The following is a 72,089-nucleotide window of genomic DNA, read 5'->3' as shown; positions in this document are numbered from 1 at the left end:
TTTCAAATCAAACCACCTAAAGTCTCTAAAGAACCAAACAAATTTGAATCACACGCCTAAAGAATCTAGGGCGTCAAACCAAACACAAACAGTAGTCTTCCGGACCAAAAGCGCTAGTTGGTGATGAAGCCCAACCTCGCTGGATTCAGTACAGAAATGGCGGGTGGAACAGTTACCCCGGCAACCTGCTTAATGAATAGACTGGACCAAGTTCCTCCACTTTAACCGTCTCGAGTGAAGTGAACCCCCCAGAAAATCCAAGTGAGTATAACCGACGTCTGCTCCAGGTACAGTGGGACCTTCCCTCCACCGTCACCTCGGTAGAATCCTAAAGATAATGGCCACTAAGGTTACCAACCGCAACAAATGCACCTGGGGGAACAGTCTAAACTCCGACAGCACGCAAGGGCAGAGTAGCAAGCTCAATCCCCTTGCCGGCTCCTTGACAATAATCCAAGGTTTACCGACAAGTGACCCCTGGCTCCTCGACAATGGTTAATCCGAGGTTTACCGTTTGTAATACGTGCGTGTCTGGCGTCGTTCCCAACGAGGGGGGAATGATCCCCTCACTGGTTCGGACACGAGCTCGTGCTTCTCCTTTAAGAGGAGCTTTCCCAGAGTACAAGTGAGACAATTGGATTTATTCTATCACAAGATAAGCTACTTGTTTGGTTTTGTTGTCTTGGAGAGTTAATTACTCACCTACTCCAAGACACTAGCCTGATCTAAATTGGTGCTTCAGAGCCCTAGTAAATAAAAGTTACTATTTCGATTTTACTTTAAGCGTTACTTTTATGGTTGTTCTTTAAAGTCAAAAGGTAGTGGAAGTGAAACCAATGGTGTGTAGACTCGACTCCAACCACTACAAAGATGCACCTAAGATGATTTACGCTATCCTTTTTCAATGAAATTCTTAACTAAGAGAGTTGAGAGAATGCAAATTTTAGAGAAAACAACTTCCTTAGAAAAGACAATCAAAGAAACAATTCTCTTTTTCTTTTCAAGCACACAAACATGACCACTCTTTACTTGCACGAAAAACTCTTTTTCTTTCAAAACTTTCAAAGCTACTTGAAACAAGACTTTTAAAGAAGATGTTTTTGTATTTTTCTTTTAATAAAGCAAATAAATCTAATTTAACAAAAATCAATCTTAACAACTATTAAAATCTACGAAAATTCATTCACAAGCAAACTAAAAGGTAAATTTACTCTAAGCAAACTTAACGAGGCCAAAGCCTACAAGGATGTTTCTAGGTTGTTTTACTTGACCAAAATCAAATCAAGGACCAGCTATTGCAGAATCAAGAGCTGATCAAAACAAAACTCAAATCTTTTTGTTCTTTTTGTAAAATGGAATTCAAGACTTAATCAACAAGCACTTTGAAATTTGACCAAAGAGACAACTCAACAGGTTGGTTGCTCACACGGGTAGACTTACGACAGATCCGACTCTCAAGAAGGTTGACCAAACCAGAGAGATCTAAGGCTTGACAACTTCCACCATTAAAGTCACTACAGGATCTACTCAAAAATCAAACCCTAGGCTTAAATTTCAATGAAATCCACTAAAACACTTAATGCTATGAAAACAAGTTCAGGTGAAGATTCTTGGCAAGGGACTAATGAATCTGGGCAGAAAAAACTAAGAAAAAACAAAATCTAAGAGCAAAAATGCAAAAAATGGAATTTTCTCAAATTTTGGCAGGGGACGCAGGCAACCCGTTAGCATAGGTGCGGGCCCGCTCTGTGCACACAGCAAAAGTGCGTCCAGGGACGCACTGTGCAGCACTCAGAGGGTGCGTCCTACTGAAAAACTCAAGAAAAAGCAAAATAAAACTAATCCTAAGCTAACCCACCCAGAGACAGAATCACAGAGCCAAAACCAGAAAAATAAACCAATTTTCTCAAAGCAAAGTTCACACAAAAGAAAAGACTCTTCTCATTAATGGATTCCCCAGCGGAGTCGCCAATTTGTCACACGGAATCAGTCAAGAGTGCGGACACAACCGACCTTCCTAGAAGTCTAAGACATTCTAATGAAAAACAAAACAAACTGGAGCTATCCTTCTCTAAACATGCATTATGATATGAGAAATCAAGTGTTTCGTTCTTACCTTTGTCCAAACGCTGTTGTAGAAGTCCAAGCTTTGTTGATCTGGATGAGCTCCTCCTTTTCTCCAAAACCTGCAATCACCAACAGTCAAACAATTAAATAGCACCTGATTATAACATAAAACAAAGCATATTCAACATATAGACCAAGGAGTACATGAAATAACCCATAAACAACAAGTTATTGAGAAGAATGGACCAATTTGCATTAAAGGTAATCAAAAGGAACCATTACAACCTGAGCCTTGGTGTTGTGCAAGCTCCTTCCAGGGTCCACAAGAGTCTTCCTCTACTTTGACAAAGCTCACCCACTTCCAAATAGAACAAGCAAAGATGGCAATCTCTCCTCACAAGCTTCTAAATGGGAGTCCTAATTTAAGTATGGGGGATTTACGCAGTGCATTATATTAGATATCATTTTTGGGATTCAACTGCGTTAAGTAAGTTGAATCCCAAAAATGTATAGCTTCAACCTCTCCTCCTTCTGGCCCAATGCCTGTATTTATAGTACTCAAGAGGAGGTTAATCAGGTCCACCATCAATGGGATAATCCCCTCTTTGGGTGGGATAGCTCCCTTATTGATGGGATAAGTTCCTCTTTGATAGGAGTGCATGAACCATCTGGAGGCGCCCAATACACGTCGAACAACCTTCTAGAATGCTCTAGAAATGACCACAAGTAACTTTTTAAAGATGAAACTTGCGCATTCTAACCTTTACAGGGGGACGCACCTGTCCCTTTACATACAGAGCGTCTTTGGACGCAGCTTTTGTGAACGCTGGGAGCGTCCCCGCAGGTAAGGTTGAGAGAACCTGCGTCCCCAGAGATAAATACATTTATACAAGACTTTCTCTCTTTTTTGGAGTTTGACATGGAGAGCAGAGGCATAAGACTTGCCTAAGAGGGTAGCATGACTGTTGATTGAGCCATACTAACTGTAAATAGTCATGGTGACATTTTTTAGTGTAACACATTGGTCCCATCCACCACACTAAATTGTCCAATACCTGTTACTCACAAGTAAACCTCCTTTCTGTTAGAAAATTATATATTACGGAGCAATGGAACACATAAAATATTGCAGAAATATAAACACAGAAAATGCACAAAACAAGAGAGACACAGATATACGTGGTTCACCCAGTTTGGGCTACGTCCACCCTGAACAGCCAGTCCTTCCTTTCTATTATCCAGCAAAATGAAGAGACACAACCTACAGCAACTCCGCTGTAATATCCTCTGTTTTCTCTCACAGTCTCACCTCTCTGTTTCTCGCTCACAGAATATACATCTATCTCACAGCCTCAAATACAATACCCTCATACAAAGAGAGGGGTTGCCTTCTAGGGCAAAAAACCCTAAACTAAACATAAGTTCTACCGTCAGATCATCCGCCTAATGAACGGCCCAGATTGACTAGAAATTACTATACTTTTACAAGGCAATTTTACAGCTGTTTTTAGCTTCGGGGGCGCTGCCCCCGAAACTTCCCGCCAGGGGGGGGCTCCCAAAGGTCGCAGCCGCCCCCCCCTGGACCCCCCCTGCAGCGAACATTTTATGGGCGGCGTTGCCGCCCCCATTTCGAACTGGGGTCCTATGTGGCGATACCTTTGAATATAGAAGATAATCAGGCTCCACACCCAACACTTTCATGGGCTAAGCTCACTGTCATACACCCTGTGGCAAATCTAATTGTGCTCTAGTCCTTGTGCCTGAAACTGGAAGGACTTATCTAAAAAGAAATGAAATGTCAAATCCTTGTGCCAATTTGGAAGGACATGTTGTTTGGGAAGCCGGTTAAAGTAAGGACTGTTGCTGGGCTCAGGGTACCGGTTGACACAGCAAGCCTAACCTTGCTTAAGCGGTTTAAAAATATGGCATGATCCATGACTGCGCCCCATTCAATCAATAAATATAGCACTGAAATTCTCATATAAAGTGCAAGAAAACATGTCTACATCAAGCTTGTTGAGTAATAAAGAGCTGAGGTACACACCTAAACAGGTATGGACAGACCAGTTATGGCCCCAAAGGGATTTTTGAAAGTGGGAAACAGGTAGAGGAAGGTTAATAAACCCCATAATATTGCCAATGGAGAATGCCTATCAAAATCATATCAACAAGTAGAAGCTATTTGTCTCTATCCCCTCTAACACAATAATGTTTAAGTGGAACCCATGCTTGTCCATCTGTACAGTATGCATTTCAAGTTTATCTTAAACACCCTGCTGTTCTATTTGATCCAAGGTTTATTTGGAAACATAGATAACTAGTTTTCCCAGCAGTTCGCCATTTGTTGTGGCCACAACCACCACCCTATTAAAACTTGCCTTGGTAGCAATTTTGAATGGGCCCCCCTATAAGTTGATCTTGCACTCCTTCAAATGATCTGTCAAATACCAAGTATTTTAGCTCTTTGCCAAGCCAAATCTTTAATTTCTAAATGGTCAAGGTCCCCTTTGATAAATCTCTGTGGCATATTTCATTCTTGACCCAGCTTAGCCCTTCATTCATTCCCTTCATCAAACTTTCCAATCTTCATATGCATCTGTGGTATTTTTATGCCTGCACACATAATCACCCCACCCTCACTACGGGCATTTGTGCACTTAATACACAAAACCCTTCATTGCATCATTGTCACGTTATAAGCTCTTTACAAAGAAAACCCTTCACATAACACATGCCAGAAGTGTTCTGGACCTGAAGGCCATATATAACCATAATATATATATATATATATATATATATATATATATATATATATATATATATATATATATATATATATATAGTCTGAAAACCCTTCACATATCGCAATCGGCCTAAGTCTAAGGTCCACACATATATATGGCGTGCCCTGGCCTCCAAACCCGACGGCACTATGAATTGCACTATATACATTATCGGGTCCAGTTCTCAATCGCTCATCGCATATTGACGGATACCGGGGTCATGCAGTTAGTGGAGAGGCAAAAGCTGGACCCACCGATGATTATAAAGCTGGGCATATTAATTTTCAAATTCGCCCCAATGGCCATAAGCGGGTTTTCCCATTTATCCATGTGTTTTGTGATGAAACATTAAAGTCAGGGTTTTCCAAAGGGAATGGTGACATTGCAGACCCAAAGGGATTTATTAACATTGACATATATGTGTTTTCAAGTCTGCCTCCCGTATCGTATATCGCAATCGGTGGGGTGGCAAGGCTTGAACATAAGGTGCGCAACAATGTGGTGGACCTGCCAATCCTATTAAGCATATCATATAATATATCGGGTCCGGAGTTAATCGCTTATCACTATCGGGAGGCACAGGGCTTATATATATGGTGCGCTACCATCTACCGGACCCGATGGTTTTATCAACCATGATATATATATATATATATATATATATATATATATATATATATATATATATATATATATATCGGGTCCGGAGCATTTCGCATATCGCAATCGGCCTGGTCCAAAGTTTCATATATAGCACACCATAACCTCCCGGACCCGTCGATAATTACAAAGCCGAGCATATAATTTTTCAAGTCCGCAATTTGATTTCGGCTGTGTTTTGCGACAGTTTTCAGTGTAAACTGAGTTTGGCTTGCGAGGCTTAATTTATGCATAAAGCTAAAAACCAGGGGCCGATTCTCTCACGATTGTCATTCTTTATGTTATAAATGTTTCATGGATGCGAAATTTGTGTTTTTTAAGCATTTTGTAGCATATCTATATATGTGTAACTGATGTTGGTCGTCTCTACAGGTGAGGACCGAGAGAAGGCAAGCGAAACCTCAGGATGGATGCATAAGCTTCAAGTTTGACTCCAAATAAAAGATGCATGCGCCGATCCGAAGAGCTTGCCCCCGCGGATATGTGTATTTGAAGATCGGGTTCTATGGCATGGTGGTCATATGTCCAGGTGTTTCCCATGTATTCCCAAAAGATAAAACCGCTCCAGATTGCATCATGAAGAGATCACAAACAATCATCCTCTCATGTCAATAACCATTAAGTGCCCAGGAAATGAAGTGCCCTAAGGACAAGAAACGCCCTTTACGTGTCGACAGTGACACCGACTATTTCACCTGCTTCTTTTGATCAGCATAATGAAGGAAGGAGAGGGAAGGTGAAGAGACAGGGAAGACTGAGAGCGAGAAGCTTTTAGCATAAATATTACCTCCGAAGAGGAAAAAGGGCTTTTGATTTTCAAAAAGAGTAGTTTTGCTTTATTGTGATTGAGGAGGACTGTTTCCAGGGGAAGAAGGAGCCTTTAGTTTCAAGCTCATTTTATTGTTTTGGATCAGAGTGGTTGTTACTGGCATGAATGTAAATGTGATTTATATTTATGCATATTGATGACTTACAGTCCACTATTAGTCTTGTTAAACTGAATGTGATTCAGTTTCATGGTTAACTTGTGAATGGTCTCTGATTTGAAACTAAATTAAACATCAGTTGTAGTTTTAATTCCATAGAAGAATGTGGATTCCTATATGAGTGATTAGATTGCAATTTAGCTTTAATACAATCTTGTCAAGCTGTGAATTCAGTGATTGATTCATTTGGACTTGAATCTATGCATGATGTTTAACCTTCTTTATCACGCTCCTACTGAACATATATATGATGTTTAAATCTTTGTATTATGCTTCTATAGGATAGATAAGGATAGCTAGGAATAGATTAGAGTAGTCAGAAGTAGTAAAGATAGGATTTAATACATAATGGTTACCTGTTTCATTTTGTTGATTTAATTGAAGTCTTCCTCCCGGAAGCAATCTTTCGACATGTTCAAACAGTGCATGGGGTCCTTTAAAACCCGTCGGAGCTATCCATTCCAAATGAAAGCAGGTCCAATTGGGGCTTTCGATCAAGTTAGTTCCCCTTGTTGGCATAGCAAACATTTGCCATGTCAACAAGTCGGTAGCCTGATGTATGCAATGGTCTGTACTAGGCCAAACATTGCACATGTAGTGGGAGTATTGAGCAGGTTTATGTCAAAACCAAGGAAGGAGCACTGGACAACAATGAAGCGAGTTTTCAGGTATTTACGTGGCACTAGTGATTATGGTTTGTGCTACCAAGGAAGACCAGGATTGGATAGAGTGTTGGATATTCATGGCTTTGTTGATGCAGATTGGGCTGGAGATCTAGATCAGAGAAGATCTACAAGTGGGTATGTGTTTAACCTATTTGGAGGTGCAGTCAATTGTATGAGTAAGAAACAATCTGTAGTGGCACTATCAACTACAGAGGCAGAATGCATGGTAGCCACTCATGCAAGCAAGGAAGCAGTTTGGTTGCAGAGATTATGTTCAAGTATGGGGTTAGTACAAGGAGCTATAAGGATAGACGGTGACAGCCAAAGTGCAATTTTCTTGGCAAAGAACCCTGCTTATCATTCAAAGACAAAGCACATTGATGTTCAGTATCACTTTGTGAGGGATATGATAGAAGACAAAAAGGTGTTGCTGGTAAAGGTGGACACTTTGAAGAATATTGTACATGCATTGATGAAATCTATGAGCTCTGAGAAGTTATCTTGGTGTAGAGAAACAATGGGCATTTCAGGGTTGGATAAATGACTAAGCTTTCGTGTGGCCCCTTGTGGAAAGAAAACAACAAGTGGGAGAATTTTGTGTTGTGTTGTGTTATATTATTTCCACGACTAGTCTCCCTTGTTAACTTAGGGGGGGTTAGAGGGGGGGTGGAGCCTCCCCTTTGTTGCGCCGACTACGCAGCGGGGGGGTCACAGGGGGGTTTGAGGGGGGTGGTTAGCGCCCCTCTACAGGGTCCTGGGTAGTGCTCCGAAGAATTTTTTTTTGGACCCTATATTAGGTTGCACAGACCTACCTATGGTTTTGTGCATGGTTTTTGCACATGGTTTTGGACGCGATGGTTTTCGGTCCATGGTTTTGGACGTGATGGTTTTCAGTCCATGGTATTGGATGCTTCGGCATGTATAAATATGTATTGTAACATTGATTCAAGGAACATAATGAAAAATCAATCTGGTAGTCCCGGTTTTGGGATCTAGGGGAAAGTCTCTGTGTATATTTGTTTTATGTGTTATGCTCTCGCATTGTTTCTTTTCTGTGTTTTAGAATTCGTATGCAAGTAATTTTTGTACGGGGTTAAAACCTACACTAATTATCAAATAATAGATTATTCATTTGCAACTTCTCATGGTAAGGCATACATTTACAACACTAATTGTTTGTGAAAATTAGGTTAAAGTAGCATGGCACAAACATTAGAAATAAGCTCACTAATAAAATTGTCCTTCATTGAGTATTCTCATGCATTAAAACATCATATTTTCATAGAGATGAGAATCTTGTTGTTAGGTATACTATTACACAAGAAGACACATTAGAGGATCTAATGAAATTGAAAAAGATCTAAATAATATTAATATTGATGATGGGGTGGAAACTAAGCAAATATTGGAAGCTTATTATTTGCCTTTTGAAGGATAATTCTCCACATGACACCTCAAACAAATTAAAGGAACCAACTCTTTGAAACATAGACAAAACAGAAGGAAGCATAAGCTATGCTTTCAATGATTTCTTTATTTCAATTTCCCACATATGTAATATCATATTTTTGACCATTTGGATGTTTTGGATTGAATTGTAAATAAGTGGATATAATGAAAGGAGTCAATTTATATGAATGAATTCATGTGTAAACATTGTAAATATTTTGTACGAATTCTATTTGAGCCAAGCAACCTACTAAAATATTGTCAATGAGTAAGAAAACATTAATTTTGTTGAGAGTGTCTCACCCTTTGTAAAATACTTCCAACATAAATAGAAGCCATTGAATGCTAGTTTTCACATTTGAGTTTCCAAGATTAATCTACATTTTTTTCCAACTATGAGAAATATTTTTATATTTCATATGAGGAATATACATTTTTCAATCCTCTAAGAACTACTAAGACAACAAGACTCAAAACCATTACAAAAAATACTCATTATGAGTTCAACATGTTAGATGCATGGATTTAATCTGAATGTGGAAGATAAAAACATTTCTGCCAACCACCTAAACTAAACCCAATTGACATAGATTGAAATTGTGCAGGTACTATGTTATGTCAATAATAATCACTTGCAAAGATAGCTACAACACTATTAAAATGTATAAGGTCATTGTTACAATTCCTCTATTAATTGATATGCGGGTGAGATTAGTATCGTCTTTTTTGGTGTATATGTTGTGTAACTGTAACATAATACATGATGACATGAAATTTCCTTTAATTTGAATAATTATTTAGCCTGAAAAATATAATTTACTATTTAATTAAATTATTAAATATATACTTACATTGTTTCTTATTAGCATCTTATTATTAATTTTATTATTAACCAAGACAAATTATGTTACTTCATCTTGCACATATAGATCTACATTTATAAAACATAATAAAATGATAAATATTAATTTAACAAAGTTTTGTCGTTTAACACTGTCATAATACTTCATTTAATTTACTAAATACACTTAGGAGAGTGTATAATCTATTAATAATAACATTGACCATTATAAGTAAGTGAATTTTGAAACCAAATCAAAATCTAGCTATTCTTTTAGTGGCACCCTCTTTTTTTAAAGGAACGAGTATGTGTGTTTATATTAGAAAAAATAAAATCTGGAGAGGGCCAACACCCTTACATAGAAACTCAAATACATCATATGCAAGTTTGTCCAAGTAAACTATGAGTTTACTTCGGGGAGGAGAGCGAGTACACCAATTTACACAAAATATTTGCAAGTATAAATCCTACAAAAAATCGCCAATAGTCTTATACGTTTATAAAAAATCATATTAAAAGGAGGAAGGATGGAAAAATCAAGCTTGCCACAAAAAAAAACATATGAAGTTTTCCATGGTTTGCTAACCCTGGGACCACCTTTGTCAAGGCCATGAGGATGACAAAATATTTCACACTAGGAGGCGAATTAACCACAACTTGCTAGCCACTCGAACTGCCTCGAACCACAGATGCAGAGACCACCAAAGTCACCACCCTCTTTGAAAGGAAAATGATTTCTTCCTTTATATCATCTAGTGAGTCCTCTGTTTCCACACGGTGAGTAAGAATTTTCGTCTCCATGAAAAGTGGAAATGAATTACACTGCCGCTCCACCATAACTTCGAGCTTGTCAATAGAGGCTAATGGGGCCTAAGTTGCATTGACCATTCTCTCTATAACCTCGATAAGGTATAGAAAATCCTAAGGGTTTGACATCTTGCGGAGGGGAGGGAAACTCAAATTACAAAGACTCAAGAGCAGCCCACAAATGTCCCAAAGATATTTCTCTAAATTCCAACTGCTCAAACTAATGTCTAGGGACATTGATAAATTTAGTCGATGCTAAACCTCACATGAGCCACCCTGCAGTGATAAGGCTGCCTTCCCCATATCAAAGTCACTCACTATGAATCTATGAGCATTTGGGATAGATTGAAGTGAGGGAAATAAATTTTTTCCCAACCAAGTTGCTCTGGCCTCCCAACTGCGCCAGTGAATTATGATTTCGAGTTGACTTTCCTTAATTAAGAAGAGACTAAGGTGGTGATACAAATACTTGCAAGGTGACCACCTGCCCCCATTATTTAAATACTTTTTGACCAAGATTGAATTGTCACCGTAAAAGGAGAGAAGGGATCCTAGGAGGAGGATCCTGACATCCCACTCTGTCAGCTGATAGTAACGCTCACGTCCTATGAACCTTGGAATGCAAGATCCTCATCCTTTGCATATTATGGAATTGGTGTTAGGAAACACTTTTGATTCAAGTTAATCATTCCTTGAGCCAACAAGGAAACTTTTTTTTACTAATGAGTCAGCTTCCGAGTTCAAGAGTCACAGGATGTGAAAGAAATGAACTCCTTCAAACTTGGTTAACAAGGAGAGGATTCTTTGTTTGGTTGGGGTCAAGTCATTGGTGATTAATATTCTCCTTTTTATAAATTGTTGGATGACTAATTAGGAGTCCATAAAAACATTTAGCTTAGTACTTTTATGATCACTTGCAATCTCAAGCCCTTTCCATAATGCCAAAAACTCTACTTGATTATTGGTGGATCTCCCAAGTCCCCACACAAACTGAGACACCATTTTTCCTCCGGAATAAAAAATTGTCCCTCCCGCTCCCACCTCCAACTTCCCAATAACATCCTTATCAATGATTCAAAATTGAAATATTAAATACTTTGCCCATCTTTATTCCATGTGATATTTATATTACTAAAATATTAGATATATAGATGTTAAATCTCTCATTTATAAAGCATCGTTTTCTCCCTTTGTAATTCAATCCCTTTATGTTATGTTGGAAAATGATTATTCCATTCTAACTAAAGTTAATTATGTAAAGTCAACATCTCCCAACACACAACCTAACTTGTTTTAAAAAAATAGATTCCTTCATTTGCTTGTCACTACATATTTGGATTTATAAAAGCACATGTATGGAATTTGTTTGCATGCTTTGCTTTCTTTCTTTGAGAGTGATGTGATAACGTGCTAGTTTGACATTTTATTTTAGGTGAGTTTGACATTTTACCTTATGTGAGTTTATTGACTACCATATTTTTGTATTTAAAAAATATAAGCACTTACTACCTTGGTATTAACTTTTTTCGTGGATGGGTAAATTTATTGCATATTGCTATACAACGAAATAGATTAGTAAATTGTTATTGATATAAAATATATTTATATTTTGGCTTAGGTCAACAAGGTGTCCATTTATTCTTTGTTTGCTCTAAGGGGGAATCCAAGTGTGGAATAACATAGAGGCTTTTCTACTCTTTGGCTTCTTTACTCCTACTCTAAACATTAGAGAAGTAAGCAACCAACCATATCTCCTACTCGAATGAGTATGAGCATTACGTGTTGTGCTATCCCTTTAAGTTAATGGTCAAAGTAGAGGATGTTAACAAAGTATTGAAGATAATGTTCAGAGGAGGATGGTTAACAATAACATTTCCAATTGGCATGGGGTGTTTTTTCAAGCTTTTTGGATACACTAAATTTTGGTTAATATTACTATTAGTTTCATGCCATTATAATTGGTATACGCTTTAGAAGTAGTCTTTCCAATTGAATGTGAATCTCCCTTATTAAAGCTAGTTGTAGATCCCTTAGAAAGAGGATTTAAGAGGAGGATATAGAAATGCTTAGATATCCGTTCCTCTTACAACCCCTATAATAGGGAATCTAGTCATGCCATGCATTTGGTAATGTCACACCCTTTATTTTTAAGAATTTGTGATCTTCCTAGGGCATGGTGGGGGCTGATTGATCTTCGTTGATGATATGAAGTTCCACATTCACCCAGGTAGCTCTATTATATATGAGATTATTTGGTGGGATTTGTTTAGGGAGGTTGTTAAGTATATATTTATTTTAGATTATAAATATAAAATATAAAATTAATTTTTTAATATTTTAAATTAAATAAATAAAATTAAGTTTAATAAGTAATAATTATTATTTTATTATATGAATTAAATTTTATTTATTTATTTATATATATATATATATATAACTGTGGTTCACAGTCATTGAGTAGCCGCTATATCTATGGGTAATAATTCGTGCAGATCCACCCGAAAGGATCTCCCTGTTGGCCTAATATGTCGGGCCTAACCCCAAGGGCGTCAAGGAGATTTCACTCCGTGACCTTCCAATTGGAAAGGTACTTAACAACAAGAACTTGACCAACTAAGCTATACCTTAGGGCTTAAAATATGTATATTATTATTATTATTATTATTATATAAATTTTAAAAATAATAAACTTATATATTAGTTTTTTTTTTTGTTTGTTAAGTGGTTTGAGTTCATCAGAGATTACATTAGCCTTGACCTGTGGCTTGATAAATCGTGATCCAGAGGCATCTAAGCCGTCAAAATCACCCAGGGATCGCACCCGGCTTGGGCCACACCAACCCTTAACATGACTGGACCTTTTCCCACAGAGTTTCGAAATGGTGACCTTCACATCACGGAATGACTTAACAATACATTCTATCACTATCTATTCTACACCCTGTTAGCAAGAAACTTATATATTATTAATTAAATAAAGATGAAGAATCAGATCACGACCATGGGTTAAATAGATAGATAGATCCTTCCAATGACTATAAAGAAACAACTATTAAACGACTACTTTTGACTGGGTCAAAAAATAGAGGAAGAATTATTTTAATCAAACACTAAATAATTAAGTCAAATGTGAAACAATAGATATTAATATTATATTTTTCTTTTTCTTACATAAAATATTTTAGACTAAAGTAAGAAAATTAATCTAAACTAATTATTGAGAGGAGATCGAGTAATCTAAAGATGGATCACAGATGGAAAATTAGTAGTTGTTGGATCCCGACCCTTTCCTCTTAGTCTTTCTCCTTCTTGATCCAATGATCTTGTCATTTTCCTTGATTTTCCCTTTTTCCTTGATTTTGATTTCTTCTGTTTTCTCCCCCTTGGGTTTTTTCATTCCCCATTGTTTCCCTTTTCCTTTTTATATTTTTATATATTATATTTTTATGGATCTTGATTATATTCTTCCTTTAACTTGGTTTTTATATTTAGTCGATTTTCTTAAAGTTTTGTAACCATAATAAGTTTCCCTCGTTTTTTATAATTATCCCTAACCTCTTTTTATGAAAAATGGTTCTCTCTCTCTCTCTCTCTCTCTCTCTCTCTCTCTCTCTCTCTCTCTATATATATATATATATATATATAAATAAATAAATATAATTTAACCCTTTTCATTACCCTAGGAAAATATTTTCTCCTAATTCTTAGTCAAGTCAGAGTTAGTTTGGGAATTATAATTTAACCCTTTTCATTACCCTAGGAAAATATTTTCTCCTAATTCTTAGTCAAGTCAGAGTTAGTTTGGGAATCTAAGATTTTAATTTATTTATATGTATTTAATTATTTAACTCATAATTAAAATATTAATTTTCTTAGTTTAGTCTAAAATATTTTATGTAAGAAAAAGAAAAATATAATATTAATATCTATTGTTACAGATTTGACTTACTTATTTAGTCTTTCATTAAATTAATTCTTCCCCTATTTTTTGACCCAGTCAAAGGTAGTTGTTTTATAGCTGTTGGAAGGATTTGCTTATCTATGCTATCATGATATGATTCTTCATCTTGTCCTGACGTTGAACCACATTGGTTGGTTCGAAATGCGTCGACAAATATTCTTTGATGTGATTTTTTTCTGAAAAAATTCTTCTTATAATGTAGATATGGATTACAGAAGCCTAAACTCGTTAAAATTTATTTTTTAAATTCTTCAAAATTTGAATTGCTATTGATGTAGAGCATATTTTACCACATTTACTAAAGTAGTGGGTTCCCTTAATTTAATTCAATGTATTTAAAGTTAGGGATTCTATTTTCCAAATGAAATAGGGATTGATTAGATAAACAAGGGATTATTTCCTCATTGAGATGTAATGCACTATTTGGATTAATTTGTTAAAGGAGTTAGAGGTTTTAGGCTTGAATTATATATTTTCCATCATGAATGATTTGGTCCATCTTCAGTGGATCTCAACAAACCATCCTTGATGTATCTAATTGGTCTTTGTGAATATGAGAGAAGGGAGAGGTAGATCGAACTTAGTAAGCCAGGAAGGTTGAGTAGAGTCAAAAGGTTGTAATGGACCTTTAATGTCAAATATAGGAAATAAGGTATGTCCAACCAGAGGAATTACAGAACAGATTCATGTATGTAGTGGAATTTAATAAAGATATTTTATGACCAATTTTCATATTTAACTAACTTTATAATCCTTGTGCAAATCGTAGAATGTTAGAATTGGATTTGGAATGAATGTGTTGATTTACTTGAATGAGGAATAGATTGGCCAAGGTGACTTTATGTGTAAAGCTTAATTGTTGAAGAATAATTTTTTTTAGAGCATCAAATCCTTTTTAAACATAAAGGAGGATTGATGTGGTGATTTGAACCAGTTGAGGTTCCAACTCCTGAGTTCAACTTTGTAGTTTTGCAGCCAAATCCGTTATATCCAGAGGTTTGGCTATATGGGTTGAAACAAATTGCAACCACAAAGCCTTTAGCTAAACTAAATTTAAGCTAAATATAGTAGAAGTATTGGGATTGGAGTAGTACTCTAATAATTTAGTAGTTTGGTAACTAGGGCATCTAGGTGTGGAATTGTTAGGTCCCTATACTACTAGTGTAACCCATTGTTGTTATTATTACATCCCCCTTATTATATTTTTGTGCCCATGTAGTCCCCAGATTGTAATTATTGTGCCCCATAGAAGCCCACTATTGTTATTATTGTTCCCTTACATTATTATTGTTATGTCGGCTCTAATTATATTATGACCCCTTAGACTCCTATATATAGAAAGGAGGTCTTGTCATTTGTATCATCCAATAATTGTTCATTTGTGTAATGTAAAGGAGGTTTCCCCCTCGAAGAGGCTGATTTCTAAGGCGTTGATCTTTCTTTTCTATCTTTTTGTGAGCTGGTTCCATAACAGGAATTATCTGGTGTGAACCCCACCATAGGTTGTAGAAAAGATTTTGGAATTTGGAATTCATGCCAAAAGTTATCTGAATCGAAAAAAAGACATCCAGTTATATCACAAACAAAATGGATATGTGGATCTAAAGGATTATCCATATCAAAAGTGTATCCAAATTGATAAAGATATTTGAATTCCTATAAAGGTTCAAAAGGATCATCCAAATCCTCAGATCGAGCTGCTAGTGGAAAGTTATTTAGGTTGAAAAGGAATTTAGGTAAATAACGATAGTGAGTTTAAGAACCAATCAAAATCAAAATTGCGTGAGAGGTTGGTCTTAGCATCTTTTTGGAAAGTGCCTAATCATAACACTAGGTTTATGGATGGTATATATTAAGCCCTTGGTGCCCAGGGCTTAGAAAATCACTGATAGCTAAATTGTCAGCAATGTTAACTATGATTGTATTTGGGGAGTTCAAAAACCACTATTAGCATTATTTAAAGTTTAAACCCTGATCCATAGTCTTTATTTAATGTATTTTTAAACGATCCCACATGTATAAGATCGAAGCATGATCAAGGGGGAATTGATTGAATTCCTTTATGCCTCCACGGAATATGTGGAAAGTGGATGCATCGGCATCATTTTTGGTATTATAGTAGGATGAGTCTACTCATGTGAATGTTTGCAAGGATTTGAAATCATTGCAACAACACAAGCAAATGTATTAGTAAAGTTAGTGGTGGATTACCACGAGAATCTCAAACAAGAATTCAAGGAAAGAGATCACAAAAAGAATGCTTCTAACTTTGGAAAAATTATCTGAGTTTAAAAGAAGAAAAAAACATATTTTCAAGAAGATATTGAAAGGAGACATGCAAAGCACAAAGACTACAAATACTAAGGAAATATATTTATTATATTTGATAATGAATCTAATTATATGGTTGATAGGTGATGAGCAAGGAGTTATCTCTACAAGAATGGATGTATAGATAAGTGAATGGAGAAAAGAGGATCTTATGTAGAGGAAAGCTAGAATACAATAATGGTCATGAAGATTGAAGATAATTCCAACCAAGTAATAGAGTTAGGTAGAACTGTTAATGACATTTTCAAGGAAAACTTGAGGAGACTGGTAGCAATAAGAACCTTGTAGGGGTTTGAAGAAAATAGCTCAAATGTTCTTGGAATTACAGATCTAATGAGATACGAAAAGTAACATGGTATTTATATTTTCAAATTAATTTTGGCAGAGAAATTTTTGATTGCATGTAGCGGCAAAGATAGAGGAAAGAAATGTGATAGAGACTATTGCAATGGAAGAAGTTGTAACAAATTCTAGTTAAGGTTGGGAAGAAGTTGTTGAGATAATTCCACAAGTTTATGCTATGTGTGGAATTGTTAGGAGAAGTGAGTAGAGTGCATAAGCCTAAGAGGAGTAGAGGAGTTTAATAGGTTACATAGGAGAGAACTAGAAGTACCAAATGACCAATTTAAAAGGAGAGAATCTTGGTGAGGTATTGTGTAGCAAGGTGAAATAGACTTGTTACTACAAATGATTTTTTTTGCAGCTCAGAGTTGAGCATGGAGAAACTCATAGAGAAAGAGTTGAAGATGACTAAAGGAAATTAGGAAAAAAGTCCAAAGAAAAACCACAATAATATGAAAGAAGATGCCAAAGCAATTGGTATAAGAAAGAAGCAAATGAGTTAGGAGGAACTTGAAAAGAAGTTGTTGAGCTAAAGGAAAGCCTCAATGTAATGATGAAGTTGCTACAAGAAAAGTGAGGATGAAGACCAAACATCTGGATGGAGAATGAAGAAGCATGTTACATGGCCTATTAAAGAATTAATTGCAAGAAATTTGAGTTATAGGTTTAGTACTTGGTCGAAGGAAGAAGAACTTATAGAAAATGAGTATGAAATGAGAATTCATTATTGTGAACTAGAGTAGGGACCATTCCTTGTAGTGGATGATGCTAAATATGTTGATGACAAATTTAATAATAGTCTCATGTATTTTCTTGAAAGTTTAGATCAACATAAGGATATGATAATAAAGACATCAAAAGAGGCTAAAGAGTCTTATGTTTTTTAAATTGATAATTTGTGTATGAATGTAGGATTTGTAGGTTTTAAAGATAATGGATATTCATTAAAAATTGTCACAAGAAGAGAAGAAGGTAAAGGAATGCTTTTTAGAGGCATTTAAGAAGGAAACAATCATAAATTTGTGATAGGAATGGAAGAGGTATCATTTCCTCATGAAGAGATCCAAAATGGATTTTGGATAGACTCCTAAGTCTAAGTGTTCCTCACAGAGGAAAAATTAAAGTCCAAGGAAGTTCCTAGAACTAGCCCCATTGCAGAGATCGTCTCATTCTGAATCTACTGCAACTTGAATGGGCAAAAACTAACTTAGGATGAAGAAGTTATAACAAAATGAAGCTACCTTTTTTCCCTTTGGAAGAAAAAAAAGAGGCAAAATCCCCTAAGAATGGGTCCTAAAAACCCTCTAAGTCTTCAAAATCTTCTGAAAATCCAAAAACCATCACAAAAGGAGAAGCTTTGGAAATGTTAGATTACACTATCAGAAGGCAAAACCATAGAGAAAACATTGAAAAATGGGCTTATCGGCGGTCAACAGAGCAATGAATAGGAACCATCGGATCTGGCTGATCAATGGTCTAGATCCGATCGGAAAATCGCAATCAGTGATGGAAAGCAGAGGATATCGGAACGGGTTATATGATTATTGCGATCATGATATCGCTATCGGCGATTACAATGGAGTGCACCTTAAACGGCCCGGGGTATGTGCGATATGCAATTGCAACAAGTCGCATCGCAATATTGCATCGGAGCTACACAATAGTGTGGGGCTATATGTTATATATATATATATATATATATATATATATATATATATATCTAGCGAGAGAGAGAGAGAGAGAGAGAGAGAGAGAGAGATATGCGATGCGATGGCCGGACTTGACGAGGCTATAAACGATAGTTGATATATTTTAAAATCTGCCCAAAGGCATTTTCTATGTAATTTTGCATATTTCGTTTAATAAACAAAAAGCAAAGGAATGTGCTGATGCGATGAATCCGGACCCGAAAGGGTTCCGAAATGCAAATGAATAATATTTCAAATCCGCCATAAGGCCGTTTTGCGGGAATTTGCAGTGTTTTAATGAATTTAAAATACAAAGGGGAAACTGTGAAACATGGGCATTGTGACTTGCGATAAGCAATTTCAGGTGGACTTGATAGGGATATAGTGTGCATTTATGAAGATTTGAAGTCCGGTGAACAATGTTCTCTACAATTTTTTCCCGTGTTTAGTGTATTTTCCTGTGTAGGCCAAGAATGCCAAAATTTGGGGATTTCAAAGGCCCGATGGCCCCTTCTGTTACAACATAGGTGGCCACCATCCCCGAGGGCATTTAGCAATGATGGCTAATGCTCAGAGAAGGGATTTGAGCAGACCAAAGCAGGAAGACAGAGAGCCCGAAAGGGAAAATGAACAGGCAACGTAGATTGGCTTAAAAATCCATGAATGTCAAAGAAAGAGGGTTACTGAGGTTGTTGGGGTTTTGTTGCATGAAACAGAGAATAAGAATAAGCCAAAGCAGGAAGCTAAGGCAAAAGGGGAAATGCAGAAGCAAAGAGAGTAGCCAAGGGAGTCACTTGGAAGTCAAGTGAAAAGCCAAGAGAGCTGTAAATTGATAGAGGGCCAAAGAAACCAGAGCCAAAGAGCCAGAGTTAGAGCCAATAGCCAGAACCAAGAGCCAAGAGCCAAGAGCCAGAGCCAAGAGCCAAAGCTTCAAGAGCCAGGGAATGACATGGTGTCTGAACCCACTGTTTCTGTGTAAAACAGTAGGAGTTGAGCCAAGAGCTTGTAAAAGGACCTGCCATAATCCCAGAGAGCCTAGTCAAGTTGACTAGAGCTCAAGGGGACGTAGCCCAAGAGTTTTTGGTGAACTCCAAATTAAATTGTTGTCTTATGTGCTTGTTTTACTGCTGCATTATTTACTATTGTATGTATTTATAGATTAGTTTTAGCACATTAATTTACAACACCTGAACAGTTTAAAACAAATATCAGCATACACCTTAATATCAAGCACTTATTATTTCCGCATTGGTTAATCAATAAGACTTGGGGAATATTTAAAGCTTTGGAAGTGGGAGAGGTTCTTGTAAGTTAGACAAGAAGCCTAAGTGCCCCATTTTCAGAACAGGTGGTATCGGAGCCTAATTTTGGTTAACCACACCTCTAAGAAGGTTATATTAGCATGTTTGGTTGACAGGCAAAGATTGCTTGTTTGAAAGGTGTTTGGGCAGTCAAGGATTAATTGTCTGATTGATGTATGCTTGTGTGTAGACTGACTATGTTCTGAGTTTGCAGAGGTGAAGGGAAAGTTGTTGATAGCTTAGTCCAAGAAGGAAAAGAAGGAAGAAGGGCTGAAGGCATTCCTCTATTCCAAAGGACCTCAAAGCAATCCTTGAAGCACAAGAGATTTGTTGCAAAAGGTTGCTGAAATAAGCTCTTTATTAATCTTGTTTGAAGTTCTTTGTTCATTGGCATAATGACAACTTCCTCAAGTGTATCCTCGAATTCTTCCTTCTTCATCACAAGACTCTTTGATGAAGACTTGAAGCAAGACTTGTTTATCATGATGGACAAGGTGAGAGAAATGTATGAGGATGGAAGAAAGAGCAACATACTTAGAGAGCAATTGAATTCCATAAAGGAAGAGAAGCAGATGCTTTCTGACAAACTACAGGAAATGGAGAGGCAACTTCATATAGCAAATATGAACCTGAAGAGGATGCATGAGTTGGAGTCACAACTCTCTATTTCCCAAGAAGCCTTGGTCAAGTATCGGCTTGAAGAAGAGGTAAACCATTCCAGTTTGTCTTCAAATTATTCTAAGAATGATTATATTGGTTCTTTTGAAAAACATACTAGAGGCATAGGTTCCAAGCTAATTTCCAAGATGGGCTATGAAGGAAAGGGCTTGGGAAAGCATGCAAAAAATATTTTTGAACCAATAATGGTTGAAGAAAGGTCTAAGTATTTGGGTCTTGGCTATGGAGAGTCTCGTGGAGAGAGTTCCAAAGCTGCCATAAAGGCCATTGAAACAACTCCAAGAAGGGTTTGCAATACAGAGTGTGAGGATTTTGTTCAGGAGGAATGCAATGGCTTGAAACATAATTTGCAGGATGCAGGTGTTCAGAAGCACATACTTGAACAAGAGAGTTGTGGAAACTCTAATAAACCTGAAGAGATTGATGGTGTTCCAAATGGAGCTACTTCTTCATTCAATTCACCTCCTCATGAAGGCAATAAAGGTGAAAGAGGTAGGTATAAATCTGGTTCTAATCATATTCCTTTTGATTTTGCAAAGCATGGTAAATTTCCATATAAGCATGGGAAAAAAATTGCATGTTCCTTTTGTGATTTGGATAACCATCATGTTTCTAGATGTTGGAAGAGAATGGCCACATAAAGGAAACTTTTGAAGGAAAAAAAGCAAAAAGCCAAAGGTCCATTGGACAAGGCAAATCATGTTGTCGAGAGGATGCACATGTGTTGCACTTACTGTCATAAGCAAGGGCATCTTGCTGAAAGGTGTTTGACTTTGAATCCAACAATCCTTCCACCAAAGATGAATAAAGTGGAAAGAGAAGATGGCAGAAATGGAAAGGAAGTTTCCATGAACAATGTGCTTCAAAATGATTCACATGTTGATGTTGATGTGCAGACAAAGGAAAGGCCTTTGAACTGGATTGGTAAGAAATGGTTAGAGCTCTTTTCCCATTAAGGATTGCATGTATATTGATGCATCTATTTGCATTTCTTTTTTGATGAGATGCAAGTTGCGGGTTTCTACCAAGATGGTGAATGGAAAGATTGAGTAGGAGACTCACTTTTTTGCTGCAACATTATATGTCATTTCAGCTTTGAAAGTACAGTGCGCTTAAGCGAAAGCTGAAGGATAAAATGCATGCATGAGCATGAGATACATGAACATAGGGATGTTTATGTTTTCCTTGTTTTGAACATGTATGTTTAATTAACTTGAAGAGCTGATTTCTTTAAACATGCATGTAATGTTAACTTGAAAGAAGTTAACTTGGCCTCCAAGATGGAGATAGTGATGAAATGTTTTATCTTTTGAAAAGAGTCCTAATGGTCTTTTTCTACATGCTTGACTTGAAGGGTCATTTGTTTTTAAAGGCATGTTTTGTAGGCTTGTTGTCTAGTCCATCATTTGTATGCATATACAAGACATGGAAGTGTTCACAAGATGTGAAATCTATTTCTTTTGTTGAAGCAGGAGTTTAGTCCATCCAGTTGTTGTTTGTATGCCTGTTGTTGTTAACATTTGTTGTTGGCATCCTTTCAAACAGGTACAAATGAATTTTTTGTGGAGAAGATGAACTTCACATTTGTTTGAGCCACCTTGGATCAATGATTAGGGTAGGGAAATTCAAGCTACCTTCTGTCACCATTTCAACAGAAGTTCTGCAGGAAGATAAGGAGGAAGACAGTTCTTCCTAGGAAGACCAGACCATCCAAGAAGGGAAGTGGTCAGAAACTTTGGTTCAGAGGCTGCAAAGGCAAGTGTAGAGAGGCTGAAAGAAGAGGGTGAGTCACTCTCATTTATTGTTCAGATCAGTATATCAGTCTTTTGGAGACCAAAAGTTCTTTTAGTGGGGAGGCGTGATCCACAATGGATTTTGGATAGACTCCTAAATCTAAGTGTTCCTCACAGAGGAAAAATTAAAGTCCAAGGAAGTTCCTGGAACTAGCCCCATTGCAGAGATCATCTCATTCTGAATCTACTTCAACTTGAATGGGCAAAAACTGACTTAGGATGCAAAAGTTATAACAAAATGAAGCTTCCCTTTTTCCCTTTGGAAAAAAAGAGGCAAAATCCCCTAAGAATGGGTCCTAAAAACCCTCTAAGTCTACAAAATCTTCTAAAAATCTAAAAACCATCACAAAAGGAGAAGCTTTGGAAATGTCGGATTACACTATCAGAAGGCAAAACCATAGAGAAAACATTGAAAAATGGGCTTATCGGCGATCAACAGAGCAATGAACAAGAGCCGTCAAATCTGGCCAATCAACGGTCCAGATCCAATGGGCAAATCACAATCGGCAGTGGTAGGTGGAGGATATCGGAATAGGTTATATGATTATTGCGATTGTGATATCACAATCGGTGATTACAACAGAGCGATATCACAATTGGTGATTACAGTGGATGCACCTTAAACGACATAGGGTATGTGTGATATGTGATTTTGACAAGTTGCATCGCAATATCGCATCGGAGCTACGCAACGATGCGGGGTTATATGTTATATATATATGCGATGCGATGGCCGAACCCGATGGGGCTATAAAGGATAGTTGATATATTTTAAAATCTGCCCAAAGGGATTTTCTATGTAATTTCACATATTTGGTTTAATAAACAAAAAGCAAAGGAATGCGCCAATGTGATGAATTCGGACCCGAAAGGGTTCCGAAATGCAAATGAATAATATTTTAAATCCGCCATAAGGCCGTTTTGTGGGAATTTGCAGTGTTTTAATGTATTTTAAAATACAAAGGGGAAACCGTGAACATGGGCATTGCGACTTGTGATAAGCGATTTCAGGTGGACCTGATAGCGATATAGTGCACATTTATGAAGATTTGAAGTCTGGTGAACAGTGTTCTCTATGGATTTTTCCCGCGTTTAGTGTATTTTCCTGTGTAGGCCGAGAATGCCAAAATTTGGGGATTTCAAAGGCCGAATGGCGCCTTTTGTTACAGCACAGGTGGCCACCATCCTCGAGGGTGTCTAGCAATGATGGTTGTTGCTCAGAGAAGGGATTTGAGCGGACCAAAGCAGGAAGACAGAGAGCCCGAAAGGGAAAATGAACAGGAAGCGCCGATTGGCTTAAAAAGCCATGAATGTCAAAGAAATAGGGTTGCTGAGGTTGTTGGGGTTTTGTTGCATGAAATAGAGAATAAGAATAAGCCAAAGCAGGAATCTAAGGAAAAAGGGGCAGCGCAGAAGCAAAGAGAGCAACCAAGGGAGTCAATTAGAAGTCAAGTGAAAATCCAAGAGAGATGTAAACTGATAGAAGGCCAAAGAAGCTAGAGTTGAAGAGCCAGAGCCAGAGCTAGAGCTGAAGAGCCAGAGTCAGAGCCAAGAGCTAGAGCTTCAAGAGCCAGGGAATGACATGGTGTCTGAACCCACTATTTATGTGTAAAACAATAGGAGTTGAGCCAAGAGCTCGTAAAAGGACCTGCCATAATCCCAGAGAGCCTAGTCAAGTTGACTAGAGCTCAAGGAGACGTAGCCCAAGATTTTTGGGTGAAATCCAGATTAAATTGTTGTCTTATGTGCTTGTTTTACTACTACATTATTTACTGTTGTATGTATTTATAGATCAATTTCAGCACATTAATTTATAGCACCTAAACAGTTTAAAACAAATATCAACATACACCTTAATATCAAGCAATTATTAATTCTACATTGGTTAATCAATAAGACTTGGGAATATTTAAAGCTTTGGAAGTGGGAGAGGTTCTTGTAAGTTATACAAGAAGCCTAAGTGCCCCATTTTTAGATCATGAAGGCAACCAAAGGGAGATCTATACACATTTCAATGATGCAATTATTGAAGGTAAAATTGGCTTGCCAAGGAAACCATTAAGGAGGAAAAAGAAGATAAAGAATAACATTCAAGAGTGACATTGAAATAATTTGATAAATAGATTATGTTATTGGAAAATTTGCTAAAGAAACCTAACTTTAAATAAGGGTTTACAATCAGTTTGGAGCAATATTCAAGAGTACATGGAAAAGAAGATATGTTTAAAACATCTAAAAATACATAGGAGCCTTTTCAAGCTAATTATGTATGTACATGTACGAAGAGAGATGAGATATGGGAGAAGAGACAAAACTGTTTCATGTGAATCAACTTTTATTTCATTTCAAGCAAGAAGATGGTGAAAGAAACAAGAAGATTTAAACATGTGGAATGAGATATAATAGGCTTATATTAGAAGAAGGAAATGCAAATCTTGATGAAGAATTGAAAATGCTAGAAGAATGGCTACTCAATCTAAGGATTGAAGAGGGCTTCATGGGGATTGCATATAACACGCATGAAGAGAAAGAGATGCATGAAGCATCTACTGAAATTAATGTTAGTAAAGAATAACAAGAGTATGATATTTATCTAAGAATATCCAATAACAAAGGAATCTAATGAATGAGATGATGGGGTGGCCATTTGTTTTATTGAAGAATGAGGCAAAATTTGAAGAATATGCACAACAAAGAGGTGCAAAGAAAGATATTGTATTGGGAGACAATAAAAATAAGGAAATAAATAAAAGTAACTATCAAGCCACAAAACATGAACTAAAAGTTCAAATAAATACTAATGCACATGAAGGGACAATAATTGTTGCATTTGGAGTAAAAGAGAATGAAGATAAACAAGCAACCATTTTTTTTACTAATGATGGTTCTCAAGAGTCTAATAGGAAAAGTATTTGTTGTAATGAATTTATTTTGTGTGCAAATGCAAGTAAAAGCAAAATTTTTGAAGATGAAATTCAAATATTTCATAGAGCAGCCATGGAGAAGGCATTTAAGTGCCTTACAAATCTTGGAAAGATTTCTAATGATGGAGAATGGAAGTTAAAAAGGCACGAGAAAAGTGAAAAGGCCATAAAGTTTTCAAATTCAGAAGTACAACTGCATATAAGTAGTACTAATAACATGTACTAACAAAGGGTTAAGTTGGACATTGAAATTTATGAATTATGGATGTTGATTAAGAAATGGATTAAGAAGAGGTACAATGAAGTAAAGAGAACAATCAACAACAAAATATAGTTGTCTGCCCAATTTTACATCAGTAGAACAAGAGGAGTACTACAAAATAAGTATGGAAACTTGGGAAGTGGAGAACAACAATAACAAATCAACAACAAGCAGAAGTGAAGAGGATAAAGTTAATGAGAAATTTCAGGATCAAAACAAAGTTTGATGAAAATGTTTATGGTAGCAAAGCAAGTGAAGAATAGGAAAATGGAGTTTGGGATCCAAGAGGAAGAGAAAATGAAGTAGATGCACCCACAATTGAGAAATGCCAGACACTAGAATGGGAGATACAACTAGTTAAAATATAACAAAAGTAGTTTAAGACTCATGAACATGAATCCATGAATTATTTTACCTTGGGAGTTTGATGCAGGAGCATCTCTTCAAGTCAACAAGACCTAGAAGGTCTTAGAAAATTTACTAAATGGAGTGGGTCCCCTTAATCTAATTCAATGTAATTAAAGTTAGGGATTTTATTTTCCAAATGAAATAGGGATTGATGGGTTAAATGAGGGATTATTTCCTCATTGACATGTAATGCTATTTGAAGTAATTTGTTCAAGGAGTTAGAGGTTTTAGGCTTATATTAGATATTTTCCATGAATGGATGATTTAATCCATCTTTAGTGGATCTCAACAAACCATCCTTGTTGCATATAATTAATCTTTGTGAGTATGACAAAAGATATAGGCACATCATATTGAGTAAGCTAGGAAGGTTGAGTAGAGATGAAAGGCTATAATGAGCCTTTAATGTCAAATTTGGCCAAGTTGATATGGTCAACAAGAGGAATTATGGGACTCTGGGAGGAATTCATGTACATAGTGAAATTAATAAAGAGATTTTGTGATCATTTTTCATATCTAAGTGGCTTTCTGATCCCTTGTAAATCATAGAAGGTTTGAATTGGATTTGGCATGAATGTGTTGATTTAGTTGAATGACGAATAAATTGGCTAACGTGATTGTGCGTAAAGCTCGATTGTTGAAGAATTAATTTTTGCAAAGCATCGAATCCCTTTTAAACATAAAGGAGGGATCCTATAGTGATTTGAACGAGTTGAGGTTCGAACTTTGAAGTTCAACTTTGGGTTTATATGTTTACGAGATGAGGTTCATTCGAAGTACTTAATTCATATTTTAATATAAATTTTGGTGACTGTTGTAGTCAAAGTTTGTTGTTAAGGGTTAAGGTTCCATCGCTTCATGGGTCCACCCAAACTTTATAGGTTTCAACCAAATCCTTTATATCCAGGAGTTAGACTATCTAAGTCAAACAAAAGTGCAACAACAAAGCCTTTAGTTGGATTGAAGTTGAGCTAGGTAGAGAAAAAGTATCTAGATTGGAGCAATAGTATGGTAGTCCAGTAGTATGGTAGTCCCGTAATATTGCAGTCCAATAGCAAAGGTATTCGAGGTTAGAAGCATCTAGTGTGGACTCCACAATAGGTTGCAAATAAGATTCCATATTTTGGAATTCACAACAAAATATATCTGGATCGAAACAAAAATATTTGGCTATATCAAAAACAAAAGAGATATCCAAATATAAAGCACTATTTAGATCACAAGAATAGCCAAATTGATAAACATATCTAAATTCTAAAGAGGGTGACTATAGAGATCATTCAAATCCCTACATTGAGGCACTAGTGGAAATTTATCCAAATTGAAAAGGCATCCAAGTAATAAAGGTAGTGAGTTTAGGAACCCTCTAGATTGCACTAGAGGTTGGCCTTAGCATCTTTTGGAAAAATGGCCAATCATAACACTAGGTCTTGTGGATAACATATGTTAAGCCCCTTTAGAAAATTAGGAGTTGCGAAATTGTTTGCAATATTAATTGTGATTATATTGGGAGAGTTCGAAAAATGTTGATGGCATTGTTTAAAGCTTATACCCCGATCTATAATCTTGATTTAAATAATTTTTAATTATACCCTACACATGAGATTAAAGCATGATCAAAAGGGAATTGATCGAATTCCTTTGAGCCACGATAAAATATGTGGAAAGTGGATATATTCACATAAGCTATTTTGTGATTAGTTGAAGTACTTTATTTGACTATTTACCCTTATTTGAGACCTAAAGTTTCTTTAAAATAAATATCAATAACAATATAAAAAATAAATATAAATAAATATAAATTTACCATTTCAGAAATCTCTTTAAACCTTTGGTATTTTCCATATTCATATAATGGGAAATGATATAGAAAATCCGAGTATTGATACATGAACTTGCTCTATATAGTTATGTTAAACCACTGGCACGGTATGTACGAATTGTGCAGAGAGTTGTAAGACTTATGGTTCTCATTGAATAGTCAAGGAAATTTGGAATTGGAAATCCCCCTTGCTAGGTATTTTCCTTTGCCACTATAGAACGTTTTGTGTCAAACCCAATGTCAAAGAATGATAAGCTTACATTGAATATATTTTATTTTTCCTTGTTTGATTATGTAGAATGGGTATTTGGGCATTTGTGCTATATCATTTCTTAGGGGAAGTGAGGTTGCAAATACAAATTCCATCGAGTCATGTGAACATCCTTAAAAAAGAAGACTAAGACTAATATAGAGTATTAGTGTAACTTTGTAATTATTATTGTGAATGTGTATTTGTTTTGTATGTGTTTAAGTTGAATTATTATAAATTTAGGAAAATGCAAATTGAAATGATCTTCTTGCATTATAATCTCAAGAAATAAATTATTTTTTCATGGGCTCTTTTGAATGAGTTCATTTCAATATGGTTTGATCAGGTCATCCATGTGTATTTTGAAGACTCGTTGTCCTTTGTTTCTTTTTTTTTCATTATCTTTTAATCTATTGTGTTGTTTCTCTTTTTTTCATTATCTTTTAATCTATTGTGTTGTATATTAGATAGTTGTAAATTTTTCTCTGAAGTCTGAACTTTATTAAATTCAAGTGCATTTGTTAACATTTCTTTTTTTCTCTTGAAAAGGTACAACCTTAAATAGCTCAAAATTTTTAGAGATCCGAATAATGTGTGGAAGCTCTTTTCCATAAACATTTTGTGCATCCCACATAGTCTAATTTCCCTCTATTTCAATTTATTCTATTCCCTCATGGAAAGCTTCTTCCTTCTTAAGTATGCCAAAATCAAATCTTTAAATTCACAATTTAGCTCGTTTTTCCTCATACATGTCTCCTACTTATATTTGTTGCTTCATATGTACATGCAATTACTGCATGACTATTGCAATTTCTTCACCATTTTCATTTTTTATTTCCCCCTTCCTCGAATTCCTTCACTCAAAATTTCCTCTGAGATGCATATCATTCACATTATGTAATGAATTCAAACTTGTGCTCCTATTGGATGAATTATTACAAATATACTTTATTTGTGCAAGTGTTTGATCCCACTGGTGGAATTATCTCTTACTAGGCTCTGTAAAATATTATCAAATTTCCTTTTAATCATCGCTCTTTATTTGTAGGTCTAAGGTGTCAAACGAAACTGAAATCCGTACTTGTTCCCAACTTTGAATCACATAGGAGGGTCAAAGCAAGGAGTTGTGTTACACTTTTTGGTGAAATGAGGGTGCGTTTTCCTAAAAAAAGATGCTCGATTGAGAAAATTTTAAGTGCTCGAACGAGCTATTGAGGCACTTAAATATAGCTCGATTGAGTGTTTAAACAAACTCTCAATAGAATTGTTTTCTAACCCGAGTTAATGGCTTGATCGAGAGTTATGGATCAATCGAGCTATATCTTTCAATCAAGCTTGTGGTTCGGTAAAAAAATATAGCTCAATCGAGCGTTATTTCTAATTCAAATACTCTAGCTGTGACCTGCACAAGTCATTTTGCTCGGACTGCGAGAGGAAAAGGAATTCAATGGAAGATTTCAAAGTTCGATCGAGATAAAGGAACTCAATCCAACTGCCCATCAACCCTGCCAACGACCTAGAGGCTCAAGACGAGGAAGGTTCCCTGTCATTTTGTCTCTTTTTTAATATTTATTATTTTTATTTATTTATTTATTTTTTACAAAATAATATAAATTAATTTGAAAAAAAACCTTGCATACAAAAACTACAAAAAAATATGAAAATCACCATGAAAACCACAAAAAACCACAAAGAAAACCACAAAAAAACAACCTAAAAATCCACCAAGAAAACCCTCGAAGACCAAAAACAACTTAGAAATTGACCAAGAAAACCCTTGCAAAGCACAAAAAAACTATAATTTAGGTTTATTTTTAATTTTTTAATTTCATTGTATACGTTATTTGCAATATTAACATGTTTATTATAAATATTTTCTATGGTAAATTTTATTTTTAAACGTTTTACGTTTTAAAGTTTTGTTAGGATTTTAATAAAATAATATATATATATATATATATATATATATATATATATATATATATATATATATATATATATATATATCTATATATATATATATCTATATATATATATATATATATATATATATAGATAGATAGATATATGTTGTTATTAAAAATGCATTTTAAATTTCGAACAAATTTGATTTATGTCCTAAAAAAATTCAAAACAGAAAACAATTAAACTATAGAATTCCAATCAATAAATAAATAAATTATGAACTTTAAATTGACATAATGAATATGGTTGTTCATGGTGAACCTCTATTAAATCAAATAAGATTTTTTATTTATATATATATATATATATATATATACATAACTAGCCTATATAGCTATATAACTATAAATCGTAACATTTAACATGTTTATATATATATATATATATAACATAACTAGCCTATATAGCTATATAACTATATATAACATAGTTATAGTTATAACATTTCTCTCACTCTCTCACACACATATATAACATTTAACATAGTTTTATAACTATTTAACATAATGTGCTCTTCATAATAACATAAGAGGGGTGATGCTCAACAATTTTTTTAGGACTCGAGTTGATCTATAAACTAAACTGAAATTTTCCTCAAAATTTCTATTACCCATATTTGTACAATTATTTAATATAATGATAGATGACAACTATATATCTCTTAGTTCCCACTCTTATTAAATTTATTAGTTGAGTAATGATTTTGTAACTTACACTTCCTATATTTTTATTTAACTATATAATATAATCCAATATAGCCTAACTATATATATATATATATATATATATATATATATATATATATATATATATATATATATATATTTCAACAATGCATCATTGGTACATACATTAAATCCATGATGAAAAGTTTATTTAAAGTGAATATATAATCATTTTTATTTTTTTTCTAATTTGTACCATACTATTTCATTATATAGTGTGTTGTACCAGAAACATTGTCTTCGTGTGCTTGCACCTAATACATGTCATGTGTCAAAATCAAACATTATAAGAACTTGTCTTATGGAGTATTTGGTTGGCATGAAGTTTTATTAGTTCTGCGAATAGGCTTATTTCAATCTTTTACATATATTTACATATTTATGCTCTATGAATAAAATGCATTATTTATAAATGGGAAAAAAATGTAAGTTAGATTTTCAATCACATTTTTCAATTGTGTTAACATGGAACTCAATACTTTGGTTGATAATTTATCAAAAGAAACACTCTATTTAGTTTAGGACTTTAGCCTAGATTATTCTACTTTAGTTTATAAATGGTTTTCTTGTCAACATTCATTCTATGTCAACATTTTTTTCTTGGATTAGTTTATATCTATTATATGTAATTTGCAAATCCATCTCCCATACACCCCCCAACCACAACCCGTCAAAGTGTTGGGGGATCTATTATACATGGTTGGGCCTGTTAGCTCTGCTACATTTTTCGACATTTGATGGATTGAGAATGGGTGTGGCAATGTTATTTCGTGCCTAAGGGAGCTCGCAGTAGTTCATTTTATCCTTCCCCCTTCATCTGCTTTATATCCTTATAACTCCTGCTACCCCTGTTTTTCTCTGTTTTGCCTCCAAAACCCTGTAAACCGCTTTTCGGCCAAGCCCCTCAGTGCTGAAGTTTAACCCATGGGACCGCGGTCATATAACTGCGCACATGCGCAAAAAGCACTACCCACGAAGCCCTCCGCCTTAATCCCCACCGTCGATCGCACATCACCCAATCTGACGGCCCCACGCGCCCATAACCTGCATGCCTGTTCTCCACCGTCCGATCGTCTGCCGCACGATTTGACGACGTTCGCACCTCCCGCCGCCGAAATCTACACACGCGATAACACGCGGAGAAAGCGGTTTCGCGCCTGTCACATCCGACACGCGCTGACTCGCATCACGCCCCCCGCGTACGTTTACCACCCTTCTCCATAAGCGGTGTGGGGAAACTACTTACCGCCCATCCTGCCTATTCCCGCTCTCTATCGCTCGCGCTTGTTAGTCGCCCGTCAGCCGTCTGATCTGCCTGCCCATGATCTGACGGCCCTCGTTGATCCATCCGCGATTACTCCCGATAACCCCTGTAAGCCAATCGTAGCCGTTCATCCGCGCGATCCGATGGCTGATGTCGTCTCGGTCTTGCCTATGCCTCCACCATGAAGTCTACGTCACCCTTGAATGCGCTGCACTGCCAAAGGATGAAGGCGATCATCTAACAACTCTCTATGTAGTTAAGCTTCAACTACTGCATTCAACACATTGTACACCCGAAGGACGAAAAGGACGGCCTCGAGCAGATCAAAGCGTTAATCAGTTATGGAACCCCTTCAATATAGCACTCCACCGATTCGTGAAGTACAACAGAGTACCAGAAAGTGTCATTTTGTTCATTAAAACAATCAGATTGTAGCAGAGGCCCATTTCAGACAGTTAATGCATTTGGTGGTCCATTATGACCCCTCCACACATAGGATAGCAGATATTTTTGTAATCAACCTCCATATATACCTAGAAACAAGATGTAATGAGGGATGATGGATATTGTTTTGATGTAAAGTTCAACTTCTGGAGACTACAACTATTGTGAAACCTGCAGCGTCTGGTCTTCATTTTCAGCTAATGCAAGCATCTTTTGTTGTTAACTGCTCACTTTCCACTTCTTCTTTGTTCTAGGCTGTGCCCGTTATGCATTTTTCATGTGCTCTTGATGTTTAGCATTAGAGGGGCTGTCATCCCACTTCTGTGTTAGAATCTAGTATGTATCATTGAATGTGCATGCAGGTTTTTGTTATTTTAATGCTAGAGAGTTGTCATCCTTTCTGTGCATTAGGAAATAGATTTATAGACCTTTCTACTAGTTGCAGCCGGCCATCACATGGTCTTGTGCATCTGCTGGTGTGGTCAGTATTCTCTGTCATCACCTTATCCTCAAACTATGAGTAATTGGTGGTCTAAAGCCTTGTAGTCTGGGGGTGTTCACCCATGTTTGGGGTTAAGCATAGTAGAAGTGGTTATCTGGCTTGAATATGCATCATTCCTTCCATTCATCCACCATTTTCTAACATTTTTGTTGAGTTTGTAATGTTCCCGAGCATCTCTAATATACAACCTAGGAGAGTTTCTTGGGGTGATAACATTAATTGGCACCATTGCTGGGGAGAGGAGATTGAAGCTCAGCTTCCTGGGAGAACGACACAGTTCCAGATTTTGATGATAGACAAGGTCTAGGCACATTTTTGGTTGTAATCATCTATCAGGCGACTCCACTGGAGGAAGACCAACATTTGGCGACTCCAGATTGAAGTTTTGGCTCAGTTTGTGAGACATACTCGAAGAAATCCTCGGAAATCACCAGTTGAACCAATGCCTGACCCTGAGAGGACTATCAAATCAAAGAAAGCATCACAGAAAGGGGCATCAGGATCAGGTAAGCCTAAGAAATCTCATGCATCTCTGAAAGATCAAGTTATAGCTGAAGATATACAGTTTGAAGATTTAGAGCCCATCATTGTTAATAAGGAAATTCCTTTAGAGATTAATACAGCTCCTTGTCCATCTAGTTCCCCTTTGAATCTCAGTCCAAAGAAAGTTTCCCATACATTCCAAAACATCCCTTTGTCTCTGCAGAAGAACACCTTGAGGCCTTTTACAGTTATGCTGACAACCTAGATATCAGTGAAAGTGATGTGTGGATGAGAAGTTTTGTCCAGAGCCTTGATGGAGAGGCCAAAAAGTGGTTCAGAGAACTAGCCCCTAGATCTATTGCTGATATTGAAGCCTTAGATGATGCATTTTTGAAGCACTGGGGAGATAAAAAGGACTTGTTGTGTTACCATACTAAGTTTGGTAACCTGAAGAGGGAAAATGGGGAATCATTGCCTAATTTTAATAAAAGATTCAACTGTATGTATAGTAAGATACCAACTGAGGTAAAGCCTACCCCCACCTCTGCCAAACTCACTTATGCCAATGCTTTTGACTCTGATTTTTGCCTGTTGTTGAGAGAAAGGAGATGTGCTACTCTGGAAGACATGCAGGATGTAGCTCTAGAAGTAGAGTATAATATCATGGCTGCAGAAAAGCTCAAAAGTCAAGCTGACAGAAGGAGGAAAAGAGGTCAGGCTTCTACCTCCTCTACTTCATCTTCAGAGCCTAAATTGGATAAAATGACTAAGATGATAGAGTCATTGGTTGCTGAAATTTCTAAGCTGAAGGTTGAGCAGAATTCAGGAAAGACAAGGCAACAGAACACATTTGCTCCAAGAAACCCAAATCCATTCAGAAGGGAAAATGAACAGTTGCAAATTATTCAAAGGGGTGAAGAATCAAAAGAAGAACAGAAAGTTAAAGCTCCTTTCTAAAGTGTAGTCGTGGAGGAGGAACAATTTGAAGATGAGGATGAAATTCACTGCATGGAAGATAAAGGCAACGCTTTATTTTTTACTTTGGCTGCTTGTGAATAATCATTGCTGCAGGAACAAGACAGTCAAGAATGGGATAGAAAAGTTGTCCTACAAACTGAGGAGCAACAAAGATATAATCTGAGGTCAAATGCAAAAAATGTCAAGGACAATCCTGCCCAAAGAGATGATATCCAAACAGAATCACAGAATATCAAACAGAGAAGACCAACTACTGATCTAGTCATTCTCAAAGCTCTAGTTCAAGAGGTAAGAGGTTTTGATAAGTTACCTTCCTCTTTCAGCTTTGAGTCAGAAGTCCAGAAATTAAAAATATTTGTGCCTTTGGTAGAATTGGTAAAGAGTGAAGTATTTAGAAAGTCTATCCTTGAAGCTCTTGAGCTGGAAACCCCACAAACCTCTACTGACTCTGTCAATTTGCAAGATGACAAGCCTGCCATTGTGCTTAGCCCCATGATTGAACCTGATGATAATAATTATCCATCTTTTTATGTCTCCTTGATCATTCATGACAAAATCCTCCACAACTGCCTCCTAGATACAGGAGCCAGCCACAATTTAATGCCTAAAGTTGTCATGGAAGAGTTAGGCCTTAACATCACTAGACCATATCATGATTTATTCTCTTTTGATTCAAGGAAAGTGAAGTGCCTAGGATTGATTAAAGATATGGCCATTACCTTAACTCAGCTGCCCATGAAGAGTATGATGATGGATATTGTGGTAGCAGATGTCCCTCCCAAGTTTGGCATGCTACTGTCCAGAGGATGGATTAAGAGACTAGGTGGAACATTACAGAATGATCTATCTTATGCCACTGTCCCAGTTTTTGGAGGAGAAAGTAGGAGATTATACAGAGAAGCACAATTGGCATACATCATAAGTGATGAGAAGAATCCTACTAATCATCCCATATATGCAGTGGGCACTGATTTTGGAGCATGTATCCCCCAGATAGAAGAATCCCAAAAGGCCGCAATGCAGATCAGGAAACCAACAAATCAGGCCAAGGAAGAGCAAGGAAGTCAGGTTTGGGAGATGTTCTTTGATGGAGCATGTTCCAGGGAGATTGCAGGAGCAGGGGTGGTGCTAGTATCTCCAGAAAAAAAAGGCACACAATTGTCTTTTAAGCTGGCTTTTCAAGTCACAAACAATATAGCAGAATATGAGGCTCTGCTATTGGGCCTTAATGTAGCAAAAGACAGAGGAATCAAGAATCTGAAGGTATTTGGAGATGTTGATTTGATCATTCAGCAAGTAAATAAAACATTTCAGGCAAAGCACCCAAGGCTAAAAGCATACAGAGATGAGGTATGGAGACTCAAAGATTGTTTTGAAAATTTCTGTATTTCATATATTCCTAGAGCCAAAAATCAGCTTGCTGATTCCCTTGCTGTGTCTGCTAGCATGTTTGTCCCTACCATACTTCCCAGACTAGTTTATGAAGTCCAAATGAAATATAGACCATCCTTGCCTAACAATGTCCACCATTGGAAATTTTTTGAAGATGATGATGAATTATATAGGTTCCTTCAAGTCATTGATGAGTTTTCCGAAATGCAAATTGACCAAGAAAATGAAGCCTTGTTAGAAAGCCCCAAATCCCAACTTAGAAATAAAATTGGCAAAGATAACATTGTCCAGCTTCCCAACAATCATATTCCTAAGGGTTTAATTCCTTTAGAAAGACTGTTTGACCAAAATGATGTGCCTTACAACGCTGCCCAAAAAGATGATCAATCTGCAGTCTGTAAGCATGATATAGGGAGTCCAGGTCAGCCAAGATATGTAAATTTGTCCACTCATCTGTCTGCTGATCAAAGTTCTGAATACTGCAAATTAATGGAGCAATTTACTGATGTGTTTGCCTGGGAGTATAGTGACCTGAAAACTTATGATAAAAAAGATTATTTAGCATAAAATCCCTTTAGAGAAAGACACCATTCCTTTCAAACAGAAGCTGAGACCAATAAATCCTATGCTTCTTCCTCTAATTGAAAAAGAAATTAAAAAATTGTTGGCTGCCAAGATTATAGTTCCTCTTAGATATTCCAAATGGGTAGCCAACCTAGTAGTGGTGAAGAAGAAAAGTGGAGAAATCAGACTGTGTGTTGATTTAAGAAACTTAAACAAATGCTCTAAGAAAGACAACTATCCTCTACCCAAGATGGAGCATTGGCTGCAAAAGGTCTCAGGAGCCAAAGTGATGTCTTTCCTAGACGGATTTTCAGGGTTTAATCAGATTGTTGTGCATCCAAATGACCAAGAGAAGACTACATTTACCACTCCTTGGGGCACTTTTATGTACGCCAAGATGCCTTTTGGGTTGATAAATGCTGAGGCTAGCTTTCAGAGAGCTATGGATATAGCATTTGTAGGAGAGAAGGATAAATTTGTGCTTATCCACCTTGATGACATAACAGTATACTCCAGTAGCCATCAAAATCATTTGCAGCATTTGAAAAAAGTGTTTCTGAAGTGCAGAAAGTTTGGGATTTCAGTCAATCCTAAAAAATCACAATTTGATTTAGAAGAAGGCAAGCTGTTAGGACATGTTGTTTCTGCTGCAAGTATCTGAATTGATCCGGAAAGAGTAAATGCAATACAGACTTTGTCTGTCCCTAGATCAAAGAAAGATATCCAGTCCTTTCTGGGCAAAATAAATTTTGTGAGGAGGTTTATTCCAAATTTTGCTGAATTGGTGAAGCATGTTACCTCCATGTTAAAGAAAGGGTCAGAGGTCAGATGGATTGAGGCAGCAAGAAAATCATTTGATTCCATCAAGAAATCTATTATGGAGGCTCCCACTTTGATAAGTCCATATTACAGCAAGGAGTTCCATATATTCTCATTTGCCTCTGAAGACACCATTGTAGCAGTTTTATTACAAGCAGATGAAGGAGGTTCAGAGCATCCGGTGGAATTTTTCAGCAAAAATTTGAGGGATGCTAAACTGAGGTATGACATTATTGAAAAACAAGCATATGCTCTTATCAAATCCTTGAAAGCTTTCAAAGTTTATATCTTGCATTCCAAGATAATTGCATATGTACCCTCTACTGCAATAAAAGATGTCTTAACACAACCTGATGCTGATGGAAGAAGGGCTAAATGGATCGCAAAGCTAATTGAATTTAATATAGAACTGAAGCCCACCAAACTTGTCAGAGGTTAGGGTTTTGCTAGATTGTTAGCTGAAGAAAATTGCAGAACATTGGATATTTATTTCCTGTGCACAATTGCAGAAAGTGGTCAGACAGATGAAGAAGAGGAAGCAGCTGAACCAGACAGAAAGCAGTCAGTGGCCAAAAATCTAGCTTCTTGTGATTGGTATTCTGCAATAGTTAAATTCTTGTTGAAGCTAGAAATCCCTTCAAGCTTTAATCAAAGTCAAGCCAAAACTATAAAGCTTAGGGCAGCTAAATATTGCATTAATGAAAATCTGCTCTACTGGAGGGATCCATCTAGAGTGCTTTTGTGGTGTCTGGACAAAGAATAGTCAATAGAAGTTATGCAGCAGTTTAATTCCAGCATGTGTGGAGGGCACCATTATTGGAAGACTACAGCCCATAAAATTCTCAGAGCTAGATATTACTGGCCCTTCTTATTTTCTGATGTATTTTCATTTGTTAAATCTTGTGACAGGTGCCAAAGATTTGAAGGAAAGCAGCAGTTGAAGTCAATACCCCTAAAACCAGTACATGCAAAATGACCTTTTCAGTAGTGGGGCTTGGATTTTATTGGAGAAATCGATCCACATTCCAGTGGCCAGCATAGATGGATATTAGTAGCCACTGATTATTTTACCAAGTGGATTGAAGCAATTCCTACCAGAAAGGTTGATCATAATGTGGTCATGAAATTTTTGACAGAGAATATCTTTACCAGATTTGGTTGTCCACATAAATTAGTCACAGACAATGCAGCAGCCTTCAGGGCAAAAGAATTGGTGGATATGTGTGATTCAATGGGTATTAAACTGGTTCATTCCACCTCATATTATCCTCAAGGAAATGGTCTGGCAGAATCCTCTAATAAAAGCCTGATAAGGATAATTAAGACGTTGTTAGAGGACAATAAAAAGAATTGGGATTCAAAGCTCAAGTATGCACTATGGGCTGACAGAGTGACCATTAAAAAATCCACAGGGAATTCTCCTTTCAAGCTGGTATATGGTACTGAAGTTGTATTCCCAATTCAGCTAACTCTCCCTGTGGAAAAATTCCTTCAAACAGAACATAATGAGGAGAAAAACATGGCAAAGAGGATCACTGATTTAGCAGAGGTACATCAGATTAGAGAGCAGCTGATGGAAAAGGCAATAGCACATCAGAAAAAGATCAAGGAAGTTTTTGACAGGAAGACAAAGATAGATAATTTTCAGGTTGAAGACTTGGTGCTGAAGTGGGATGCATTGAAAAAAAGAAAGGCAATCATGGGAAGTTTGATGCTTTCTAGACAAGGCCTTTTCACATATTCAAGGGAACAACACCTTCATACTGAAAAGTATGGGAGGAGAGGCAGTTTTTGATGGCCCAGTTAATGGGCGGTTTTTGAAAGTTTATTTTGTTTAAGGTCTTTGGCCTTAAAGTTGTAAATATTTTATTTTATCAGTCTTGGTTTAGGTTCAGTTAGACTCCATGCCCAATGGAACACTAAGAGTTTTGCTAATTTGTTCTCATCGGGAAGTCATTGATTTGTAGGTTCTTGAGACCTCACAGGGAGGATCTCATCCCCAGAAGGAGACAGTGTTAGCTCTGCTACATTTTGCAACATTTGATGGATTGAGAACGGGTGTGGCAGTGTTATTTCGTGCCTAAGGGAGCTCGCAGCAGTTCATTTTATCCTTCCCCCTTCATCTGCTTTATACCCTTATAACTCCCGCTACCCCTGTTTTTCTCTGTTTTGCCTCCAAAACCCTGTAAACCCCTTTTTGGCCAAGCCCCTTAGCGCTGAAGTTTAACCCATGGGACCGCGGTCATATAACCACGTGCATACGTAAAAAGTGATACCCGCGAAGCCCTCTGCCTTAATCCCCACAGTCGATCACACATCACCCAATCTGACGGTCCCACGTGCCCATAACCTGCATGCATGTTCTCCACCGTCCGATCATCTACCGCACGATCTGACGACGTTTGCACCTCCCGCCACCGAAATCTACACACTCGATAACCCGCAGGGAAAGCGGTTTCGCGCCCGTCACATTCGACACGCGCTGACTCACATCACACCCCCCGCATACGTTTACTGCCCTTCTCCATAAGCGGTGCGGGGAAACCACTTACCGCCCATCCTGCTTATTCCTGATGGCTATCGCCCGCGCTTGTTAGCCACCCGTCAGGCGTCGAATCTGCCCGCCCACGATCCGACGGCCCTCGTTTATCCATCTTCGATTACTCCCGATAACCCCTGTAAGCCGATCGTAGCCATTCATCCGCGCGATCCGATGGTTGATGTCGTCCCGGTCTTGCCTATGCCTTCGCCATGAAGTCTACGTCACCCTTGAATGCACTGCCCTGCCAAAGGATGAAGGCGATCATCTAACAGCTCTTTGTGCAGTTAAGCTTCAACCACTGCATTCAACACATTGTACACCCGAAGGACGAAAAGGATGGCCTCGAGCAGATCAAAGCAAACCCCTTCAATATAGCACTCCATCGGTTCGTGAAGTACAACAGAGTACCAAAAAGGGTCATTTTGTTCATTAAAACAATCAAATTGTAGCAGAGGCCCATTTTAGACAGTTAATGTGGTTGGTGGTCCATTATGACCCCTCCACGCATAGGATAGTAGATATTTTTGTAATCAACCTCTATATATACCCAGAAACAAGATGTAATGAGGGATGATGGATATTGTTTTGATGTAAAGTTCAACTTCTGGAGACTGCAACTATTGTGATAACTGCACCGTCTGGTCTTCATTTTCAGCTAATACAAGCTTCTTTTGCTGTTAATTGCTCATTTTCCACTTCTTCTTTGTTCCAGGCTGTGCCTGTTATGCATTTTTCATGTGCCCTTGATGTTTAGCATTAGAGGGGCTATCATCCCACCTCTGTGTTAGAATCTAGTATGTATCATTGAATGTGTATGCAAGTTTCTATTATTTTAATGCTAGAGAGCTGTCACCCTGTCTATGCATTAGGAAATAGATTTACAGACCTTTCTACTGGTTGCAGCCGACCCTCATATGGTCTTGTGCATCTGCTGGTGTGGTCAATATTCTCCATCATCACCTTATCCTCAAATTGTGAGTAATTGGTGGTCTAAAGCCTTGTAGTCTAGGGGTGTTCACCCATGTCTGGGGTTAAGCATAGTAGAAGTGGTTATCTGGCTTGAATATGCATCATTCCTTCCATTCATCCACCATTTTCCAACATTTTTGTTGAGTTTGTAATGTTCCCAAGCATCTCTGATATACAACCTAGGAGAGTTTCATGGGGTGATAACAGGGCCAGATCATATAGCCATACTAGAGTGTTTGTTCCACTCATAGATCCTCCCTCTGACACAAGTAGGAGTGTTAGAGGCATTTTTTCATGTATACATCTTGCATTTTAAATCCTCTTTAAACTTTATGTGTTTATGTCTTGAAATTATCCTTAATTTTTAAATTGTTTTAAATTGGTGTGTTTGAATTTAATGTATACATTATTCAATATATATATAGATAATTTGTAGACCCTTAATAGGGTGAAGGCAAGGATCAACTTGCAGTGTCGATCCCTCCATGGAATGCAACTATATCCAGTATCACAATTGAGGATGTTAAGGCCCAACAAACATGGATCAAACGAGAGCTGGATAAAATCTCTGCTAGTTCATCTACTAGGCATAGTTTGTCTTTGATGTTGAATAACATCAACAGGTTGATCGAGACATATCAAAGGGAGGGCCCACAAAGTCACCTCCTATATTCCATACATAGGATTATGAGGCTAGAGGTTAAGAGGCTCACATACATGGAAGGCAGTGAAAGATGCCACCAAGAACATTAATATTTGTGGGGATTTGTTTGACATCCCTCTGGAATTTCATGCTAGACATGTTGGTCTGATTCCGCTAAAATATTTTAAGAATGTTGATGCGACCCCTTTTGTTTATGATCAATTCATTGGAGCTTGGGGCCAGTTCCCCCACCATGACCAAGTCCCCATTTACTTTGCAAAACATATATATGCATAGTTTTTGCTACATATGAGGCCGGATTACACCAACATCAGATCTAAGTTTTATGGACCTGGCTTGGGACGTAGTTATGAATGTGTCGGGGCTCATAGGGACCCTGTGCATGTAGCACCACCTCCGAGATTGTTTCCATGACCATCTCAAAGCGTGGTAATGCCGATGGAGCTAGAGTCGTCGTCATAACTTGGCGCAGAGACTAGGAATACCATTATAGATAACATACAAAGGAAATTGGCCATTGCATACATCACATTGCATGGAGAGATGAGCATACGACCTTTGTTGCCTTATGGCTTACCAGTTGCATTACATGATGATTTATATCTTGAGAGTCTATGGCATGACCAAATTTTTTCATATGCACGCATGTGTAATGATACCATCTTTGACAATTGGAGAGTGCATGACCCACGTGACACATACCAAGTACATATATACGAAACTTTTGAATCTTATCGTCAAATTTTAAACGTAAAGTTCTGGAGGCCCTTGAAATCATCAAACAACCTCACAACCTGAATAGGGATGGAGGCTTAGAAGTTAGCAGAAACTAGATTTCCCTGCTCCCCTGTGCTACTAAGGAATAAGATTTCTTCCCTTTCTTATTAGCCTTACCACTCTTTATCGCTCCTTCATCTCCCCCCTACCACCACCTCTCAATATTTTCGAAGAATTTTATATCACCTCCTCCTTTATACCCCCACTTTACCCTTATCCTTTCAAATTTCCCCATCACCACCTCTCATGCTTTACCCTTGTGGACTTTATTAATCCTCCCCCTTTATTCTCCCTTTGCCTTGATTCCATTCATTAACCCCTCCCTTCTTTGACATTAACCCTAATGCATAATTGTCCCTCTCTAGCCCTAGTAATAATAATAATTATAATCATATTCATAATTAATATGACTTATATCTATTAATAAAATGGTCTATTAAACAATATTGGTTATTAATAAAAAATTATATTGAAATGTATTAACAATAATTATAAACATAGGTTTATTAAATTTATCATAATTTATAATAATTAATAAAGTGAATAATTAAACATAATTTTCGATACTAATTTAAAGGTCTAAAAAGATTTATAATTAAAATTAAAATACTAATTATATAAATACATTCTACTTTCATTTCCAATGAGATGGTCGGCTCCTCCCATCCTGGCATCTTTTCATCTCATATTTATAGCTTTCATATTTTTCTCTTCTTTGCCAGTTTAGTCCTGAAGATGAGTCTTGTTCTAGACTTCAAACATAGACATAAAAATGAAGATTGTGGATATTTCGAACTCTCAATCCCAAAAATTTCACCACAGAAATCTCCAAACTATTAAATTTTACATTATTTCTAATAATAAGTTTGTATCAAATTGCATTTATATTAATAATTTCATTATAACATGCATGCACATCTCAGATACACAAATGAGCTTCTGAGGTCATCTGAGGGGGCAGTTGACTAGCCAGAGTAACCTCGTCTAGTTCATTTTTCTATGACTTAGTCTCCTCCAACTCCACCTCCACCTCATAACACTCATGGACTACCAGTCGAAGTGAATTTTTTTATTCTTAATATTTCAACATTTTCTTTTTGAAATTTACATGTATGCATGGTAATTAATTCATAGACTAATTATAATTTGCCTTTTCCGTTGTATACATAGGCCCAGATGTAGAGGGGTGTTGACGTTGTAGTTATGTGGACACATGAGTGGGATGATGGGTATGGAGGCATTGAGCCACATGTAGGGGAGCACCAAACCCAGATTGATCAGACCCCCATCCCACCTGAATTCCATTTGCACTCGACTGAGTCATAGGTAGGGGACTATTTAAATGCACAATTCAAAATCATTTATTTCCATATTTTTTATTTTGTACAAATAATGTTTTAATTAATTTGAATTTGAATGTGTTATATTGCAGTACCAGATTATGGATGCTCACTCTACACAGTGGAACACACATAAGAGTTCTAGAAGTGATACTTTCTAGAGTGGATCATAGATAGTTTGTATATTTTCAGGCCCATTTCATAGGGCATATTCACATGTGATGTACAAACTTTGTATATTTTCATACATGGATAGTTTATGGATGCATGAACATTATTTTAGTTTATGGATGCTTATTATTTCAGTTTGTGGATGTTCATGTGTATAATGTAATTTGTATATATTTTCATATGGATAGTTTATTATCATACATAGCTAACAAGATAACAATTTTGACTTCTTAGGAAATAAACTAAGAAAATAAGTACAATCTTAGACTATGATGCAAGTCATTTTGATACTTAAAATGAACTAAAATATATGTTCATGGTTCAATTAAAATACACAAATAGGATTGAAATACATTTTAAATTCAATTTTAAAAGATGTCTTCAACTAGTAATGTTCAACTAATAACTTGTTTTATTAAATTTTATTTCTTTTGAGGTCATCTACAACAACTTAGTCATAACACATGATATAAGTCATATGTATTGGAATTTAATATACCAAAAAACAATTAATGATATGTTTTTAGATAATTTTATATAATTTTATGAACTTTCCTAAATTTAGTTGGCTATCAAATGTTTCAATCAATTCCTTAACTTAAGACATTCAATTAAGAACATTCAAGAAGTAAAATTTTACAAAATAACAAATTTGAATTCTAGTTTCATAGACTAAAGAAATAAGTACAATCTTACTATGTTGCTAGTCACTTTAATAATTAAAATGAACTAAAATATATCATGTACATCAATTTAATATTGAAATGGTAGAAAGTGTCTTTTGTTGTAGCCATTGTATGTTAATTTAAACAATTAATGATAAGTTTCTATAATTTTATACACTTTCCTAAATTTTCTTGTTTATCCAAGTATTTCAATCAATTTTTTTATCTTAAGACCTTCGGTTAAGAACATTCAAGAAGTAAAATTTTACAAAATAACAATTTTAGTTGTCATATTGGCTTGTAGAAAGTGTCTTTTAGTGCACAATCAATGCATGTTAAACTAGCAATTTCCCCTAAAGATGTAAAGGTACACCGAAAAAATAGAATACTTGGGAATATCATATCACTTATTGCTAAATGCATGTGCAACAAGGTTATAATGTTGTTCAAAAGAAAAATCAACTTATAAAATTAGGACTACTACCCACCTTTAGATTTGGAATCTTAAAATCAAATGTCAAGAAATACATATTGTATATAATTAATTTTACCACCTACTAGATTTTCAGGATTGGTAGCCTAAGAAAATCCAAATATAATCTTTGATTAAAATATTATTTCAAACATTGTGTGGTATACTTAATGCCTTCAACACTTTATTTTATTTTATTTAGTCTAGATGGGTTTCATCTCTGATCCATTAAACATTAGTTCTACCCTTTAAAAAAAATTTGTGTAAATTTGTAAATAGATTTAACTCCAAAATACAATTTTTCGAAAATTAAAACTAAATGAGGTGAAAAGACATAAAACAATTTAGCTTCATTATTTTATTCTTATTTGCGTAGTGTTGTAGCTGCTACAACCGCCCTCCAAAATATTGCCTATGCTTTGATTTTGGAGCCTTCGTTCTTAACCACAACAACTCATCTCGCACTGATCTAGGTATTCATGCTTCGATTGAGACTTATCTTTTCATTTTCATTTGTGTTTGCTTACTTAGTTGATTTTTCTATGTCACAAATTGATCTCCAAACTTGGTCTCACAACAGTTTTCGGCTTGCCTCCAGAAACTACGCAATCCTTGAGGGCAAGCAGCCTTGATGATAGGAATTACGTAGTCCTGACTGTCAGTGAGCCTTGAGCTAAAAAAGTGCATAGTCATGGGAGGCATCCCAACACTAAGCCCAAAAATTGTGCAACCCTCAATAAGCTTAGAAACTGTGCAGTGCACTGAGCTGAAAAGTTGCCTAGTTCCCCAGAACTACATAGTCTTTCCTGGCAGTGTGCATGGCAAGTTTCCCAGGAAAAAGAAAAAAAGCAAAAAAGCAAAAAAAATCCCTAAAAAATAGGGATCTATTTTTAGTATCCCAAAGGAGGCACTTGCACTATTTTTAAAAACTTCTGCCAAGTGTCACTTTTTCCTTGATTTTAGGCATGCATGTCATAAACCCTAATTTGTCAAAATCTATTTAATCGATGCTTCTAGAGCTCATTTTCACACTCGATCTTGGAGCTCTAGAATTCTCGAGGAGATCAAGGAACCTTCGGTGTGATCATCGTCGCTTTTTAGGTGAGTTTTTCTTTTGTCATCTTTTGCCGCTTTTTCAGTCGATTTTGGTCGTTTGGCTTGTGTGAGTGCTATTTCACTTGTTTCTCTTCATGGTTGTTGGTGTTTTGACTTGTTTTAACTTGTAGAAGTGTTTTTTTAAGTTTTAGATTTCCTTTCCCAAGTGTCGCATTAGTTTTCATGTTTTTGCACTAATGGTCGTCGTTGCAACAACTCTCCTCACTTACTTTGTTTTCCTTTTGTTTGATGAATTTTTGCACTTGATTCACATACATTTATCTACACATAGTCGGATCTACACTCAGCTTCACACTATCTCTCAAATCGTTTCACACTTCCCTTGGGAAGATCTGAGTTTCCCTTGGCCTAATTTCACTTTGCACAACTAGCACTGCACAATCTAGAGGCTCAAGCCATAATCTTGGCCTCTAGAATTACACTGTGAGCAGTCCAATCTAGCTCCAACTACACACTGCGTAGTTCCAGTAGCCAGCCTCTTAGCTTGGCCATTGAGACTCCACAATGCACAATCTCTCCCAAGCCTTTGCCTAGGCTGAACTACACATTGCTCTATTTCAACCATTAGGCTTCCACCTTGGCTACTGGGGTTGTGTAGCGTGCAGTTCTCATAGTTAGTCAATCCCCCTTGTCAAGAAAAATTGCACAATCCTTCCCATCTAGTGCCTAATTTTCTACTTGAATTAGACTTGTATGTTATTTTTCTTCAAATTGACATTTTCTTGCCACGAGTATCCTTTCTGACCCACAGGTACAAAAATTGTTGAGCATCTCTCCAGCAGTAAATGTTACCTTGGCATCGAAGAGAACTACATCAAAGGAAACCATTGAGAGCAGTCGAGCAAGTATGAGTTGATTTTCGAGTGTATGCAGATACTCATATGTTTATAGAGAAGGGATCATCACTGACATGGAAACAGATTAAAGAAACTTTTGCAAAAGACTTTGAGGTGGACTTAAAGGACTGACAAGTTATCTCAACATTCGACAGTCATGGTTATACATGGTTGCATGCAAGTATGTCTCCTTCTCATGTGCGGACATCATCAACTGGATGGTCTCACATATGGATGAGAAGACTATGGCATTGAGTAGTGCCAGCGGTAAAAATCTTGCAACCTTTCGGGAAGAATATTTTTAGTAGATGTATCACTTGCCCAAGCCAGTAAATTGCATGGACTCACTCTTTTATGCCACCCACAACTATGTGAACACAAGAGACATTGTCAAACGTTGGGTGAAAGATCCATCAAATTTTTGACAGATACCTGCCCATGTGTACAAAAAAATGTCCCTTAGGAAGGATTACCAACTCTTGATTATCTTTGCTTGTAGAATCTATTGTCAAGAGAGCACTGAAACCTTTCCTGAAGGGTGGGAAGTCTTATTGGACTAGTTGGTGAATGATGGGAGGTCCATGTAGCACAAGCTCAGAATCTACCCAAGGATGAGCAAGATGGGTTATATATGTTTGCAAACTTACTGGATGTATTCTATGAGCAACAATAGTTCCTTGGCATGAACTAGACATGGACACCACGAGAGACTGATCTGGGTCCGAGTGTGACAAAGGACCCTTCCAAGACCTTTTACTTTAGTGATGTGTTAAATTGCATTTTTAAGAGAACATAAATGAATACATTTACATGCTGTAAAGAAGAGGAACATGACAAACATCAGCAACATAAAATAACAAGACGTTGATAACGGAGTTCGTCCAGGAGGGACTACGTCTCTGGGCCCCGATGTCAAGATGGTGTAGGCCGCTGCATTAAGTGTTGTAAATAGTGATGATGTACAAAAGATATGATGTCGCTATCATACAAGGAAAATGCACTCACGCAGGAGTGGCTCCAGGACATGTTCCACTACAGGAACTCTCAGTAAAAAAGGACTCTTATCAGTATGACATAAATTCATGCATGATGAGCATCCTGCCAACATGGCATAAAAGGGATCTCAATGCAAACATACATGGCGACAACATGAGTATCCCATCAACATGACGACAAAGGGATCTCAAATAAAACATGATGAATCATGACAACAAGTACATCCCACAAATGATTCCGCGCCACATCAAGCAGGAATCACGAAATCAAGTAAGAGAACAAGATCCCATATCAACATTAAATAGGGACCTGTGCAGCACAATGCATAGAAAAAGAAGTACATGAACACACTATGTATACCTCACATCCAGGGGCCATCTAAAGAAAAGGATGTCAAACTGTTGAAGTTGGCCGTACCATCAATCTCATGGCATGGAATGGCTGCTCGCACATGAATGCTGACACCTGCACTCCACTTAGAAAAGTGGCCAAAAAATTAAATGAGCAAATGGAAAATCTGAATGCATCATCAGATTTGTAGCATCGAATAGTGCAAAATCGACTATCAAATTTCTGAATTCTGAGAAAAGGAAATTTGGGGCTCAAGGAATCTTTTAGATTCCCCTAAATTCCTTAAAGATTCCCTCCTCTGGGCCCTGCAAATCTACTGCTCAGATCAGAAAATTGACTGTGTCTTTGGGTTCATGTCACTGAGAGGTGTAGAATCGACATAAAATTTGTCCAATTTGGACACTGCAAAAATTTCACCCTCCTGAGAGTTTTTGCTCAGTCATGGTTCCACCTGCAAATAAATTAATTAAAATTTTGCCTCGATTTCTGTGCTCGCTCCTGCTCCTCCATCCTGGGCACACTGATGAAATGATGGGTTTATATCAAGTTTCCTGGGCGGACTAAACAAGAAATGTCATTGTGGCACGTTGGTAAATAAGGGAATTAGTGTAGGAGGGGTCGGGTGGTCAATCCCCGCCCCTCTTATTTTAACACATTATAGTTTTTTTTTAACAACTGTGTGTGTATTTTGTTGGGGGTCGAGTCCGCATTGGGTCGCCCACCCCATACCCTCCGCAACTGTTTGATTGGGCATATATTTTGGGTTTTACCGTTATGTTTTGGTGTGACATAGGGCCGTCACACGGTGGCAGGCCAACCCACATGGCTGGTGCGGGCTCGGTACCCGTCGGCCTCCATAACTTCCATACTAACTCATGGTGGTGGTGTTGGGGTGTGGACCAGGTCCATCGGTGGTGGCCCATGCCCACCCCATTTAAGTTTTAATTTGTCATGTTGTTCGTTGGAGGGTTGGAGGACTTGGCAAGGTAATGGCCGCAGAGCCATATTAATTTTAAAATTTTTGTTATGGCAAGGTTGGGGGGGGGACGACGGGGGTCACAACCTATTGGCCCAAATTTTTTATAAATGTAATATGTTTTGGGGGTCCGACGGCGATGGTGGGGGTCACGGCCCACCACCATATATATATATATATATATATATATATATATATATATATATATATATATATATATATATATATATATATATATATATATGATTTAAAAGAATAAAAGTCATTTTTAAAAAATTATGAATTTAAGGGTTATTGGGCAATTTAACGAGGCCACAATTTCACCCACTTTTGGGAGCTAGATTTCATGTCCTGAGGTCGGTCAAATTGTAGGACACTTAAACCTGACCCACAACCCAACTTTGACCAAAACTTTGATTGGCTTGTTCTCCCTCATACAAGCTCGGATTGACGAACCATTTGCACCGTTGCGATCAGGACAACGATATCTACGCTTTGCTCCTAGTTCAAAAGCATTCTGATCATTTTGATTTTATAGCTTCCATATGCCCTCTTTGTCCTATGTGTGTCCCTGGAGCCACCTGGATCAATACTCCCCATTGAGGAGCTTTTGGTCCTCCAAAAGCATGAAAACTAATCTGCAACTTCTCTATACCTGTTTGCATCTCAAGTGTCTTGAAAAGGTCTCACTTCCATCTCCTTCAACTTTTTTTTTCGGAGCCTTAAGCGATGAGTCGACACCTGCCATCTCTGCAACCTGTAGTACATTGTTTTACAAATTACATGTTTGACTTTCATGGCCAGCTAATGACCCAAGCATCCCATACTTTCCACGAGTTTATAACATATACTCGGTGGTCAATTTTACATCAGGATGGATGCAATACCCCAGTTACGAAAACAAGGCCAACATATCATTGCTGCTTCAACAAGTGATGGAAAACACTTCATCACTGCAACACGTGATTTACAAAGATAAGGCCAAACACTATTTTTTCTTTGACAAGTGATGGAAACACAACATCGTCATCACAGTTTATCATGCAACTCAAAATAAGACTAGACATCATTGTTGTTGAACAAGTGATGGAAAACACATCATCACTTTTACATTTTAAAATGCAACAAATGATTTACAAAATCACGACCATGAGATGCTAACATATCTAGAAACCATTTTTCACTTATCAATGTGAATGGGTCACCTCCTTGTGGTGGTTTTTCTTGTCGAATAATCATTTCACCTAGTTCATGCACCGACACTTTGTCTTTAAGGCGCTTCTCTGGATGGAGCCTCCAACAAGTGGCTCTTTGATGGCCACTTCTGTCACAATGACTGCAATATGTTTTCTTCCTCCAAATTTTCTTAACATGTTTCTTTCCCTGTTGTCGAGATGGTCTTTCATGCCTCATCCTTTTGTGTGTTGTCATTCTTTCCTTGATGTCTCTGTTGTAAGTATGGCGATGAGAGCTTGCTTCAACTCTTTCCTTGTAATGCAAACTACAATGGGATGATGGGGATGTGTTCCCATCATTCTCTTTCCTCGATGATTTCAATGATGTCTCGGAAGAATCTGACACCTTCGAGCACTCTCCCTCGGTGTATCTCGAGCCTGCAAATTGAGGTCTCTGCACAGCCTCCAATGGTTGAGTTATGCCTTGGTTATTAACACCAAGTTCTTTTTCCTCCTCATGCCTCGTCCTCGTAAGGAGCCTCATGTTTGTCCATGTGATTGGGATGTCCACATCTCCAACAAAAATCATACTATGTGAAGACGAAACTGAAAGGAAATCAACATCTTTTACCTCCTCTGTCGATTTGGAAAGAACCGATGAGGGCTTCTCATCATCTATTGTTGGTGGTTCGCTAGCTGTCTCGGCGCATTCCCCAACTTCCTTTCTGACATACCCAAGTCCTGCCTGACGGGGTAATTCTTCTACTTTGATGGGGTTGACAATGCCTTGGCCATTAACACCCAAGACTTTTCCTTCATACCCCATTTTCTTCAACAGTTTGGAGCCAATTCCTGTGGTATGATTTTCAAAAATAGCGAAATCATCATCATGAAACATACATGAAGATGGAGAATTACTTTTTACCTCACATGGGTCATGCTGCAGCTTTTCCAAGGCCTCGTCCTTAGCTTGCAGCTGTCGTAGCAAACTTTGTTTCTCCTCTTTCTCTTCATGTAGAAGCATCTTCAATTCAACGTTCTCTATTTGAAGATTCTGGTTGTTGTGCTTCAGTTCTTCCAAGGCCTCCATATCCATGCCCGCTCCTGCTCCTCCATCCTGGGCGCACTAAAAAAATGACGGGTTTATATCAATTTTCCCGGGTAGACTAAACAAGAAATGTCGTTGTGGCACATTAGTAAATAAGGGAATTAGTAGAGGAGGGGTTGGGTGGTCAATCCCCGCCCCTCTCATTTTAACACATTATAGTTTTTTTTTAACAACCGTATGTGTATTTTTGTTGGGGGTCGGGTCCGCATTGGGCCGCTTGCTCCATACCCTCCGCAACTGTTTGTTTGGGCATATATTTTGGGTTGTATCGTTATGTTTTGGCGTGACATGGGGTTGCCACATGGTGGCAGGCCAGCCCACGTGGCTAGTGCAGGCTCGGTACCCACTGGCCTCCGTAACTTCTGCACTAACTCACGGTGGCGGTGTTGGGGTTTGGGTCGGGTCCATCGGAGGTGGCCTGTGCCCACCCCATTTAAGTTTTAATGTGTCACATTGTTCGTTGGAGGGATGGAGGGCTTGGTGGGGTAATGGTCGCCAAGCCATATTAATTTTAAAATTTTTGTTATGGTAAGGTTGGGGGGCCCGACTGGGGTCACGGCCTGTTAGCCTAAATTTTTTATAAATGTAATATGTTTTGGGGGTCCGACGACAGTGGCGGGGTCACGGCTCGCCACCATTATATATATATATATATATATATATATATATATATATATATATATATATATATTTGTCATTTTTTTAAAATTTTGAATATAAGGGTTATTGGGAAATTTAATGAGGCCACAATTTCACTCACTTTTAGGAGCTAGATTTCATGTCCCGATGTCGGTCAAATTGTAGGACACTTAAACCTGGCCCACAACACAACTTTGACCAAAACTTTGGCTGGATCGTTCTCCCTCATACGAGCTCGGATTGACGAACTGTTCGCACCGCTACAATCAGAACAACGAGATCTACGCTCTGCTCCTAGTTCAAAAGCATTCCGATCATTTTTATTTTCAAGCTTCCATAAGCCCTCTTTGCCCTGTGTGTGTCCTTGGAGCTACTTAGATCAAAGCAGGATGGGTTATATATTTTTGCATACTTGTTGGATGCAATCTATAAGCAACAAAATTTCCTTGGCATGAATTGGACATGGACACCACGAGAGACTGTCGTGAACATCTATTGCAAGTTTCTTTCAGACTGTAGTTATTGAGGAGTAATGACATGACTAACTGACCACTCTATTTTCCCACTATACAAGCTGATATTTGAACAAGATCCACCTTGCATGTCACGAGAAGTAATGGAGGCAATAATAGACAATGTATATTGGTATGCCTCACTAGGTGGCACCTTCATCAGAGTGTTGGTATGCCTCACTAGGTGGTAGCTTCATCAGAGTGTTGGTATGCCTCACTAGTATCATACCATCTCACTACAGGGTTTTCAACAACACTACACAAGAAGAAGAAAGCATCATGGCCCACTCTTCCTTTGCAGATCGGATTATATGAGATAAAGAACTTGAAAGTCGCAGATGTTGCGGCTAAGGAGATAGTCAAGTTTAAATTCTTCACTAAGGACTTTAATCCTATGATCCCCAAAGTATTTGCAAGGACCATTATACGTGAGTCTACTTTCCTTGGATCGACGGGGAATTTCATTGGCCAGAGGAGGATCCCTGGAGGTATTGCTACAATGCCTCCAGACTTAATGAGACAGTCAATTTAGCAAGAACATCACACATTGCTCCAGAGACAACAACGACAACAAAAGGAAACAACCCCATGCAGGACAAGGGAAACATGAAGATCGCTGACAGTATAAAGGGAGAACAAAGCTGCAAAATGAAAAAAGATCCTATTATCAAGAAAGTGGATTTGGAAGCAGAAGAAAATAGGAATCAAAGGATGCAGAGAGTAGAATGAAGGAAGAGAGAAAAGAAGAGGTTGCAGGAAGTAGAAATGAATCTACATAAAGTAAAGAGGAAGTTGAAGGAAGAATACGTGTCGAGGAGGAGAGAATGAGAAGAGAATAAGAAAAATGAAGAAGAACAAAGGTAGGGCACAACGATAGAGGAAACAACACTGATAGAGGTCGAGGAATATGAACAACTAGCAGCTGAGGAGGAAGGTGAACAAATGCAGGCTTGGGAGTTTTCTCAACAAATTGAGAAACTGATGGAAGTGGCAGACATGGAGTTGGAACATGAGCCACAAAATGAATATATTGACCTCATTCCGAGGGCACCACAGGACATCCCTCAGTCTCCACCACCTCCAGCAACAGAGCCAACCCTGAGCGAGAAAGGAAATGCCTTTCTCCTTGATGATGATCCGGTCATGGATGTGTACAATCTATCATTCTATGAGTTCCAAAAGAGGATTGTACAAGCACGAAGGAAGCACTTTCCAAATGATCAGGCATCATATGCATTCATTAATGAAAGGGTGATGGTGTTGGACACTAGGAAGCATCCAAATTCCATTGTTGAAGCCAGCTTGGCCTATGCAAGAGATCAAATGTTCAATATTTGATGGCCGAGAATGAGAAATTGGCATAGAACTTGCAGGTTGACAGGCAAGAGGTAGAACAACTTCGAGCAACAAAGCAGAATGTAGTTTCCGCACTGAGAGAGATGAGAGAAATAATACTTACTGAAGTATCAAAACTTGGAGAAACCATACAGAATCTCTATGAAGGGTTTCTCATTGTACATAAAGCAGTTGTCCATTTGCATGGCTTACAGTAGAAGAGAAAAGAGTTTGTAAAAACTCTCAAAAACATATAATCTGCCATCGCCTATGTGCAAGAATGGACAAGCGGTTCAAAGGAGCCCCGCTTGACTTAGTGAAGAAAATGAAGCCACAGGCAGAGCTCGAGAAAGAGAAGGTTCAAATGTTAGTTTAGAAAAACAAGAAACTCGCCTCATTCATTGGAAGCATATAGGCCTTATATGTGTGGTTGTATAGAAGTTTTGATGTCTTGGTGTTCTAGTATTCTGGATGTTTTGGTGAGAACATACTAGATCCCATCAATCAGTTCCCTCACCAAAGCTAAACCCAAGAACCAAGTCTGGCAGGAGGTCGAAGAGTACCTGGAGTAGCTAAGACAGGATACCATTAGGGAAGACTTGGAGATGAATGCACACAAATGCAAAAGTTCATCAGTGGTCTTGTCAAAGTCAAAACAATGTTGCTCATGATTCAGAATGAGTTGGACACAAGTTCCAAGATAGTGTACCCAGATGCCATGGAGGCTAGAGTCCGCTTCCAGAAAGACATCATTGAGCAGTTTGGGGACACCATCACATAGTACCAAGCTTGGCACCAATACATGACCAAGAAGCAGCAAGTGAAGGTTGTTGAGCTAGGATTCTCCCAAACTACAACATCATAGTGTTGTGTCTTATTAGGTTGTCAAGTTGCCTCTACCCTATTTTTTCTTATATGGATATGAGTGTAAAATGCAATATTATTTGTAATTATGTTGTAAGTGAAATTCCAAGTGTCAATATTGGAATATGAAAAGTCACCATGTAATATAATGTGTCATTTTGTAAAGAAGTTGAAGAGTCATAAGGGTAGTCCAAAGGTCACAAAGGGGAGTTGAAGAGTCACCCCCTCTTGTTATAAATAGAACCTCATAACTCATGTAACAAGATTTTGGGAGCCAATCTTTTGGCTAGGCTTAGGCTTAGAAATAGCTTGGGAGTATTGTGAAGAGCCTTGGATTCTCCATAGCGTAGAGAGAGTATACTTCTTTTGAGGAGATTGTGTTCTTGACTATAATGTTCCACTATTGAGGCTAGTGGTCATCAATGGTGTATGTATGGATGGAAATTTGACTTATAATAATAAAATCAGAGTTAATATGATTTCATGCATATGTTGTTAATATAGTAAGGCTATTCTTGTTGTATTGGAAATTTATGTTATTTAACTTATGCATATGCTTATGAACTATTTTTTTTCATTTGTACGAATCTTGTTGAATGCGTGTTGTTGGATTAACTAATCACTTTAACTTGTGGACTATTCCTCATCTTAGTTTGTGATGTTATTTTGCTTGTGTTTTCCTTTCAAGATGCGTTCTATTACAAGCTTTCAAGGGGTACACTTCCTTTTCCCTTCGTGTGTTGAAACCTTCATGCATCAGAGTTGACTCTCCGTAGGGTCACACACTTGCTCTTACCCAAAGTTATCGTACTTCCCTTTGAGCATTTCCACAGTTAAGACATAACATTACCACCCACTGTTGGGAATCCTACTCCAAATGGTGTGAGGTCTAGTTGGGACCTCATATCGAGGAGATCCATGAATGTTGGCAAGTCCAACACCGTCAACAGGTTGTGATACACAACCCTTTCAGATTTATTAACATACTCATTAGCGAGTGCTTGAAATTTTAAAATAGAGGATTCAAATATCATTAAAATAAGAGAGGAATACTTACATATTAGTAGCACAACATTATTTGAACTACATGACTAAATATGAGTCTTCAATACAAGTGTCGAACAATAATTACTACCCAAAACTTTAAATGTCGAAGGTTTAGTAAATTGGCCATCGAGCAATAATAACCATGTCTCGAAAATTTAAACCTGGAAAGTTTCTCGACTGCATTCCTATACATTGTATCTCGTTTTATATACCTTTCATTTAAACCAAATTAACTATACATTTTAATCTTTCATTACATTATTTTGTTTACATATAGATATTGATATTCAATCAAGCTCGGGTAGTGATTTTATAAGTTGATTTGTCTTCTGAATCTAACATGATTATTTGGGTTTGAAGATGATTTGTTAGGACAAAAACAAGGTTATAAAACCATTCCCTTAATTACATTAACCACATTTTAAATATAACGGAGACCCATCTGCACTCCTATGGTATACAATAGTTGACATTGATTTTATCATGTTGAGGGTTTCGGAACTATCAAATTGTCCTGATGTGTAGGGCTGATGATCATCCATGCATAGGCAAGTTCTGTCAATGGTTTCATTTCAAAGATCTGACTGAATCTACATACTGTCTTTTATGTGGCTTAGAAATCTTTTTTACAGAGATGGCTTGGATCATTTTATCTGGCTTAGAAATTTTTTTTACAGAGAGATGGCTTGGATCATTTTATCTGTACAGAACAATTAGAACTGTATATCCTGGACAGCTGCTTCTTTTATACGGCAATTTGTATTTTGTATGCAACTGTTTTATTATATTTTCTTAATATAATCTATCTGATTTTTTCTTCTGAAAAAAAAGGGAAGTGAATATTGGAGCAAAATTTTATTGGAAAGCTCCTGTCAATTTGTACAACGCAGGTCTCCAGTTCAAATCAATTCGTAGTCGATACAGTTTCAATGACCCATTTACAATGCTGCTAAATTGATTTCACCAGTAAATTTCCTCCTCCAATTGTATTAATTTTCCTATCCATTGAAAATCCATTAGGTTTTGAGCTCTGTGTCTCGTTTTCTTTGGAGAAATTTTTCGCCTTAATTTCTGGCATACAAACAATGTTTGGAATTCTTTGTATTTGAGTTATCCGACAGGGAATGATAACATTCAAGGTATTGGAAAACTAAAGAGCTTAAATTTCAGTTTCGTTGAAGTCCCTTAATGAATTTTGTGGCAAGAAACCATGTCTCAAAATTCTTTCAGAAAACTTCTATCGGTTGGGAACTGTATAGAAAAAATCGAACAAGATCAAATTGAAATTCAGTTCATCAACGAATTTTCCATCAGGATATTAGAGTCTTGGATTTTTGAAAATCTACTTAAATCAAGTTGAAACACGAAGATTTTCCATCAGAATAATGGAATCTTGGATTTTTGAAATTCTAAGATCATGAAGAAGATTGTTTTAGGGAATTGAAATTGGATCGAATGAAATCCCAATATTGTAAATTTTGCATTAGGTTGAAATTAGAATCAAAATGCTGGCAATTTCTGGATGACAACTTACATTGAATTTTTTTTTCAGATCGAAAAAAGCATAATTGTATTTATATCAGAAATATAAATATAACATTATATCAATACAGCTGTTCCTCCTATATATGATACTTATGAGACTATACATAGGAATGGAGAAACTTACATTGAATCTTTTACTACTTGATGGCTTACTCAAAGTCGCCTATACGTCATACGAACACGGGAAATCCTCGATCGCCCATAAATCATACAAGCATAGGAAAATTCCTTTTGGATTTCTTGGTGGCAACTTACGTTCAATCTTTTACCACTCGATCGCTGACTGAAAGACTTCAACCTAGCTCGCCTGTACGTCATACAAACACGGGAAAGCCTTGGTCACTTGTACATCATAGGAGCACAGGAAAAATACTCAAACGACATGTGAAGCTGACGATCACTTTTCCATGTGTTGGATTTTACCTAGAAAGAGGAAGATAAAATTGGAGCGCAGAGATTGGGTGGAGTGAACAGTGTTTGCCCAATCAACTTCATAGAGGGAACACCTTCAGTGTAATTACAATGATTTTGATTTAGACATCAAGATGTGAACTACTAATAAGTTTTTTCGATTTTATTTCTTTTAAAATTATCTAAATGAGCGTAATAGTCATATATATATATATATATATCACTTTTTGCATTCCAATATGAAGCATGTGTGACTCTTTCCATGTTTTATTTCAAACTAACACATGACATATTTATTATTAATAACATAAAAATATTTCAACATTGTTCATAACCTAGGTTGTTGAATTTCCATTTTAAGTAAAATAATATATCAACTTGGTTGTTACATATTGGAATAGATTTTCTAGAAACCAAATATGTATGACATGTATATATATCTATAAATTTTCTTGCATGCTGAACATGAATACTATACCCATGACATATAAAAAATTTAAGAAGAAATTTTTCAATTAAATCTAAATCTAAATCCCTATTTATTCTAAAGCACCTCCTTGAAATTTGGTGTACTTTTGAAACTTAAGCACCTCAAGGACGCTAAAGCTTATATAACATATATGTACGTCATTATGAATCCATCCTAGATAACAGAGAAACATTTCTCTATTCAAAATTACAAGAGTATTCAACTGTCACATTTACAGATTACAAAAATCATACATTTGAGATGTCTTATACTAGATTAGATTATGATTGACAGCTATATACTCATATTCAAGGATTTCCATTTGCATCATCTACTCATATGGAAAATGGCTCATAGGAATGCAAATCTCCATCATACATTCATGCTTTCATTCTGTTATCTTCCATCTCCTTGGTTCACATTTCTTTGTTTTTATTTATATGAGATTGTTCTGAGATGCTATGACTAGATGAATGTATTTACAAGATATATATTCAGGAAAAAAAACTCTATAAATGATGTGATCAGTTTGTTTTTTAACCTTTTCAAAAAAATAGCCCATCACAACCATGTCACCAATTTGGTATGTGAATTATCCATCTTCATATGGTCTCACCAACCTACTTTTCACATGTGTGCATTGCATCAAATAGTAGGCCACATTCTCTCCATTTCCTGCCGGGGAAGTGATAACAAAAACATCGCTTACAACAAAAATACAAAATACGTATTAGTTAAATACGTTTAATATTTCAATTTATAGATTAAATTTTTAATGATAGATGGGCCACATACCATCCCTTACAATATCAGAGACTCGATCATGATCAAGTGAAATGATGGCCTCTTTACTGTGCATATCTTGCCACACCAGAAAAAGATGAGGTCCCTTTGGATCAAGAGGGACATATTATTATCCTTTCATGTACCCATTTTTTTCACAGTGATCAAGTCTATGCCCATCAACACCAATGAAAAACTCACAAAACCATGCGAGTTTTCTTGTCTTGATGGCAAACATTTTCACTGTATCTTTGCTCCGAACTGAGCATAATTCCCTTGTTCCTTATACAATATTACAATACCAAGGAATGGATCTATTCACATCGTCAACTTCAATATTCTAGAAGAACCTACACATAGGCCTTATAGGTTCATGACCTTCATTTTCTAAATGGGATCTGCACCAGTTGACCACCTCTAGTGATGATTTGAGTCGATCTGCGACATGACTCATTTGGTACCTCCTAAATTATCACTTCACACAAGCACCTACACCATGCTGACCCTTTCCATGTCCTGTTTCAAAGTAGCTTCACGTATGTTCAATTTTTGTCTTCTTGTGTAGTCAACCCAACCAATAAAAAGTGCATGTTGACCTGAATTTCCCTCCACAACCACATGACCATATCCAGTGCTTCCTGAATGATATTCCATTTGTTTCGAATGATTCATAAATTAGGTCAAAGTAATGTTGCATGAACAATGTTTCATTCTCACGATCATCACTGATGTAAAAGTGATACTCCTTAATCACATCATGTGACTTGTCAATGTTATCCCTACCATCAATGTTCAATTGTGCATGTATATACAAAACATGTACTAATATGGACACTTGGTCTGAATGATAATACTCACTTTGTATCTCTGTCTGGGGAAAAAATGTGTAATTCTCGGCAAACTCCACCATTGATAAGATTGTGCCTAGCTGAAATACTTCGCGAGAATGCTTAAATTTAGACACTTTCCACCTAGACTTGTGCGAGTGTTTGATATATTTATAGATATGGTTTTGAAACACCCCCATGAATTGTGAAATAGTAATCTCATCCTCAACATAGTTGATCCTCTTAGGCGCCAAAGTTGAAGAAGATGGTTGATTTCCCATGACATACTCATAATGCTTCCATGTGACGACGACATCTGATATCCTAGATTGGTTGGGATCAATAAGAAAGTTCCTATGGAACAATGATAAATCACCACATTCAATGCATATTCTACATATTTTCTTGTAATACAACTCTTATGGCTCCCTTTTTCACAATATTGATGAAACAAAATCATGCACTAAAGGAGGAGGACGGTCGCCATAATAATTCTTCTTGTAAAATTCTTAGAAAGTGTCATAATGAAGCTGGAATTCAACATGATGTTGGCTTGTTGGGGCCTGACCCAGGTTCAGAAGAGTTATTAGCCAAACAAATCCTGCACTACTGACCCTTTTGGCAACAATCCGCACAGCGCGCACTGAAGTCTCACCCGAGGTAGTAGGGGAGGGTGCTGGAACCAGGTTTCCACACCCTTGGGATGTCTTGATGTGGTCTGGAGGGGTTGCGAACCGTTTTGCAGCCTCGCACCACTCTGTACTACTGTCGATCTTCTACGTAGATCCGCACAATTGCACTTTCTTATTAATGAATTTATTACAGATCTGATCTTCTTCTTATAGTCTTTAATCAAACATTTAACAATAAAACCCAGTGCGCGCAATCATAATTAACAAAAAAAGACAGTGCATAAATTCATAACATAAGCAACAGATAGATTTACAATAAAGCACACAATGTTTCAGAACTTCTTATCTTTATTTATCTTCTGTCAATACAACCAGATCCGCCCTGCACACTTAGCTGCAGGGGTCCACGCACACAATTGCGGACTCTACCAGGCCTCTGCACACACAGCTGCAGAGCCTCTATCTATCTACCAACACCCTTGACTTGGACTTACAGACACAGAGAGAATATTGCCTTCATAAACCCATAACCTTCAAGATCAAAACCAAAAACTGACTTCTAACCATAGAGCCTTGCTCTATTTATACATTTCCATGGTCCGTGGACCATGGGTAGGCCAATTCACTTTCTATTTTCTTACATTATTTTTAGGCGGACAACCCTTTGACTTGACTCATTACAATTCGCGCTCTGCGCACCTCACAGAGCTTTTACCATACTTTTACCCAAAATTGTGGGCTTTGAGCCCCAAAACCGTTACGTGGGCCCTCAGCTACCCAACACATGATATTGACAAAAACATGTGTCACGGATTGTACTAGGCCTAATAAACCATGGCTTGAATTTCTGAAACATCCTTATGGATATCTTCACATGATGATTGCTTTCTTGGAATTCCTCAAAGATTGGAACTTCTGACATTTATATGACATGCTTTCTATCTGGAATAGCATGGGAATTTCTCTCCCAAAACTCTACCACAAATTCTCTAATTCCTACTGTAAGCCTATCTTTGTAGGGTTGCCTAGTGATAAGATCCCAACAAGTAGATTCATCATTTTCATTCACTCGAACCCTGAATTTGGTATGCTTGTGCAAGGTTTTTCTCGAGACATGGAGCAATTTTGACATTGTTTCCAACTTTTGTTGTCTTAATGTACTTGGTGCAACAATAGCAGTTGTAATTTCCCTGCGCGCAACTTGAACATTAGGTTTTCTTGATTTTCCAAACATAGTAAATTCCTTTGATATATTTTTAGTGACATTCATATGTGTCTTCTTGCTTTTAGCATCTTGGACACCCAAAATCTTTGTGGCATGTTTTAGTTTCTTATGTTTGATCAACCCATGTAGTATTTGAGATTGTGCAACAAATGAATGTTTCTCAAAATGTCGTCGAATGATATTATTGACATGGTGTCTAATAGTTAAAGTAGGTATAGGCTCCCTAAGGTCCTCTATTGTGCTTGTATCCAAATTTTCTACAAGCAGTCCACCCCTTTCTAAACCACTGCAACTCCCTATTAGTCTGTCAGCTTGAGAGGAACCAACTTGTTCTTCCAGTGGTTGATCAAATTGATAGGGAAAATATTCTTCTTCCATTGGTTGATTAGATTGACATGGCACATGTTGTTCCCCTAGTGACAATTGATCAACTTGATAGGATACATGTTCCTGTAGTGTTTGATTAGATCCACAGGGCACATCTTGATCATCATCTGGTTGATCATCTTGACAGGACACATCTTCTCCCTCATGTGGTTGTTCAATTTTCATCCCTATATAGTGGAATACAAAATATACTTGTAAGTCAAGTGAATCATCATCATAATACAAGTGAATAGTAAATCTACACATATTTATTTAATAAATCACCATAAGTGGAAGGTCATGGTATGATTTGATAGTAGGAAACTAGGTAGTAGAAGTTGACATGGACCAATGGTTATAAGTTGAAACATGAAAAGAAAAGGTTTTTGAGTTCAAGGAAAGATGGGTTGAAGAAGACTGCACCAATAAAGGTATTGGTCCCCGTGTCAACAAAAATGGTGATTTAGAATATGATGAAAGGTAAAATCATTCCTCCTCACTCAACAAAAATCAATTTGGAAACCCTAGGGTTCTAGTCACAAACCCTAGGGAAAAGTTAAATGAAAAACAAGTTGATAGTTGGCAACTAGGTAGCAAAATTTGACATGGACCAAGGGTTATAAGTTGAAACATGGAAATAAAATGGTTTCGAGCTCAGGGAAAGATGGGTCGAAGAAGAGTGCACCAGTAAAGGTATCAGTCCTTGTGTCAACAAAAAAGGTGATGAAAGATAAAAGCTTCAGCATGTATGAAAGGTAAAAGAATTTTCATGATAATGTGAATTGTATGTAGGAGGCACCTGAAGATGATATAATCCATATGAAACATGTAACTAATGACAAACATTCTATTCTAAGAAATAAATCAGTTGGAAAGAAAGGAAATAAATCAACAACACCTGAGACTATTGCATTTGTAAGCACACCTGAACACGTACATTTTATTTAGGAAAATCAAATGAGTCACATACATAAGACAAAGCAAAAAATAAATGGTTAATTTTCCCTTTAATTTGAATGTGTGAAAAAATCAACAAAAAAGGTTTATCTGAAATTTTTCGTATGAGAAAAATTCCTAAAAATACCTAACGCCCTTCCTCTCAAGTAGTAACTGGGCCTTGTTAATATTGTAGAAATTCCCACTGTAAATCAACAGATTATGCAATATACTAAAACACAATACAAGATCTACTTCTACAACACTTTGCAGAAGCTTAATCGAATTGAGAAAGATCAAGAGAACACATATAACTAAGAATTGAGAAATCAATCACACATAACACAGAAGAAATAACACGGGGAAAGCCTCAGCCTAAAACCCCAACTCTGTATTATCATACAAGTGGAAATATAGTCCGGAATACAAAAAGAATCAGTTCACAAGCTATCCTTCTCTCTCTGCAATCCCTCTGCTACTCATAGACAGTGAAAGGCCTCTCTCAAACCTTCTCTTCTGCCCTCTAAGCCTCCTATTTCTTTGCGCAATTTTTCTTGGGGTCTAGTGAAGCCACATGTGTGAATTGGCCTCTTCACACACTCACTAACCTCTGATCTAACTGTGCAATCCTGAAGGAGATAAATCCTTCTCTATGGATGAATTTCCTTTATAGGAAAAATCCATCCAACTGATAATACATTGTCCCTCCTCTGATCTCAACTAGGTATCTGTCTGAACTGACATGCATGAGTTATTCATGAGAGAATATTCAATTATCTGAAGTGCAGCAGTTATATGCAAGCATGCATTAACTAACTGAACTCACATTAATTTAAGCAAACTGTTTAAATCAATATAACTGGACTTGACTCAGTTAACTGAGCCAACTAATTACAACTCAAATTAGAACTCATCCTTATCTCTTTAACTGATGGATAAATTCCTCAATTAATGGAGAAACTATTGCATGTCCTCACAGACTTCATGTTTGATTTTTCACAACTAATTAACTCATGGTGAATTAATTAATTTATTTTCAAACAACTATTAAGTTCAAATTCGAATTTTACTTCCTATTTTAGTCCAGGGACTGACTAAAATTGGAATCTATCCCGAACTGTTAAAAGTAGCAATGCTATTTTTAGCACTTGCATTTTTCATTCCCTGTTGCTCAATCCAGCAGTGGTACCCAAACTACTATTTATAGCAGTGCTATTTTTAGCACTTCTATTTTTAGCATTTCTTGTTGCTATTTTCAACAAATATTTTAGAATAGGTTACTAGGGCCACGTCATAAATGTCACTAACGACGTTTCCAACATCTAAAAAACCAACCAAGATATGGATAGGGTTATAATGGCCAAACATACTAGGACTACATCTTGAAAGAGATGGTAACACTTCTAGTAGATGACCAAGATCACCTCAGGTCTAAGTGATCCCACACCTCAACCTATAGGGAAAAATTCCCTAAGATTTGGCCACTAAGTTACCCGCTCCCAGTGGGAATGGATGAATCTCAACTTTTGGCTGTCAATTTTGGATCTAGAACCCCTACCACGTGTCGGGAGACAACATGAAGGTCTGTGATAATCCGCCACCTAGGCCTTACCCCCTTCACGGGTTTCTCTCCATGTACCGGATTTATCACTAGATGATGCAGGATTTTAAGCTCCCTAAAAGACAACTTTCTATGTTTTAATATGAAAAACAACCATGACGACTTATGTGCTTCTTATTGCCATGGTCCTAACCTAAACTATAAATTATATTGTGGCCCCTATGGGGAATTTAGTGTGTTCAAGTTAAGATTGTTTTTAGAAATGCTTTGCTTCACTTAGGGTGTGCAACAAAATATAAACTCAAATAAATTAGGTACAAATATTTCGGAAAGAGGATACCCTTTATAAAAAGTTTAAGTGAGCTTAGTGTGTGGGGTGAATGTGTGTGCAAGTGAAATTGTGAGCATATAAAGTGTGAATTGATGTGGATATGCGGTGATCCTTTACAATTCCCTTAATTAAACTATGTGATGTTTGTTCCTTGCAAGAAAAGAAATGATGTGTGGATGATGAGCCACTTACTTCTTTCCTAATTATACTATGTGAGCATATATTTGTGTGCAAAATTTCAATGTAAAATATATGAATTACTCTACTTGTAATGCTTAGTAGTGACAGTGTGTACAAGGTGAATCTAGTGGACATACAAATTATTTGAATTGCAAGTAGGTGGTTATGTGGTTGATGATCCTTTGATACAATTCCCCTAATTACACTATGTGATGTTTGTTCCTTAGAAGAAAAAAAATGTTGTCTGGATGATGGACCACTTAGTACTTTCCTAATTATACTATGTGAGCATATGTTTGTGTGCAAAATTCCAAAGTAAAACATAAGCCTCAATTACTCTATTTGTAATGGTTAGTATAGCAAATTTGTTAGTAGTGATGGTGTGTGCAAGGTGAATCTAGTGCACATACAAAGTGTTTGAATTGCAAGTATGTGTGAAATATGTATTATATAGTTATAATGTGTGGTTAAATATATTTCTATAAACGGTTAATAAAATACAATATTGTCAATTTAAAAAAAAATTGATAGATCATAAGAATATTGTCTCCATTTACTAAGTGAAGCATTTGACCTTTTCAAAATTAGTTCTTCTTAGCAACAATTTTTCATTTCTTCAAGAGACTATATAAATCCTAAACTAAAAGTGAGTTCTACAACAAAGTGAAGCATTTCAAGACCTTTTTCAAATTTACTTATTCTTAGCAACAATTTTTTATTTCTTCAAAAGACTATATAAATCCCAAACTAAAAGTGATCCCTACTGTAACAAGGAAAGTATTATATTTTTGTTCATATATATCATATACCAAAAATTTCAATTATTTAAATCCAATGTCAATTATTTAAATATACTCATTTGTATAATAATTTTCAAGGTTGTTGAACTAAAGACTAATAGAAATTAAGTTTAAATTCTTATATAGGAAACATCTAAATCTACATATTTCAAAGAAATTATTACTTAAAGAACTTAATGATGTGGCGAATCTTTTGAATTTGAGAGAATGGGATTCTTGAAAAATCAAGCCAGTGATTACCAAATTGAAGGGCCAATTTTTTTTCATGAGATAAAACAAAATCTATATGTATAAATTCATACAAATTTAATCAACTATAAGATAAATTGTGACTGAAAAACCATACAATACATAAATACACATTCCATGATACAATAAGGAACCTATTCAACTAATTTTTAAGTATTTTAATATTTGAAAACCTACTATACAAAATCAAATTAGTTGGAATTTTTTTTCTCCATTAGAAGCAACATATCATTTAACGTTTTAAAATGTGTAACTAAAATGACCATAAAACAATAGTAATAATATATTTCTTAAAGGAAGAACTTATCATAACTATAGAGAATTTCATAGTTCCAAATAAAAAGTGGAAGATATGTGGGATGAGAAGGACAATGAAATTGTTGATAAGCAAACAAAATAAATCAAGAGATAGAGGTTTTAGTGGATTTAGAGAACAAGGAATATGCTTCAAGGTCTTATCAACAATGAATGTACATTGTTATCATTTATGGTGAAGAGGAACACAAATAATTTGAGTGTTTTTTTGGGAGAATGTACATGGAAAATTTAGCACAACAATCAAGTAGGGAACAAGGAGGGGTAAGAGGATTTTAAAAACTATATGTTTCTACAAGGAACATTTTTTTTGCATGTGAAAATATGGATATCCAATGTATTTTATGTTTTCAATTATTTTCATCAAATATTGACAAAGTTTAAAATAAGGAACTCTTTTTTACTTTTGAACCATATTTTGCAATATATTTCACGATTACATATGTTGAGAAACAACTAGATGAATTTAATCGACATTAGATTGCCATAGTCTAAGAAGATTAACATTGTAAACATTTCTAGCATATCATCAATACATGCATGCTAATTTATTTATTTTGCATTTATTATTTATGAATTTAATATTGATTAATCACATGAGTCTTCCATGGAGCATTATAGTTATATGCAATAATACACTCCTTTTTGTGCAAGCATGAATCTACACTATGTATGTCTTTAAAAAACTTGTTCTTTTTAAAAAAATCTCATAACCTTCATGTGAGAATTGAAATAAGAAACTTGTGAGGTTTTCAAAGGTAGGGATCATCATTTAGGATTCAAAGAAACATTAAATGTTATATATAATTATGAATGTTACAAAAGTTTAATGTTGTTAAATATATGTTTAACAAAGAATGTCTTCTTAGTTCATGCACATTGGAAGTAGGGATATTCTTGCTCCTTGTAGATCATTCCACATTTTCTCTCTTTTAACTCCTACTTTGGATATCAAAAATTAATCAAGCTAATTTTTATAAGTTTTGGAGCATCCATGTGACAACCATTTTTGTTAATCCCTCTTGTAAATAACTTGCCATGAATTTTAATTCATGTAAATAATATATGGAAATTATGTTCCAATGATTTTGTTTGGTTAAATAACATCCTTAGTTTTTGTGGGTTACCTTAAACCATTACAATTCAAAGGTGGTTCATAATTTGCATGAATTCAAGTGGTTTCAAATTTTTTCAATAAACCATGGTTTCAAGTATTTTTCAATAATTTTCATGGTTTTAAGTGCTTTTCAATAATTTGTACGCTTTCAAGTGGTTTTCTTTAGCTGTTGTTACATATAATTTTTTAAATACATGGTATTACTTTCAATGTTTCTTTTATATTAGTTTTATTGTTTCATTCTCCATTTGTTTATGGTTTTCAATCATATTTCTTAATGCATACAATATGGAGCAAGTAATATGAGATGTGAGACAATTTGAATTACGTGTATTTGCATGAACATATTGTTCTCTCAATGTCTGACGTATTTTTCTCATCCTTTCTCTAGCTTTCCCTCATATTTCCTTTGTGGATGTAAATTTCTTTCCCTTTCTATAATCTCCAATTTCCCATGATTGTTGTGAACATTTGTGTACTTTCCACACTCTGATATATCTCTATGAAAGAATGTTTGTTGGTTTTTTTTGCACAATCGAATTTGGACACTAAACTATTTTTTGATAGTAGAGGCTCGATCGAGCCCTTGATCCATATGGTTCACCATCATTATCATTAATAAAAGTTAGTAAGTGCATTTGCGGGTTAGCTTTTAATGTCTCGATCAAGCCGCTAGTTAACAACGCATTGATCGAGGGTTACTTTAACACTTGATTGAGTAATTTGAATTTTGAATTTAAGCGCTCGATCAAGCATTTAAAGTGCTCGATTGATCTGTTAAATTCTTAAAATTACAGTTTCAACACCTCTTCTGTAGATTTCTCTGCAACCCCATTTTGCACCCTATCGGATTTAGTGCATAATTTTTCCTTAAGTGGATGAGTTGATAACGTTGGATTCATGAAAGAATCCTATATCCAATGGAATATGAATTTGAAACTTTCGAATTCATATGATATTTTTCATCTAATTTCTTTTAAACATAACACTTGATTTTTTTTGGACAGTTTCAAAGGGGCTAAATAAAAAATCAATAACATAAAATATACACAACAAAAAAATTCAGAAAATACCACTATCTTTATTTACGAGTCCTATTCAAAATGGTACAATTGGTTTTTCAATTTATTTAAGGAGTTAAAAAAAATCTTACGTGAACACATGTCTCCAAAATGCAATTGAAATATTACTTTTCCAACTTCAAAAAATAAAAATAAAAATACAATTTTGCATAATAATAAAAGAAAATAAAAACAAAGCAAAGCAAAACAAAACAAAAACAAAAACAAATTAGTATGAAAAACTCAGTTCTCTCTATGTAGATCATGCTTATATATATATATATATATATATATATATATATATATATCTTACACACATCTTAGACTAAGTTATGCTACATGAACACACACATACCTCTTAAGTTTTGTGAAAATTTGCAAGGACATATATTACATTTAATGGAAATTTGAGAGATTATACGACACTAATTGTTTTTGTAAAAAATATCATTAGGACAACAACATAGTTCTCTACATATTGTCTTTTTACTCCGAATCAAAATTCATAATTCTTATATGAATATTAAGGGGTGCAATTTGATAAAAGAGGAAAAACTTAAAATTTCATCACCACATTTGGCCCAATAGTGTAACCCATCTTCATGCTCTCACGCAGGAGTATTAAGGTTGAAAAACACCCATCCATTTTAAGGATCATCCTTCTCTTTAATCTTTCTTTACCTACACATAAAATAAATATGTTAAATGAAATAAATTCTTCAATTAGGGGAAGTTTGAGTTCAAAGGAATCAAAGCAAAAAATGTATTAACAAAATCAACTTTAAAAGAAGCAATAAGATTCAAGATGATGATGTTATCCCCATGGGTAAATATTTTTGGAGGGAAAAGGATAAAACTATTTTTTTTTAACTGTATCTTAAGCTTATTGTTGGGTACCAAATTGGGCTATCTTTCTGCCCATTTCCATTATCCTTTTTGACCCTTTTTCACTCATTTACCCATACTTTTATGATAAATTTACAAGGTAAATTCCCCCTTTACTTGTCCTACTGGTGTATTTTAATTAATGAAGTAAAACACATGGAGTCTATCTATTTGCGGTACTAAACTGTGTGTTTGACCGCAACATGAAAATAGGAACCCTCAACTCAGCATATTGCAACAGAACTGGCAACAGCCGATCAGAAGGAGGACATGCAGCTCGGGGAACAGTGCTATATCAGACATCTGATGCTGATGCCGTTTCAACCAATGGATATCTTTGTATCTGCAGTTGCTATGCTTTCGGGAGATCTGTTAATCTCCCTCGCTGTGTATAAAATGCAGGTTGATCCTGTGAATGGGGGTTCACCCATCAGTATTGCAAACCTTTGTTATCGATTAATAAAAGATCGTTCATTTTGTTGTTCTAATCCTTTTCGTGGCGAACGCAACCCTAATCAGAGAGCTGGGCCCGCTCTTCTGATCAGGTGTTGCGTCTTTGTGTTTGTGTGATTTATTAGTTTGTGTTGCTGTTACAGTTCCTTACTGCTTATAGTTATTTTTGCAGTTCTATAATTTGTTAATCTTGCATTTATGTTTTGAACCTTAAACCACGAACCCTTGGTTGGGAAAGATTACACTTTGCCCCTGCATATACCTTGCACGTTGCCTTGAAAAATATACGCACCCAGATTGATAAGATTAATGACGGAACAAGGTAGACAAATCAACCCTACCTTGACACCAACATTTTGACACCGTTGTCGGGGAGGCTACAAGGTGCAATAATGATCCGGATCAACCAGAGGGTCAATCTCTCGTCCTGGGGAGAGAACGAGTTTCCTCACTTGCTTCAAGTCCTGAGAATAGGTACTCTTTTCGTTTGTTTATTTTTGTTTTTCTGATTATTTCGGGTCATTATCTTGTCCTGGGGAGGGAGGAGTCTTTTGACACCCTACTCCAAGCCTTGATCTAGAATTTTTTTTCTTAACTTGTGTGTGCATTCTTTTTGGGAAATCCCTAGCTTTTACCCTAGGGTGGGACAATTTTTTTAAACCCTGCTTCATACCCGGAAAATTTAGGGCTTCCCGTGGTTTTTGATTGTTTGGTTCTTGTTCCTCGGGAGGGAGGAGTCCTTTGACACCCTGCTCCAGGCTTCAAACCCTAGATTTTTTTTTTTCCATAGCCGCCTTTGTTTTTGTGAGTTCTTTCACCCTGGGGAAGGAACGGTCTTTTGAAGCCTTACTTCAGGGTTGAAGCATTGTAGGTTCATACAGAAACCCCCATCAATCCAACTTTTGTATGAACAAAGAATCCAATAAAAGGGGCAGAGGGAGAGCCCCAAGGGGGAGAAGACCAGACCTGGGAAGAAAAACTTATATACAAGAGATCATAGCAAAGGCTGAATCTGAAGCATCCTCTCGCGTAGCTGTGAGACTAGGAGCAAGAAGGGTGAAGTCAGAAGGACAATCAATGGAACAGCCAGTATCGGCTACAGCATTATGTGGTGACTCAACACAGCAGATTCCTCTGACTGTGAAAGAGACATCTAGTAGTAGAGCTGATCTAGAGAATCTTGCGCTGGTGTTAGCAGAGGAGGAAGTTGCAAGCAGAGCATCGGTAGGGTCAAACTATTCTAGTAAAGGAAAGGGAGTCACAGCCGAAGGATCAAGCCATCAGGCCGCAGGAGAAAGAGACGAGGAGATATTTACATCATCAAGAGACCGAGGAAGTGCTACCAAAGCAGCTCGAGTTCCGGTAGCAAAGAATCCTCAAGCACCCTCCACAGAGCTTGTTGAAACCCCCAGTGATTATTGGAAAATATTCATGGCTCCTACAAACTCCACCATCGATTTCCCTATTGGAGATCTGGGAACCAGTGCACCTACAAAGCCTATTCCATTGGTAGCTCTACCAACCTTCCATGGGCTTATCTCAAAAGACCCCAACACATTTCTATTTGAGTTTGATATAGTATGCCGGGGGTATGACTGTACAACAGATGCCCAGAAGTTGAAGATTTTCCCTTCCACTCTAAAAGGGACGGCTCTGCGATGGTTCAAGGGCCTTGGAGGAAAATCCATTTCTACATGGGAGGATATGCAGACGGCTTTCCTGGAGAAATACCAGGATTACTGTAAACCCTGAAGCATTAAGGAGGAACTCTTCAAGTTCACACAGAAAGAAGATAAAAGCTTGGAAGATTATGTGGAGAGGTTTATTAGGTCATTCTGACCTGGATAAGGAAATACTAAAGATTATCCTCCTTTGATCCCTTCGAGAAGACTCGATGGAACTATTGAACATTGTGGGAAAGGGAGATATCTCCAAGGAGAACTTCGAAGATATTTGCAAATTATGTATTCAATGCTTAAGGGGGCTTACGAGAAACAAGCAGGGGATCCGTTCAGTAAAGGGATCTGGCAGGGGTGTTACAAACACAGAAATCGGAAATTTGCTAGACAACCTAAGAACAGATATCCTCAATACCCTGTCATCACAGATGGACACCTTGCAAGTAAAACAAAAGCAGCTAGAGCTAGACTAGACTATGGCGGTATTTTGCTCGAAGTGTAGAAAGAAGCACCCGAAGAGGGAATTTCCACTGAATTCCATAGACGAATGTGTGA

This window comes from Pinus tabuliformis, chromosome 6 (assembly GCF_031772625.1).
Source record: "Pinus tabuliformis cultivar Carrire ecotype Pingquan chromosome 6, CPIR1, whole genome shotgun sequence".
NCBI lineage: Eukaryota > Viridiplantae > Streptophyta > Pinopsida > Pinales > Pinaceae > Pinus > Pinus tabuliformis.
This window is presented reverse-complemented; position numbering follows the sequence as displayed.